The sequence below is a fragment of the Carya illinoinensis genome, chromosome 15 (assembly GCF_018687715.1).
Source record: "Carya illinoinensis cultivar Pawnee chromosome 15, C.illinoinensisPawnee_v1, whole genome shotgun sequence".
NCBI lineage: Eukaryota > Viridiplantae > Streptophyta > Magnoliopsida > Fagales > Juglandaceae > Carya > Carya illinoinensis.
The window spans coordinates 33,248,677-33,308,875 of NC_056766.1; the positions used below are offsets into that span (position 1 = coordinate 33,248,677).

The 60,199-nt window shown below is 35.8% G+C and overlaps 5 protein-coding genes across 9 annotated transcripts; 4 read left to right on the forward strand and 1 right to left on the reverse strand.

The window, feature by feature from the left end:
• Positions 1–13,159: 13,159 nt before the first annotated feature.
• On the forward strand, positions 13,160–16,298 carry LOC122296435. The gene is made up of 4 exons (XM_043106151.1): positions 13,160–13,538; positions 13,696–13,829; positions 14,772–14,954; positions 15,970–16,298. Exons 1-4 carry the CDS (start codon positions 13,293–13,295, stop codon positions 16,055–16,057), a joined length of 651 nt encoding a protein of 216 aa, XP_042962085.1. The 5' UTR covers positions 13,160–13,292; the 3' UTR covers positions 16,058–16,298.
• A 2,327-nt stretch (positions 16,299–18,625) lies between these two features.
• On the forward strand, positions 18,626–24,916 carry LOC122296434 (zinc finger BED domain-containing protein DAYSLEEPER-like). Of its 2 annotated transcripts, none has more exons than XM_043106150.1 (6): positions 18,626–18,822; positions 19,165–19,241; positions 19,337–19,412; positions 20,584–20,805; positions 21,511–22,385; positions 23,557–24,916. In XM_043106150.1, the coding sequence occupies exons 3-6, from the start codon at positions 19,373–19,375 to the stop codon at positions 24,469–24,471; spliced, it is 2,052 nt and encodes a 683-aa protein (XP_042962084.1). In that variant the 5' UTR covers positions 18,626–18,822; positions 19,165–19,241; positions 19,337–19,372; the 3' UTR covers positions 24,472–24,916. The 2 variants fall into 2 exon arrangements, with proteins under 2 accessions (XP_042962084.1, XP_042962083.1); XM_043106149.1 differs by having other exon boundaries at positions 18,627–19,065.
• Positions 24,917–26,381: 1,465 nt separating this feature from the next.
• Positions 26,382–34,854, reverse strand: LOC122296118 (translation initiation factor eIF-2B subunit delta-like). 4 transcript variants are annotated; one of them, XM_043105556.1, is made up of 7 exons: positions 34,112–34,854; positions 33,357–33,491; positions 30,008–30,393; positions 27,438–28,182; positions 27,139–27,235; positions 26,994–27,048; positions 26,382–26,754 (listed from the first exon to the last, which is right to left on the reverse strand). In XM_043105556.1, exons 1-7 carry the CDS (start codon positions 34,614–34,616, stop codon positions 26,692–26,694), a joined length of 1,986 nt encoding a protein of 661 aa, XP_042961490.1. In that variant the 5' UTR covers positions 34,617–34,854; the 3' UTR covers positions 26,382–26,691. The 4 variants fall into 4 exon arrangements, with proteins under 4 accessions (XP_042961490.1, XP_042961493.1, XP_042961491.1 ...); XM_043105559.1 differs by lacking the exons at positions 33,357–33,491; positions 34,112–34,854 and adding an exon at positions 29,812–29,871 and having other exon boundaries at positions 27,438–28,228; positions 30,008–30,138; XM_043105557.1 differs by lacking the exons at positions 33,357–33,491; positions 34,112–34,854 and having other exon boundaries at positions 27,438–28,228; positions 30,008–30,225.
• Positions 34,855–46,849: 11,995 nt separating this feature from the next.
• On the forward strand, positions 46,850–49,690 carry LOC122295640 (protein CHUP1, chloroplastic-like). Its single transcript, XM_043104733.1, has 4 exons — positions 46,850–47,136; positions 47,260–47,336; positions 47,429–48,095; positions 48,633–49,690. The coding sequence occupies exons 3-4, from the start codon at positions 47,763–47,765 to the stop codon at positions 49,629–49,631; spliced, it is 1,332 nt and encodes a 443-aa protein (XP_042960667.1). The 5' UTR covers positions 46,850–47,136; positions 47,260–47,336; positions 47,429–47,762; the 3' UTR covers positions 49,632–49,690.
• A 7,195-nt stretch (positions 49,691–56,885) lies between these two features.
• On the forward strand, positions 56,886–57,666 carry LOC122295462 (oleosin-like). Its single transcript, XM_043104497.1, has one exon. The coding sequence runs from the start codon at positions 56,961–56,963 to the stop codon at positions 57,429–57,431; it is 471 nt and encodes a 156-aa protein (XP_042960431.1). The 5' UTR covers positions 56,886–56,960; the 3' UTR covers positions 57,432–57,666.
• Positions 57,667–60,199: the final 2,533 nt, after the last annotated feature.

Below are 60,199 nucleotides of genomic sequence, written 5' to 3' on the forward strand. Positions count from 1 at the left end.
GAGACAAAGGGAGTAAGTGAAAACCGGAACACCCAAATAGAGATCAAACATGAAACTTCTACTTATGAGAATTTACATGGCCAAAAGAATACAAATACCACATAAAACTCATTTGCACCAAAATCCATTTGCAACCTGAAACAGATCTGCACCAAAACAATACCACTTGACGGAAGAGAGAATAAGCAATTGGAGAAATTCAAACCTAGAGAAAATCCACACAAGATGGAAGACCCTGTAATGAACCTCGGTAATTGGGTCTAACCTAAGTCAAATAGTGGAGCTAGAGAAGTACTTCCATAATGGGCCAAGCGGATGGACTCATATTATGTAGTCTTTTAGTGTTTAGTCTATGTTCATAGATGGACCGGAAAATTAATCCTAGGGTCGTTACTGATATTTAGTCTACTTTGTTTAGTGGGTATTCTATAACTGGCATTCAACCTTTCTGTTTGTTGGCCCATGGCCTTTGACGTTTTGTCAGTCTTTGTTATCTTACTTAGCAATATATGGGAGAAGATGGGGGTAGATATGGGTTTTTTTTTTTTTTTTGAAATCTTTGAATAGCTAAATTCTAGAATGTATTTGGAGGTTGGGCTGCCTCCAACAATCCTCTATCTTTTCTTTGAATGAAGTTTGATTTATAGTTTGATTGACAGTAGCCTTATTCATCCTCATGGGTTCAGAACAATTGGTATAAGAAACATGCAATCCTCCATGTAGGATGGGGTAAGCTCCAAGAAGCAGAAAGGAAATTTGCTGTTGGTTAAATCTATGGAAGAGATTCTTGAAGCAATCCTGCAACTCATGGATTTAGTAAAACAAACATATAAAAATTACAAGATTTTTCAATATCAGTTAAAGGAATTTTCGAATTGTGCAATGCATGGAGAAGAAGAACAAGCAAAGACGGGTGATCCCGATGAGATTCTTGGATGTTCAACCATTTTTGTTCAATCAAATTGCCGATCCGAATATCATTCGTCTCCCAAGGATTGTGGCTCCGATTGTAAGAATATGGCTTGATTGAGGCTAAGTTGGTAATATTGTTGGTGTCATTGTGAAATCTAAAAATGATTTTAATTCAAAATGACGTGGCTGAGTTTGATCTAGAGATGTAAACACGAAATCTAGAACTCATGACTCCAAAAATTGGCTAAAGGAAAGATTCTTAGTTGTTACTGTGATGCCCCCAAATTCCGCTTGGAATTTGACAGAACTTGGAATATTGGGACATGCAATACAAGGTTATCTCCCATCATTCATGATAGATAAAGATGTAATGCACCTATCATGCAACTAACAATATGCAATATTTGCATGAGATAATTTTTTTTCTTTGAGCAATACTATATGATATTAGAAGTAATGTATCCCAAAATATAAACATGTTTCATAACACGTGATAACTAGTATCCAAAAGGTTATAGTACTCGTCCAACAGATTTGTAACATAAAGAGTATTGGAGACGGCGCTCCATAACTACAGTTTGGAAATCAAAGCTACTATACTAATTCGCTGAGCTGTTCAAGCAGCTCAACTATGATATCCAAACTGACGTCTTGAAAATGAGGGATAGGCTCCATCAACTCTTTGTCTGTACTCCACATTCTATTTGACCTCGTCTAATCTCTCATACATGGGTTCTCTAGATCGTGACACATCATCTATCATTCTGACTGGAATAGTAGGCTACACTACCAAGTGAAATTTGATTACAAATCTGAACAAGTTAACAAATAACTTAAACTGACCGTTTAAAGATGTATGCATGACAGTAAAAGTGTGAATGCAAAATGTAAACATGAGTCGGCTTGACGTGACATGACAGACAACATGACATGTGCTAATATGATTTGAACTTACATGAAATGAAATAAACTGACGTGAAACAAACATGACATAAAGCTGAACATGAATTGAACTTGAACTGAATTGAGATTGAACATGAACTGAACTGAATGTTAAAATAACATGAAATACATGAATTGAAATGCTAGATCCTGTAACTGAAATTATACATTTTGATTAAGAAAATGAAAGTACTCAGGTAACTACTACATCTTCACCATGAGTATCCTTTTTGTATTACAGCAAATTATACTCTTTCACCATAGTATGCATATGCCTTGATCGTAATATCAGGTAGATCATATTCTCCTTAACTATAGTATAAATTAACTGATAACAAGAACTTGAATTGAACATGAATTAATATGGCATGAAACTGAACACGAAACTGAAATTTGAAATTGACTTGACTGAAGTGAAAATATTGTTCTCGAGGCAAACTCTATACTCGAGACATGACGTGATATAATGCAAAAGGACAAATGACCTGATGAAACGTAATGTGACATGTATGTGAAATGAATGATATGACATAATATGAAATAGACAACATTTCATGAGATGGCATAACATGTAATAGATAAATGTTTCATGACGTGACATAACATAAAATAGACAAATATTTCCTGACATGACATAACATATAACAATTAAACATTACATGATCAAATATATTATGTAATAGATAAATATTGAATAACAGAATTATTATGTGACAGATAATTATTTGATGACAGAATATAATATGTAATAGACATACATGTAGTGACATGGCATATTTGATAACGTAAGTACATAACCACTAGTTCTCTTACCAATATACATACACAATAATCTGATAGTAAACTAGAAGCTAACTTATAATGATCCTAACTTATAATGATCATCACATTACAGAGAAAAATGTACGAAATATGAGAAACTGTAAGAAATGATTTTAAACATTACAAACTTCATCACTAATAACTTAGAAACATAAAAACACTACCTCAAAGTGAAATGACCATTTTACCCTTGTGGAAAAACGACAATTTTACAGCTAACTTAATGATTTTACATCATAACTCCAAAACTCATCAAAATTTACATTCTTCATGTACGTTTTGTCCTAAATCCAAATATCCAATTAGAAAAATTTAAAACACATCACAACTATCACAAACACACTAACGACAAAACCTTAAAGGCAAAAACTCTTGACTTTTGTTGCAATTCTATCAACCTCATTTCTCATGCTTAAAATCAAAATATTGCAACACGGATCATCATATTCTATGTTTAAAAATCATACAAGATCAACCAACAAAAACCAATTTACAAAAATCACCAAAATCTATTTAATACAAAGCTCCAAGATTTAACAAAAACATGGCCATTGATTCTCAAAGTTTTGCCCTTTTGAAAACAACTCCAAGAACTCCAAAAGTTTAAAAACTACACTTCTAATATATTCCTAACATACTCATAAGAAATATCATTCTTTGAATCATCAAGAAAAAATCACAAAATCTATCACCAACTTTCAATTTCAACAACCATATCAAAAACTGACTGCCTTAAGGTTTGGTTTTGATCAAATCATTTCATCTGAAACATACCAAGAGAAAAATCACAAACCAATAACATGACATAGTGAAAAATCATGTCCTAGAGTAGATCCCCATTAAAATCAAGATTACATGGCCATATTTGTATCTAAACAACCATATACCCAAAAAACTCAAATCTGTGACCAAACCGAGTCTCTCCAAAAATCATATCTTTAACACCAACACCAAAAATCTTTAAAATAATATCCTAAAATGTATATAAAGTCTTAGGATCATCATATAAACATATCAAAGTCATTGGAACATGATTTACTCCTTCCAGTCGTCGACTTTTTAGATCTAAGAAAAGCTTTCATCAAAAACTTATAACATGCAACGAATCCTCATCCACCTTTCATATAAACATGTTAAATACACTCCATAAAAAAATAGACTAAGATCTTTCCAGTAGCTTGGGTAAAACACCAAAATATCAACCACTGTCTAGTTTACTGCTCTGAATGACCTTTTCAAACTTAAAACAACTTTTCACCAATCAAATGACCATGAAAACAAAAAGGATATCCAAAGAAACTAGACGCAAGTAGGAGCAAGTCTTGTGAAGTGAAATTTGTGATAAAATACTTACAAAAGTTTCAAAAAGGGCAAGCAAAGTGACTCAGGAAAACTGTCTGAGAGAACCTTTAGGTTTCTCTCTAAGAGAAGTGTTGGAAAGAGATGAAATGAAAGGGAATAGACTTGGATACCTTCTTACACAATTGAGGGGTGATGAGAGGGCTGTGAATGATACTTGAGTGATGGTTCTATCAGCTAAAACAAGAGGTAAAACTAGTGGACAACAGTGCACGATTTTAGCCAAGAAAGCTTCCTTGTGAAGGGTGGTGGTGAAGTAGCCTTTTGCCTTCACTTAAAGCACCTGGGGCTGCTTTGGGTAGTGTTTGGTCAGCCATGGCAAGGGGGAAACTTTCTACACAAGCCTTGCAAAGGTGGCTCAATTTTGTGAGCCTTAACCGAATAGGCCTCAATTTGGAGTTTAAAGAGGGTTTGGGTTGCAATTAAGCCCAAATATAATTTTTCATGGCTCAATAAAATTTATGAAATTTAAAGGATTGAATAATGTTGTCATAGCTAGCATGAATTTGAGTGGTCAATAGCATGTGGAAGTGATTTAATCAAGTGATCAAACACTAAACTAAAAACCAAATCCATTTAAGATTTGGAAGCAAATTTGGGGTTTGCGGAAACCATTTTGGATTTCGGTTTCAACCAGACTTTTGGGGTTTTAATTAGATTTCAAAGTTTTAGGGTTTCACTAGGGTTGAAACTCTATTTGGTTTGGCACAAATTAGATAGTAGGATGGAATGTGCTTTGCTTAAGTGTCATGATCTTTGTTACCCAAATGACTAACATAAAATGGGGGTGAATTGAATTGTATTTAAAAATTAACAATTATAAATCAAATACACAATATAAAATATAAACAAAATATAAAACATCAATAAATATAAAGAATAAGGGTAAGAGAAAAGCAAACTCAGTATGTTAATGAGATTCGGCCCCACTGCTTACATCCTCACTTCAAGCTACCCCTTGAGGATTTTCAAATTCACTATTTAACCTCCTTCAGGTGGAGATAGAAATCTATTACACCTTTGAACAACACCACTACAAAGGATCCGTGTAGAACACCCTCTACACTTACAATCCCTTACACGTGGTGATTCAACTATTCCCTGTGTAGAATACTTTCTACACGCACAAGGGTTATACACACCCATTTACTGATACAAGAGCTTATAGTGGGTAGGTTATCAGATAACACTCCTCAATGAGTGAAATAAGAACAATACAACGCAAACTATATCTCTTTCAAAATGAACAAGGGTTAAGGCTCAATGCTTAGAAAAGAGAGATTGAAAACTTTGAATGAATGTTGCAAAACTTGCAATGATATGCTTATGCTCTTGGTGTTGTAAATTTGAATATCTCAAATGATCTATTTATAGGTATATGAGACTTCATATTTAAATTTAAAAAGATTCACATGTCAAAGACAACATCATTCACTTTTTTAAAAAATTCAAATAAAAGTTTCATATTTTTCAATTGTCAAAGACAACACCATTTACTTTTCAAAAAATTCAAATAAAAGTTTCTTCTTTTTCAATTACCAAGGACAACATTATTCACTTTTCAAAAAATTCAAACCTAATCTTTTTGCTTTTTGCATATGACAAAAGGAGTATTATTTATTTTTCAAAATTTTCAAACAAAATCATCTACCTTTTGCATAAGTCAAAAAGAGTATAAATCACTTTTGAAAATATTAAAATAAAGCATACACATGTGAAAGATGACAATCAATCATCTTTAATATTTTAAAAATTCAAACTTTTAATCATGTCATGTACATATGAAATATGACAATTAATCATCTTTCAAATTTTCTAATTTAATTTTCAAAATATTTATGCACATGTGGAAAATGTATTTTAATGCTTTATGATAAAATATAAATTTTGAGTCTTAATCCTAATTTTAAATTTTTTAAGAGATATACAACATTACTCTATGAGTTTTAATGTGAGTTTATTCCCTTCTTGCTCATACTTGGTTTCTTGATGTGCTTGACTCTATTGTATAGATAACTTGAGCTTGAGACTCATTTATTCTTTAAATTCACTTGTTATCATCAAAATCCATGTGTAGATATATAATTACACGAAACTTGAAACATTGGATTCAACAATCTCAATGCTTGATTTCATTCACATTTCCATCTCATAGTTCCTCTTGGTGCCAAGTGTCCAATACTATTCACTAAGTGTGGCTAAAATCTTGTCAAGTGTCCAAATTATAAAATTTCGTTAAACCCAATTTAGATATTTCACACTGTAATTTTGAAAGTACTGCACTTGGTGCCACTGTCAAGGTTGCTATTCACTCTAGAAAAAGTGAAAAATAACTTTACACTGTAAAATCCTAAACAATCATAATAACCTAACAGTGCAAATCGTTTGTCAAATTTTGACTCCCAAGGGCCCCGAAATAATCAAAACATGTTTTCAATCAAGCATTTCTTCCAAAAACTGAAAATAGGTTTATTAGGCCATAAAATCCTAAATATTCCTTTAAGTCCAATGACAAAAACCATATTTCATTCTAACACTTCTACGTACCTCAAATGAATAAAATTGTACTTCTGGCACCATAATGAGTGGTAATACTAATTATATTGATAGACTGAAACCTAAGTGATTGGTCGATTCATAAAAATTTACAGAGTTTTCACGACCTTCTTAAAGCCTAAAAAGAAATTCCTTTGTTGTATTTCTAGGGGGGTTACAGTTACCACCTGTCAGACCAGAAAATTCTAGGATACCATTCAGGCTACCCCAAGTTTCACTCAGAGGAAACAATTGCATGTACGCTTACAAGATCAAATGCTTGCACATTTATATTGGAAGTTCAAAGTAGACTTAGAGGAGCACTAGCAGCCAAAGACTCTTGATTCCCTTCCTAAAGTCATTCGCTCAAGCATTTCTTGTTATTTTTTCTACAATCTCATGAATAAGGTATATAATTCGTTTGTACACTTGCTGGGATATGATGCAATGTACACTTCTCTAGCACTACAAGAAAATTCACATTTCCCAGTGCCAAAAATTGCAAAAGACCCCCAAAATTGCTAAAAAAGCTCTTTAACAATGATTTTTACTGCGCTACATGTTAGTCGTAATTATCTACTCACTTATAAATAAAACCAGCGAAAGCCAAAAATTGCTGCAAATATTGAGTTATTTGCAGCGATTTTTCACGCTATAAATAGCAAAAAAATCACCACAATTACGCTTTCATGTTAGTTGTAAATCGCTGAAAAAAGTTTTTGTAGTATCATAAAACTGTCAAAAATAACATAAATTTCGTTACAAATAGGTTATGATTATTTCTAACATTTAAAAGTTCATTGCAAATAATATTATTCCCAACGCTTTGAAATGTTGTTTAAACAATAAGAAAACATGTTTTTTCACAACGTTTAAAAATCGTTGCAAATAATATTTGCCGCGACTAAACCCATTTTTGGGCGAATTTTAGTCGCCGCAAATAGTATTTTACAAAATAATAAAAAAAAATAGTTAACCTGTATGGTTGTCATAGCCTAAAACACACAACATCCATATCATACAATGCACAAAAGTCTACTATAAAGAGCTAAACAAACTTTATATTAATGTTGTACACAACTCTTGTGGTTAAGAGAAAATTAAATTCGCTCCTTGAACATGATGTATCTTGTATCAACCAAGATAGCCATTCACATCTTCAAAGAAAGTAAAATAGTTGAACTTATATTAGTGTGATTAGGATTTATGTTAGAAGACAATTTATTTAATAAGTTGGACTAATATACAAGGCATAAACATGCACAAATTAGCAAATAAAACTAAACATTCTAGAAAAAAAGAAACATTTTCAAGCCCAACAATAGCTTACATCAAGTATCCAGCTTAGAAAAGAAGTCTATTGCATAAAGAAATGCCATAAGCTTGGGAATATAAAACATCGATAAATACAATCATCTTACAACTTGGGGTTGTATGAACCAATATCATTTCACCAATAAGCTCCATCTAGGTCTCGTATTCAAGCATGTGATTGACCATCATGATGTTATATGAATATATAATGTAAATGTTTTGGTACATCATGAACCTATAATAAGAAAAATTCTTGTGCTTAACTTCATATTTATAGACAGCCCACTGCATTTCATTATTTATAGACATCCAAACGCTTAAGTGGATGAACAGAGGTGAATTTATTCACTCAAACCAAACACATGAAATGGTTTATGGAAAGTAAATTGTGGGGTTTTAAATCTGTATACGAGAAAATGATGTTTTCAAGTAATGTATTTTATAGTGTTACTGGACATCGAAAAGGTAGAATCTATATGGTCATTCTATAGTCATTGCTTTGCTTTTAACACCAGTTCTTCACAAAAATCACTACTCCTTTGATCTTCTTGAGACCACAACCACTAAATGGTACTTGGTGTGGTAGTCTTTAGCCATGTTATGATAGATTGAAACCTCAGAAAAATCTCTAGATGCACTTCAGGCGATCTCCTCAAGCAGATTGAAGGCAACAGCCAAGGCAAAGGAAAAGAAGGCCAAAAGCTGGGGTTTTAATGCAAACTAAAGACTGTACATTATTTTGCAATTTTATTGGGTTAACTTCAAAGGAAATTTTCTATAGGTCTTTTTAAAGGAAAAAATAAACTTATCATCAGGTATGTTGACTAATATTGATGTTCTACCTTTGAAGTTCTAATATCCCAAGATTTCTGCTCAAATTGGCCTTTATGTTTGCAAACATCTCCATTATAGTTTCATATAATATAAAGATACTCTTATTTGCATCCAGCCACATTGAACATTCAAAGAAATTGTAGAAATCACACAAGGTTGTCCAATTTTAAACAATAGATGTATATAATGTCACAGGTCCAAAAATTGCTATCACAATTCTACCACTTTTGAGGTAGAACTTAAGAGGAATCAGTAGAAAGAAAAGAGAGGAGCTGTGTGTTGTTGTTCCTCTTAGTTCCAGCTACTTAGAACTGGTTTTGGTATGAGATTTTAAGGTCATTTGGTATTCCTAATGTCACATATTGAGGTTGAGTTAAAGAGATGAGATAAAGGCAAACTAAGGGGCTAGAACTTAAGAGGAATCAGAGCTAAAGTCATGTCAAATTTTCTACACTAGCTTGATAAGCCAAAAAGTTAGTTGTATACTTGTTTCAAAACCCCCCCTCCTTCAACCATAATCCCAATTACACAAGCAATGAACTAGCGTTTAGAAAAATTAGAAATAAGCATGATTTATGGGTAGACAGCATAAACACAGGAAGAGATAGTTCTTGATAAACTAGGAAATTCTAATGAAATTCTTAGTTGTTTACTTCGTTCTTAGCTTGAGTAGAAGGTAAAAAAATACACACTAATCTCTACTAATTTAACACATAAAAATGGAGGCCTAAACATAATTGAAAAGTGATTCAAATATTGTTAAAACTATAGTAGAACCTTTTTGTAGAAACCGTTGACATGGAACAAAAGAAAGCAGAAAATCATCTCACATCTTCAAACAGTAGATAGCACGAATTCTGCATGATATTGATCTCCAAAATCATCTAATCCTTGTATAATGAACTGGTTCTTATTCCTTGTGATAGAGGAAGAAGATGTTTATCCTTGTATCATGATATTGATCTCCAAAATATATAAGTGTGATTTCAAATGTTCTAATCCTAGATCATACTAGTTATGCTACAAAGGGAGATGCAAACCCACTTCATAAGTAACATAAAAAAGGAGATGCAAACCCAATTCATATAAGATACTGATATATGAAGTTATAAACCCTAAAACTTAGTAAATTCATGTGCTTTAACAGGGTACTTATAGTAAGACACATACAAGATTTCCAATCAATCCAGAATAAAGGCCCTTCAAATCTATTTTCTCACCACCATGCACAGCCTGTAACCAAGCACAATATTAAATTTTAAAGACACCCTAGTAAACAATTTGCATCAGAGAAAAAGACCCATGCAAACCACAAATCAAATTAACTATATAACCCCCCCTCACTTACAAAAAAAATATATAAGTGTGTTGTAGAGATAGCAATAAAAATTATGGCAAGTAGTGGTAGATATAATTACCCCTTTTTTAATAATCTTAGTTTATGTATCCTAAAACTACATTGAAATCTAAAAGTAAAATTACCAAGGTAGTCATCATTGATCCCATAAACATAAATACTACAATAAGATGCTGACCTTGAGATGCCCTCTTTCATGAAAAACCCATTTGCTAAGTTCAGTAAAAACTGCTCATTACTCTTGTCTGTTACAACTGCATCTACATCATTAACCTGAAAATAAATGTTAATAAAGTCCTCATTATCACCATATCAACATGGCTACACATTAGCTACATAATAGTATCTCCAAAAACAATGGAATTGGAAGAGATCTCCACTAATGTAATTCAAAATAGTTTAAGAACCTCATCTGCAGCTAATAAATACATATACTTTTTTTTATAAGTATAAGTAACTTTATTGAAGAGAATGAAATAGGCGTTACCCAAGAACACAAGTAAAATACAAAAACTTATACTATCTTTTTATAAGATAAAGTTTTATTGAATGAAAAAGTGTGTTTCCTCTAGTACACATGAAATATACAAGAGAAACACTTAACCACCAAGAGGACAAAGATCTAGAAAATAATGAAAAGTTGAAATAGATGAAGGGCTGTGTTGAGAAAGAATGACTTAAAGTCTACCACTAACTTTTCACAATCTTCAAAACTATGCTATTATCCACTCTCCACAATGATTAGCACTGAGGACTTCCAAACTGCCATTTCCAACATGACCAGAGATCTACCAATCAAGAAGACTTGACTCAATACATAAACTTATATCTGTGAAGCAAACAACTCCTTAAAAGAAGTCATAGAACATAATAGTTGGCACAACTACTAGGTTAAATGAGGTATCCATTGAAGTTGACTTGTTATGGGGTTATGACTTGTAGAAAAAAAGATATCTATCAGTTTACCATCAGTGCTTCCAGTTATGAAAATATCTACTGAAGAGACAGCAACATGCGTTACCACATCACAGTGCATATAACTCTTATCAAACCTACAAAACCAGGGTTCATGCTTGAGACATTCTCTATAGTATCCACAATTTGTTTTGCCATTTCTAAGCAATCTTGCCTCACAAAAGCATTTGTAATGAACAAAAGGTTTTTGAACTGTAAAGAAAAATAGTAGAGTACAAATTTTAATGGCCAGTTCATGGCAATGGCCCAGAAGAAACACATATAAAAAGCAGAACCAATGCTCAGAAACGTATAGTGACCAAATCATAAGTAATCCGGAAAATAAAACCTCACCCCAATCACATAGAATAAACCCAAAACCCTAAGCTTATGATTCCAAATCAACAAACCCAAAAACCCTACATGTTAGCCAAGGGGAGGGAAAAAATTTCATTTTTTGCTTGAGAAACTCCCCTATCAAGTAAACAAAAGCAGAGGGTTACTCTGTTCTGGGTTGGCTTACGGCATTGAAGGGGAGGCGGTGTAGCATGGAGGTGGTGTTGCGGCCATGTGGAAGGCTAACTTACGATGGTGCTTCGCCGCGGAGGAAGGCAGCGCAGGGCTTGTATGAGGCACTTGAGCAAGATCCATGTGAGGAAGAGCAGATCGACGATGAGAGAGGGAGGGAGAACTTGTGGAGGGGCTGGGGACCTTTGGGGGCTAGCTAGGCAATAGCTGGAGGTGGTGTGGCGGCTGAGGACGCGGCGGCACTAGGAAATCGAGAGAGAAAGGACTTCGAGGGTGAAGAGAGAAGGAGATCTGCGGGAGAGAGAGAAGCCACGAGAGAGGGGCTTGGTTGAGTTGGCCGGCGACGGTGGAGGTGGACGGTGATGGTGGGTGGATGGCGGCATGCAATGGTAGCTGCGTGGAGGCGTGAAGAGTAGAGATCGAGGGAGAGAAGCAAAATGCCACTGGGGGGAAGAGAGAGAGAGAGGGGAGGGAAAAAAAGTGAGGCGTTTTGGTGCTGAGGGATTAAAATTGAGTTTTTACGACTAAATTTACGTCGCTGAGAAACGATTGTATTATGGTTTTTTATTATTGCGGCGATTTTTCCGTCGCAACAAGTAAAAAATGGTCGGGAAAAACCAATTTGAATATTTTAGCGAATTATAGTCGTCGTAAAAGTAAAAGATCGCTGTAAAAGACTAATTTCCAACTTTGATGCAAAAACTTGAGGACCACATCAAAATCGCTGGAAATAAAGGCAGCGATTTTATTTTCGTCAAACATTAAATAGCTGGAAAAAAACCTTTTTCTTGTAGTGTCTTGTGAAAGTAGCTGAGTGTGAAGGTGGTTAGAGTAGAGAACATGTTTGAAGTTTGAATTAAGGTTTACATGAGCTTATGAGAAAGGGTTAAAATCTGATAAGGTCACGTTCTCAATCTTACTTGGGTTATCTGTTTGGACATTTGTTGCGGCTAGGTGTGGTAGTTCATTTGACTTTTGGTCCATTGCATTATGTCACATGTTGGTTGGGGTTGGAGATCGAGGCTTCTTTCATAAGTCTTGTTGCTCCATTTATAGATGACAATAATACCCATGCTGATCAGAAAACATCATGGTTTGCAACATTTTACATGTGCATTCCTATTGGAGTAGCTCTAGGCTTTGTTTATGGTTGACTTGTTGGAAAAAATTTGAATTGGCGTTATACGTTCTTTGGAAATACATTTGTTATGCTTCCCTTTGCTATTTTGGGTCTTGTGATGAAGACTTTGCATGTAAAAGGTTTCGGCGCCCTTGTTGAACCGAAAAAGGATTTGCACCCATATATACCTAATACTTTTTTATCTATTTTTATGAGCACCCAATATTAATACGGCCTCTACTTGGACATGTTTTTAAGGATCCCAAATACTTGTTGGGAAGACTTTGGGACAACTTGTGAAAAAAACAATTGTTCTTACCCAAACTAAGCTGTCTAGGTTTGAGTATACGCATCCAAAGTTTATAAGTTTTTTCTTCAACAATCTTGCACCACAATTAATATTAACCTACCCGAGAGAGAGAGAGAGAGAGAGAGAGAGAGAGAGAGAGAGAGAGAGAGAGAGAGAGTTTTTACTCAACGCAATCAATCATCGTTGAATATTGACAAAGCCCACATCATATGTGAATAAACTCTCGAGAAAATTATGACTTACGAAGTAAGATGGAGTTTGACAGAATCAGCATAGAATTCTAGAGAGAGAGAGAGAGAGAGAGAATGGATGTGAGGAAAATAGTGGTACTAGTGGAAGAAGAGGAGGCAGCAAGAACAGCCCTCAAGTGGGCTCTGCAAAACCTCATTCGCTGCGGCGATTTAATCACTCTTCTCCACATCTTCCCCTCTTCTTCTTCTTCTTCCTCCTCTTCTAAATCCAAAACCAAGACCAAATCTCGTCTCCTCCGCTTAAAAGGCTTCCAACTCGCCCTCTCTTTCAAAGACATCATCTGCAACAACTTCCCCAACGTAACCAACTTAATTATTAATTCCCTACGCCCTTTTTCCTTAGTTATGAATCATGACTATGTTCATATATATATATATATATATATATTCATGAATTGTTGATCACATATGTATATATATATATATATATTTATCATTGATCATTTGTCAATCGCAGGTTGTTTTACAGACAAATATTGAGATTGTTGTGACGGAAGGTGACCAAGAGGGTGCGAAGATTTCAGCCATGGTTAGAGAGATCGGAGCTTCGGCGCTTGTGGTCGGACTCCATGACCAAAGCTTTCTTTACAAGTAAGTTTTCATGTTGAAATATTCATTGTTAGAGATATTGGAATAATAAATGTACGATTCATGATTTAGAAGAAAAATATATTTATATTTCAATTAAATTATTTGAACACCTGCATCTAGCAATATTCCTGGAAAAAAACCAGAAAATTTGAGCTTTTTAGAATTGAAAAGGCGGGCTTTCCGGGAAAGTTCTGCAGTAAATGGTCAACGTTGAGATCGGGTTGTTTAATTAGGTAGTTTCTCACACAAAATTGTTTACCATTTTGTAATGCGTCACTTTCGGGACAGTTCACCTTTCCAAGACTTATGGCAACTGGCGGTATCATATTGGTACGTACCCACTTGTATTGGTTCGTTTTGTGTGAGCAGCTTCCCATTGAATAATGTTATTCTTCGTTCTAAATTTTATCGTCTCTAATCATAAATTAATTCGACAAATTTTAATCCGTTTCATATTTCTACCACTCATCAAGCAATAACATACTTAAAAACATAAGTGGAGTGTTAACGACGTGTTTTGCACACCGAGTACTGTCTTAGTTACCTACACCACAAAAAAGATGAGTGATTCGGAGTTGAAGGGTCATCTCTGATACCTAAGTTAGATTTGTGTTCTTTGCAAAAAATTCTAGTAAGCAAGAGATAAAGCATAAAAATCCAGAATTCTAATCTGGCTTTGGGCCGAAATCCCAGGGCCGGCCTCGGACACAAGATAGAAAGGAAGCCCAGTATCCGATGTGCGAAACACATTAACAAGGCTAATTATAAAAATCTAGAATAAAAATGACCAAGTAATATAGCTCAAAAATCATGGAAAATTATATATTTCTCACCTCTTTTTATCATTTTGGATGTACTGAGGATCAGAATTATAAGATGCCCTAGCTAGCTCTACACAGCATAAATCTAGATATAATAAAGCTCAAACAAATTGTGGTATAGGTTGGCAATGACGGACGGCAATAATATTGGAAGTAGGTTGGATTGCAGAGTGCTTGCCATCAAACAACCAACAGCTAATTCAACAGTACAGACGTTAAAGACGAAGAAGAGTGGTAGTGCAGTACTACAACTAGACAGTTCAAATCATATGGACTTTTCGCAGATAGAGATTGCCAGTTTACAGTAAGAATTATTCTTATATATTATTCCTCTACAACCTAACCTAATTTCTCATGTTTTCCAATGAGATTGCAGCACTTATGTTTGTTTGTGTTTTTGGCCTACTGATGAGAAAAATGTACTGTCACAAGTACTCTTAAAATGTAGGTGAGGAATGTTGATGAACAATATTATCCAACGAGTTTGATCATGTGTTCTTTAAACATCTATATTTATATATGGAACACATTTCAATATACATTTAAAATTGGCTTTGATTTAATGATTTGTAGATCATGAGGAATGTTTATGAACAATATCCAACAAGTTTCATGCGTTCTTTAAACATCTATACTTCTATATGGAACACATGATTTCAAATTTTTTTTAACAAATCATGACTCGTGTTTCCTTTTGTTTTAGGTAACATGTTTTTCAATTGTAAATGAGTTCAAATGACTTCCTACTGAGCAAGTTTTACATTGAACCCGAAGAGTCACGCGTAATGCTATATATAGTTTTAGGGTATGCAAATTTCACATACTTCATTTGAAAAAATGAGCTCAACCGTTATAAAGTATATTCCTACATGTTCGTTATCCAAATTTACCTACTTTTTCAATAGGAGTGCGCTAGGCTTGCACATCATAAGACTATACAAATCATTTTCCTAACCCGAATGATCTAAACATATGTCTCTATGTTTTGGAAAAAGATTCTTTCAACTTCATGCCCGAAATTAATGGTCTCAAATAGGAAAAGAAATAGAGATATATATATATATAAAGTGACTGCACAAAAATCAATATTGCTATTTGTATCATTTTTTAGGCAGCATTAAATACATAATAAATACTTGAGGGGTTATACTCGATTCTCATGTTTTATATTAAATGCCACAAGTTGAAAATAGTACTGGAAGATCATTGCTGCAGTACATTCCAACATGTACACATAAACATGTTGGATTTAGTGTTTGAAAATGTTTAATTTGAGGTAATTAATTAACTGGTCCAAGCTGTTTGTAAATGGAGTGCAGAGTCCCAGATATTTCTCCACCAAAAATTCCATACAGAATTTGCCCAAGCCGTTCAGCAATTATTTGGAGGTCAAGGAGAAGATCATAATGTTTCTGGAAGTAGTACTGGAGGCTCAATGCAAATTATCTCAAAAGGATATATATATATATATATTATATATGGTTCAGTTGATTCATGAGCCCCACTTTCCCCATTAAAGGAAATTCTTTGAGCATAACATGATGACAAACTACAAATGAAAAGTGCAAGTGAACATCATCATGTAGTTGTTTTTTCATGCTTTACATGATGATTTTCTGATTTATAAGAAGCTCCTGATATTTTCTTATGATGTCTGCCCACCCAGCTCCGAGGTTGTTCAGCTATCCATTTCTTACTATATCGATGACTTCATTGATTTTGGAAACTTTCACTCCTCTTCATGATTGATCTTATTCTTATGGTAAAAGATCTTGTGAGCATGCTTGGATTTTGATCCATCGAAAGCATTCGCTCAAGCATTTATATTGACGTAGCATTATCGATCAGCTATTGAATTTGTTAAATATTTAAAAATTAAAAATTGATTCTTCAATGGTTAATGAGGTTGATGGGCAATTTTACATCAACGATGAAAATGAGATAAGAATGTAGTATATAGCCTAACTGTATTAATTTTTATTTAAAATAATAACTAGTGTGAGAATATTATATAGTAAGATATATATACCTTTTAATCAATATATAATAACATAATCAGAATATAATATAAACCAAATCTCACCAAACGCTATAAAAATAAAACCAAGACCCCGACCCAAGTCCATAACTAATATGGAGACAATTGAGACCAAAACCAAATCAAAAACCCATTTTTGCTAAGAGAAATGATACTTACAGTCTCGAATGTGCAAGTGTCGTGCAGTCACTTTAAAAAAAATAAATAAATACATAATTCATATAAAAAGGAAATTAATTTTTTTATAGTGGACTCTAACCTAATTTAATAGTGAAAAAAGTGACGCTTGCACACTTCACGACTGTACGTAGCATTACTCGCTTGCTAATTATATATGTATATAATCTTCAAAGAATTAAAAATTTGATTTTTTGTTATTCAATTTAATATTTGAGATTATTTTCTTTCCTTCTCATGATCTCTTCAAGGGGCAAGATTGGAATAAGAAATTGAATTTTTCTCAAACTTCAATCATTATCATATATACAAGGTCATAAAATCATCCTGATACTAAAACTTATCAATTTTCACATGTTATCTTAATATACTATCTTTTTTTTTATATATATGGGAAATTACATTTTCCGCCCTTGAATTCTAAACTTTTTTCCAAGTTGCATGATCTTAAACTACCAAAATTAACATTTAGCACCACAAATTACAGAATTTGACATCTACACCACTAGTTAAGATTAATTGACCATTAAAGTCGATGTAAAATAGCAAATGTAACATAGCTTTAACGGTCTTATTTCAATGCATATTGGGTAGTTTAGGTTGCAACTAATTGCCAACTTTTAATATTTGGAACCCTATATTGCAAAAGTTGTGATCATAGGTTATAGCACTTCACATAAGATTAGAGTTGATACTATAATAATTCACAGTAAGAGGTTATTTGGATAGTGAGATGAGATCAGATGATTTTAGATGAAATTTGAATGTTAAATAAAATATTATTATAATATTATTTTTTAATATTATTATTGTTTTAGAATTTAAAAAAGTTGAATTATTTATTATATTTTGTATGAAAATTTGATAAAATTATAATGTTGAAATGAGATGAGTTGAGAGTGTTTCTCAATCTGACCTTTAACTTTTAGGGTTGACATTGCATAAAATATAACAATTTGAAAAGAGCATATCCTAAACTTGTTATATACTTTTTTGAGTTATGTTATTTGTACGTACGATAGTATGTAGTAAATACACTATTTATTGTGGGACTCAACCGTTATAAATATAAAATAAAAGTGAAAATACTTTGATATATTTTCAAGAAAAAATTTATTTGCAGTCTTCACTTAAAGACTACATGTGCAAGCTCTTTATTAAAAGAGAAAAAATATCATTTTAATAGGGATATTTGAGTAATTTTAAAAATTTTTAAAGATGAAATTACTTATGTCTTCATTGCAGTCCCCAAATGAGGAGTGTACGTAACATTGCTCATATTTCAAAGTGTGCAGAGGATACATGGTCTAAATTACAAACGTGACAATATTTGATTTGTAAAAAAAAATTATGAATTAAAATTTTCTAAATCAAATCATGTTACATTAATAATTTGAGTAATATATTTTCTATTCAAAAATTTTATATACAATCACTTTTACGTATTTTTTATATATTCTATTAATGTGATTGGTTGCATTATGTTTTTAATATAAAATAACTGTTTCAGTCAATTATATCAGTAAAATATATAAAAAATACGTAAAAGTGATTATATATAATATTATTATTATTATTATTATTATTATTATTATTATTTTGGATAGGAATAATAGTTTAAAAATAATAAGAAAATAAATAAAGAATAAAAAAAAAGGGGGTAATCACGTGGAACGTTAGCTTTGAAAATGGGTTCGGAAAGGCTTTTGGATGGATGGGAATAGAGCCGAAAAAGCGAAGCTAGCTGGGCCTTTGCCTCTTTGATTGGGGCTCAACTCGACTCAGCATCAACTCCACAATTAAAGAAGACTACACACTACAAAACCCAGCATCAGTAGCAGCGGTAGCAGCCGAGCCTCTCGACTCAGCCCTCAAAACACTCTTTAAAACAGCGGCGTCCAGCTCGAGCAACGCTACGCTAAAGGCCGAGCGTGTGGCGAGTTGAGCTAACAGATCTGTAAGCCTCTCGGCTGGAAAAATAGACTCTTCTCTTCTCTTTCTCTGCATAGCAAACTCAGAAAAGCTCATCCTTTTTTGCGTCTCTCTCGGCTCGGGGGCTCAGATCCGGCTCTGATCTTGCGCCGCCGACCCAACTTTTTCCGCCTTCCTTCTTCCCTCCATTTCCCTCTCTCTCTGAGTTGTTTTTTGTCGCTCTGTTGTCGTAAGATGTCGAGTCTACGCCTCAATTCATTCCTTCATGGTGAATTACTAACGTTGAAAAAGAAAACCCAGAACTTTTTGTTCACTATTTTCTATTTCATTGCGTTTTCCTTTTTGTGAATTTCTTCTTTTTGTTCAGATTGTGTTTCTTAGTACTGACAACTTGAATTGGGGAGAATTTCGTACGCAGAGTTTCCATTTCTAATTAATTTTAAGGTAAGAAAGATTACAAGTATATACAGCTACTGTGGACTCGCCACTTCTTTTTTGATAGGAATTAAAGCTTAAATGGTGCTTAAAATATCTTTCAGACAGTAGCTGTCAATACTACTAAGGCAGGGAACAGGATGGATTGGACTTCAAATAATGCATTGAAACCTTTCAGAGGTATTGGAAGTCAATATATGATCATGCTTATATTTTGTTACTCGTGAAAAGAGAAGTCTTTTTCTTTTGGGTGGTGCCACTGCATACTAAAGAGTAAAAGTGAAATGCGGTGATGCATTTTATTTGTGATGAATTGTATATACTCTGTATAAGTTCGATTTGCAATGTTATGCAAAATTAGGAAATCAAACATGTTAAGATCATTCCCCCCCCCCCCCCCCCCCCCCCCCCGCCCCAAAACAAAAAAAAAAAGGGGTAGGAGGAGCCGATTGAAGCTGTGCCTCTTATGCAGGCGTAATCATATTAGCACTCTAACCCTGGGATACCTGATAGGAGGAATATATTTAGCTACTAAAAACAAGGAAGATACTTATCAAAACAAATAAAGGAAGATACTGATGTCGATCAACTTTCCTACCTCTTAATATGGTGGATGGCGACTTGACAATTACTACTTGAAATGCTGAATTACTATATGTAAGCAGTGAAGAAACTACTCTAAAATCAGTTGTATGCCTTTGTGTATTATAATATCAACTGTTTCCAGGGATTGTTCAGTGAAAACCAAGTTTCTTTTGCTTCTCATATTTGGTAATTGCTACTGATGAGTAGATCAAGAAAATCCAGGGTATTCGTTTTATAGTTTGCTGCCATTAGACGTGAGGAGTACATGGATATAAGATTCAATAATCAGTCGTGTTCTGTAGTTAAATCATATATGACATTCTTGATAGGAATTGGGCAAGGTAGGGATGACTCGATAAAATATTCCCATTTTCTTTGGTACAAAATCTAACTAATGGGGTTATGAAAGTGCTTTTCTTTGCAGTTTAACTGGGTTACAATGACATTCCTTATGGTCATGTATTCGAGACCTAGGGTTGTAACTGTCCTTTACATGTTAATGTGTTTATCAGTCAACTTGAGTGTTATTGCTTTCAAGGGTCTACTGATCTCAGACATGCAGCTTTTTAAAATAAGTCAATCAATTTTATTAAGAGCACAAGGGGGTCGCAACCCAAGATTTGTTTTTGAATGATCATTGACTGCTAGTAACATAGTAGATCTCCTGATGTTATATTTGAGTTTCTGATAAGCTGATATTGTACTCTCATTAATGAATAAAGGGCCAATCTATGAATATTTTTTCCTTTCATGCTTCATGATTTAGATATGGAACCAAAATCCATGATGGATATGGCACTCATTCCAAGCATTGATCCGATAGATATTGGATTGGGTTCTTCAGAAAAGGGAAATGCTATTACTTCAGCAAAACCGAGAAAGAAGACGATGACATCAGTTTATCTCAAGTTTTTTGAGACAGCTCCAGATGGGAAAAGTCGGAGGTGCAAGTTTTGTGGACAGAGCTATTCTATTGCAACTGCCACTGGTAATTTTTTTTCTCTGCACCTCTTTCTTGTCGTTCTTGTGGTTGTTTTTCTTGATGGTATTATTGTTACCATTAGAACCCTTCCCTCCTGTTGGTTGGAACAGGTATGTTGCCTCTGAGGTTCAAGGGTTTCAATAAACATAAACAAAATAATTTGAAAACAGACTATTAATATATTGCATGGCGCTCCATAAGGGGTTCAGCTCTTCTGGTATGATTGATTATTAGTTGCAGATACAATCCATTCATCATAAAAAAGGGCTTTTCTTGGGCTCTGCATATTTCTCATCAATAAAATCCTTATTTACTGATAGAAAAAGGGTAGTGTAGATTCAATCTCAACACATTGTAAGATATTTTTACCAATCTAACATGTGGTAAGATATTGCAACAGAAATGGTTATTTGATAGATGGATTTGTGTTTTTTTTTCCCTTTCTTTCTCTTAATTTTTCATGTTTTAAGCCATTGAACTTTGGCATATCATGAGCTTATAAGGAACAATCGAACAACGGGAAATGCATAGCCCCAGGAACAACGGGAAATACATAAGTCTCCAAAAATTACCACCCCCAGCGGCCAAAAAAAAAAACTCTGGTTGCAATCCAATCGAATGTATATTCTATAAATCTGTCTCTGGGCTTGAACTATGACATTCTGATCACACATTTGTATGCATCTCCCTCATTTTCCTTTCTTTTCAAAGGTAATTTGGGAAGGCACCTGAGTAATCGGCATCCAGGATACGATAAGTCAGGAGGGGATGCAGTTAGCAATTTAGCACCACAGCCCATTACTGTAAGCAAGAAGTCTCAACCTCAAGGGAAAGTACCTCAGGTGGATTATGATCATCTAAATTGGTTGCTTATTAAGTGGCTCATTGTAGCTTCTCTCCCTCCTTCAACCGTGGAAGAAAAATGGTTGGCAAACTCTTATAAGTTTCTGAATGCATCAATACAACTATGGTCCGGTGAGAAGTATAAAGCAGTATTTCGTGAAGTTTTCAGAAGCATGCAGGAAGACGTAAGAGCATCTTTGGAGCACATTTCTTCAAAGTTCTCGATCACACTTGACTTCTGGACTTCCTATGAACAGATTTATTATATGAGTGTCACATGCCAGTGGATTGATGAGAACTGGTCCTTCCAAAAAGTGCTTCTTGATATATGTCACATTCCTCACCCCTGTGGGGATGCTGAGATTTATCACTCCCTTGTGAAGGTTATTAGGATGTACAATATTGAGAACAGAGTCCTCTCCTGCACCCATGATAACAGTCAAAGTGCCATGCATGCCTGCCATACTTTGAAAGAGCATTTGGATGGTCAGAAAGTAGGGCCATTTTGTTTCATCCCCTGTGCTGCACGAACTTTAAATTTGATCATAGATGATGGATTAAGAGCCACAAAACCTGTAATCTCTAAGATCCGGGAGTTTGTGCTTGAGTTAAATGCATCCTCAGAGATGTCGGAAGATTTTATTCAATTAACTACAGCATATCAAGAAGGCAGTTGGAAACCTCCACTCGATGCTTCAGCACGGTGGAGTGGAAATTACCAGATGCTAGATATTGTGCGCAAGGTACTTGCTCTGATCATCTAAAACCTTCTGCCTTAGGATATGAAAAATTCACAAACGAAAAGTCTCTTTATCTAAATATTAAGGAAAATAGAAACATATATAATATGCACATGAAAATCACTCCTTGTGCACAAGGGACTGCAGGCCTGCACAAATAATTTTCCAAACAGAGAATCTTTTTATGCTCGCCCTTCAAATATTTTTTTCTTTTTTCCCAAAGAAAGTACTTTTAATGACTGCCTTGAAGTTCAGCGGATAAAGGAAATTTGCAAATATTCTATGTGACACTCACTAACTTGTAAACTTGGATGCATGACAAGGGTGAAACCCCTCTATTTGTTTTTAATATATGTTTTGTGATGTTTATACTGTACAGCCACACTCTACTACTCACAATTTAATTAAGTAAAATAAATTGCCTGATGTGATCACCATTGAGATTAGGGGTACTACCTGCACCCCCCCCCCCCATACAGGGGCCACCCTGGCCCTGCCCACTGGGTGCCCCCGTTCAGATGCCGGAAAGCGGATTGGCCCCTACGGCCATCCGCCGTCCCCTGCCCACTGCCCCCACCCAAGGCGAAAAAACCAAACAAAAGCCAGTGAACCACCAACCAAAACAAACCAGAGAGAGAGAGAGAGACGCGAGGAGGGAAGGGGAGGGGATGGGACTTTCTAACCAAACCCTATAATAAAATGACGTCGTTTTATTTAAAAAAAAAAATTAAGATATATGTGTATATATATATATACAGGCCGGATTGGGGAAACCCCAGGTGAGCCTGCACCTAGCTCGGGCCCTGTCCTGGTTAGGCGAGGGCGGGTGGACAGGTGGCAGAGCCCTGCTGCCCACTCCTGATTGAGACAGTCCCCATTTTCTGTGCATGATGGTTTTAAAAGATAAAAGTATATTTTGGCCCCTAGCTGTTGAAGTTTGCTTTGTCAGAGTTCAATTATGTGTGTATTGAGAAAGTTTTGAGAAATTGGTTTTTGGGGGTTTGAAAACAGTGTCAGATGCATAATTTTCTCATGATATTTGCTATTGGTCTAGGTAAAACAACTGCCTAATGTAGCTCACGTGTGTGTTATGTTTGTATGTTGCTTTGTGTGTGCACCAAACCCGCATCAATGTGGTGGCTATTGATGAACTAGGCTTTTACGTATGAAACAGGCTAGTAAGTCTATGGATGCTGTTATCAGGAAGTATGAGGAGACACTAGGCAATAGGATGCCGCTGACCTCCACAGAGAAGAATGCGGTCAGTATCATGCATCAATATTTAGAACCTTTCTACAAAACCACAACCAACATATGCACAAACAAGCTGCCCACAATCGGGCTGGTTCTCTTCTTCATGGATCACATCTCCGAGACAATAACTGTCTGCAGAGAATCCCGTCACAGCCCAGATTGGCTAAAGAATGCTGCTGAAGACATGGCTATAAAGGCCAGAAATTACAATAACCAGGTTTGCAACATATTTACATACATGACAGCAATTCTTGATCCTCGAATCAAAGGAGAGCTAATTCCCGAAAGTCTCAGCTCAGACAATTATCTTGAGGAAGCAAGAACTCATTTCATGAGAAACTATTCTACCACCCATTTTCCATCCATGACTAGTGGTTACAGTGCCCAAGAGGTTGAAGATGGTGGGAGTGTCTCTTTTGCAGAGGAAATTGCTCGAAAGAAGAGAAGGGCAAGCATGAGCACTGCCACTGATGAACTCACTCAGTACCTGTCAGAGCCTCCAGCTCCAATACCAACAGATGTTCTGGAGTGGTGGAAGGTTAATAGTACACGCTACCCCCGACTTTCTGTTATGGCTCGAGATTTCTTGACAGTGCAAGCAACTTCCGTAGCACCTGAAGATTTGTTCTGCAGCAAAGGCGATGAGATAGAGAAGCAAAGATTTTGCATGCCGCATGATAGTGCACAAGCTCTCCTTTGTATCAGGTCATGGACTCAGGGTGGAATCAAGTTGAAGTTCAAGTCCACTGAGATAGACTGTGAGAGGTTGATGGAATTGGCAGCTACTGCTTCAGCAGATAATAGTAATGCTGGTTCTGAGAAGAAACAAAAGTGATGACAGTGACACAGCATTGCTTGGTGTATTATGGATATTTGCCATCCATTTCCATTACAAAGAGAGGGAACTCTAACCCAGAAAGATAAAGAAAGAAAAGAGTCATATCTTGAGATGGCTACGTGTTATTACCCTCCCATCTCAAGAGGGGAATGGGTGTGCAATTGACATTTTGCTTTTCCTGTATTTATTAGGTGAACACTATGTACTGATGTACAGTAAAACTGAAAAACGCTAACTAGAGACGGAAACAGATGATAAGTGTATCTGATTATTTGAACATACGAGTGATGTAACGAAGCAGCCAAGCAAAATCTTGTTGGTATTGTAGCCTTCCCTTTTGGAGCTGATCAACATGAAAAAGTATATACATGGATTGTGTTATCATGTACAAAAAAGTACGCTTTGTTAATGGTAAGAGAGACTTTTAAGTCTTGTTTCCGTACATGTATTGATGTCCGGATTTTTTTTTTTTGCAACCATTTACATCTAATTTAATCGTTATAATTTTTTAAAATTTTTACATAAAATAAAATAAATAATTTAATTTTTTTAATTTCAAAATGAAAATGATATTAAAAAAAATATTTTAATAATATTTTATATAACTTTCAACTTTTATTTTAATTCATCTCTATTCTTGTATCATATGCAAAAAGAAACGTGATTCATTTTAGGAAGTTGTTCTCTTGCTGATCCATGACATTTTCTCTCTCTGTCCACATTCCCCAACAATTTTTTTTTTTTTTCACGTTTATCTTTGATTTTCTCGACTCGTACCTTTTTAGTATTAAAATCAATGGATTATAGATGTTATTAAATTAGAGAAGTTAAAAGGATCATATGCTATATGACTCTTAACGGGCAGAATTTCTTTAAAGAGAATACTTTAGTTAAAAGGGATTACATAAAAATAAACTCATAAATTTATATAGTTTGATGTGATACGTCAGATTGTAAAGTTACTTTTATTACAAAATAGATCTAACGGATTTCATGAAGTCATATTAATTTGTAAGTTTATTTTATAAAATCTTTTTATATCTATAGCAGCTCTCTTTCTTTAATGCACAATATGAAGGGCTCTAGTCCTCGACTTTCCCACCACTTTAATATAACATAAGGAGAGAAAACCAAATTAGTCAAGTAAATTTTTTAGAGACCAAATATGCTTATATTAACAAGTTTTTAGAGGCTTTGTTTAGGCTATATTTAGATGTTAAGTTGATTTTTTTATGAATAGTAATGAGTTAAATTAGTAGAATAAGTTATGTGAGATCCATCTAAAATGAGTTTATATGTATTTAGATATTAAGATGAATTTACTAATACTTATGGGAAATTAAAAAAGATTCTAAGTCCTTTGTTTAAAATGTGTTGTGTTAAAAAAAGTTATAAGTCTCATATATAAAAAAGTTTTGAATTGAAATAAGTTTAGTAATTTAAGAGTAAAGTGTTTGAATGTTAGACTCGATTTAAAATTATACTAAACTGAATTGATTTCAATTAAATTTTACAACCAAACGGGACCTTATTGTATAATAACACTTAAGAGTGGACCACATATTAGAAATATTATTCATTCAAAAATCTTTCGACCAATCTAAAGGAGTAATGCTACCTACAATCATGAAATGCACAATTATCGTATAATCGCTTTAAAAAAAAGTATAATCCGCTATTAAGAAATTAATTTTTTTATATAAATCCCGAATTTATTTACTGTTTTCAAAGTGATTGAGCGGCACTTATGTAATCACAACTGTAACTATCATTTCTCATTCTAAAAACTGCTGCAGCAAGTAATTTTCTTCTACTTAAGACTTTTTTTTTTAAATCCATTGAAATAAAACTACCTTCCATTTTAAACCGATGAAAATCCAACCAAGAGACATTTAACATGTGAAATATTTGTAGAAACAAGTTTTTACCAATTCCATTCCCCCATCTGTGTCTGGAAACTTGAAAACCAATAGGCCACCATATACATGGGAATGTTCAAAATTATAGGGAGAACTTTCAGGAGAGGCAAAAATCGTGCTCTCTTCACTGAGTCGTGTTTACCAAACAAAATTCAGATACCATCAAAATTGGTAAGGCGTAACAAATGATAAAAGATATCATTAAGCGTCCGAAAAATTCGCAATTATCATTTCTAGGGACAATCACAGTCGATGAATAGCTAGATTGATTCAATAGTGCACCTCATGTAGAATTTGTCTATATGAGTAAGTGGTCTCTCCGATACTCCCGCACAATGACCGGCACACTTGTGGTTGGGATCTACAATAAGAACAAGGGAATCAGCAATGCTAAAACTTGGAAAAATCTCAAGCTTCAAGAAGAATTGTCTGATTCTGCCTCTAAATGACTAGGCATGTAGTTTTAACTCTTTAGAATGTATTTCTTTGTATGTGCCAACAATTGTATGGTTTGCGTTATAAGTAACAACTCCGGTGATGATAATAAATAAGAAGTGAGGACTTCAACTAGAAGATCAAAATTATTAGAACACGGCTTACCATTCCATAATCTGTGATAATCATGGAGATATAATCTGGAGGAGTACAATCATACCTGTTACAGTGGTACAGCAAGTTGAGCGTAAAATAAAATATGAACATTGAGGAACAATTGAGATCTTTTTCTTTCAGGGATAAACCTTACATTAAATTTAGAAGTTGCAGATTTCCCTTATTGGCCCAATTATTCAAATAACTCACATCAGTTCTTCCTGGGACTTTTGCAATTGCTTCTGGATCACCTGCAAGAAATTTAATGTGCTTAGCTTCGTTCTGTTGAGAGAATTTTCTTTTTCCCTTTTTTTCCCTTTCTGATTTTTTTGGGGGTGGGGGTTGGGGGGAAGGAATTCCAGTTTAGAACCCTGCCAATGCAGGTTCTGGTAAATAAAATAGAATCAAAGGACAAAAGGCAAAATTTACATCAGCTGATATATGATAACGTACCTAATTCGTTAGAGCAGATAGAATCAAGCTGTACTCTTTCATGAAATTTATAGGCTTCACAGCAGACTAAAACTGGAACATGGAAAGCATGAGCAACCATTGCAACAGATGCAGTCCCCACACTAGAATATACAGTTCCATTAGACAATACAGAGGCAGCCCCCAGAAGAACTCTTGTAACTTCATGCATAATATAAGAAGTGGCATTTATATGACAATATGTACAACCCAGGCCCTTTGACACCAGCCTACGAAGTAGTGATTGACCTTCAAGCTTTGGACGTGAGTCTACTACCACGACACGGAACTGTTTCCCCATCTCATGGGCATATAACAGAATCATCTCGACCACACTTGATGATCCATAAGTGAGAAGCACATCTCCATCCCTAATCTTTGTAACTGCATGCTCAACTATGACCTTCCCCGCAAGTATTATTTTTTCATTTATGAATCGCTCAATATCTGAACAAAGTGCAGCTTTTGCTTCTGATTCAGAAAGAGTTAGAGGTAGCTTTGCTATACGGCCCTTAACAAACCTAATTGCATTTCCCATGCTGATAGAAAGTGGTCTACACTCAATAAAGAATGACACATAACTGCTGATTTTTGCAGTTAAATCTCTTGCAAGAGTTTTTTGTCGTGGTGTGGAATAGTCAGTAATGGCTTCTTTGAAAGCTTGAAGCATTGCAATGCAACGTGCATTACCCCCAGATATATCTCTGGCTAAATACTGTAATCCAACCTGAAAATAATTCATTCGAAGTAGGTAATAAACTATATTTCTCTTTCTGCAGGGAAAATGGAAAGAAATTAAGGGCCTGATGGGCTCAGACAGTTAGGAAATCTAAAACTCTGATCGACATTGTTTTTATTTTCTTTTAAATCGCAAAACAACTATGGAAAACAAAAAGTGAAGATGAGACAAAGAATGTTTAGATTGGTTGACAAAAAGGCAGGATAAGACATTTTGCACTATAAAATATTTTTAAAAAAATTACATCACTGAATTCAGTACTACACTAGGGATATACATTAAAAAAAGGCAATAGTTCATGAGGGGCATGGGATCAGGAATTCAGAAAATCTATAAAAGGAAGAACAATTTGAATTGCTGTGCACTGATTATGTCATTGAATTTTATTAAAGAGCACAAGTGGTGCTACCCAAGAACACGGGATATACATAGGAGATCGCCTAGCTAAGGAGGGGAGTGGCAACAGGAATTCTGAAAATCTAACTACAATGATTTGAGCATAAAGGTTTTAAGCTCCGGTAATTAACCCTAAGGAGGGGGCATGGGATCAGGAATTCAGAAAATCTATAAAAGGAAGAACAATTTGAATTGCTGTGCACCGATTATGTCATTGAATTTTATTAAAGAGCACAACTACCCAAGAACACGGGGGATATACATAGGAGATCGCCTAGCTAAGGAGGGGAGTGGCAACAGGAATTCTGAAAATCTAACTACAATGATTTGAGCATAAAGGTTTTAAGCTCCGGTAATTAACCCTAAAACATAGAGGATATACATAGGAGAATGCTTAGTTAAGGAAGGAAATGAAAACAGGAATTGAGAAAACCTGCGAAGAAAAAAAAGCTCATATTGCTGTGGACAGATGACCACTCATACAATGATTTGATCATAAAGGATATTAGCTTCAGTAATGTAATCTCGCGGTCTTCAAAACTATGGGCATTGTGTTCAAGTTACACAATAAAAGATATTTCTTTGCTATCACTAATCAAACCAATTGATTTTATTTTTTCTGGAAAAATCATATTCAATAAATCAAAATTATTACAAGAAAAACCTCAACGAAACAGGCCTTGAGAAGATTTAGAATTAAATCATCAATTTTCCTTTTCCATGCACTTTTAACTAAAAAGCTATCAATAATTAAGACAAGTAATAGAATTAAAAAACCATTAATATCCAGTAACATTAAAACAAATGGGTTCAGGTTGCTGAATCATAATCGATGTGCTAAACAATGGCTATTTGAAATAGGGTCTGATTCAGTTACATAATAAAAGTTCAGCTGAACTGAAGCAAATCCCTTGCATCTAGATGGAAGTATGCCAATAAAGGAAAAAACCATAGGGAAGAAAAGGGCCACAACATGTGCGTCCTCTTGCACAAACAATCACACAAAGAAGAAAGACTGTCGTGGACAGGTCTTAGACAAACACTAACTGAAAATCTACAATGACGGGCACTTAACTGAAACTCGGGTAAAAGGGACACTTTAAGAAACAGCATCATTAACACATTTTCTCGTTGAATATAACTATAGATTGTGATCAATTTGAGCCATACATTGAAAAAAGATGCAGGCTCATGCCAGCATGTGCACAAGTGTGGACTTACTGCATCAATGTCATGTCCACGCCTGGTTCTTCAATTTGCCATTTCTGTCTATATTATGTTCTGTTTATTCCCACATGTGATGAGAGAGGTTATATGTTCAACAAAGAGGAGAAATAGCCAATTTTCTATTCAGAAGCTTGAAGCCTAAAGAAAAAGCCACTAACGTATCAAAAACGTAAATTCTTAAATGGAAAACCTTGTAAACAGCAGGATGCACTGCATCAAGTTGGAAAAATCTTGACTCCAGATCAGGAAGCTGTGTTCCGTGTTCATACTGAGGCAAATGCCGAAACAATTCAACTCTGTTTCTAGCTTCCGTTTGATTGAAAATTGCACGTCTTTTAGCCTTCTCTACTCTGCCCTTATCATCAAACTGCATACGTGGAGGAGGAACATCTTTCTTCCTTTCTTTCTCGGGTGGACGATCACCTCCTTTCTTTTCAGAAGCTGCAATTGAAGATGCGACTGGAGGAGCATCTTTCTTCAGTGAAGGCTGCTTCAAAGGTTTACTTGGAACTGGCCCCCCAGATACAACAGCAGATTTATCACCCTCTGCTGCATGTGTGTACGTATGTTTTTCACCTGCATGCATGCTTGTATGTGTTTACATCTATGAATAGGTATATACAATACCACTTTGTATCTTTGTATGGAAATGGTTTATGCAAGCATTTCTCACTTTTTGATGCAAACATGCATGAATGCACACATGCATCTGCCATCTGTACAAAAAGATCAGTAACCACAAGCGAAAACTTGCTAAAGCCCACAACCATTTGTTTTTAGGAGGAAAACTATATACTACCAAGGAGGAGCTTAATCAAAAGCAAACGGTAGAAAAACCTTCTGGCACCTGAGAAACCTTTAATTTAAAACCAAATGTTGGTTTATTTATATGAACTCTAGAGACTTACTGAATTTGGTCAAGATTTGAATGCAATCTTAAATAAATAAAAGATTAACAATTACACCACTAACATAGATATAACCCATTACAAATATACGAAGAAAATCATCATCTGGACTAGATATGATAGGATATGTCATGTATACCATAGCATAAACCATGACAAGGTACGGGCAATAATCAGAACAGTTTATGTTAGTAAAAATTTAAGTTTGACAGCTCCATTCCGAAAAAAATATTTGTAAGATCCTTCGAAGAAATTTTACCCTAAAAGATAAGTTGAGCAGAAAATGAATATATCTCAAAAGATTTAGTGTTTTATGAAATTTCCATTTATTAGTCATATCATCTGAAATTGCATGAATCCAACTTTCATATATACCATAACATAAACTATGATAGAAAGTGCAGGCAATAATCGAATGGTGTATGCTAGTAAAAATTTCAGTTTGACAGCACAATTCCCAAAGAATATTCAAAAGATCCTTTCTAAGAAATTTTACGCTCAAGAAAAGTTGAGCAGAAAAAACAATATCTCAAAAGATTAATGTTTTATGGAATTTCCATTCATTAATCATATCATCTGCAATTGCATGAATCTAAGGACGCTCAGTCCTAGTCATGACAAAGGAATGGCCATTCTTAAAGATACAATGCAGCTCACTTCAATCTAGAAAAGACAACTAAATTATTCCACAGGATGATCACATGTAGCATCCCAAAGAGAGCCCAAGCCACATCTAAGCCTTTTCTCCAAAAGGACTAGTCAATGTGACAATTAAAGTCCCTTGCAATCATCATAGAGGAGAACTTCTTCCACCCAAGCAATATGAGATTCCATTTACCATTTTCTGATATTCAACCAAGGTTTTATAAGCTCTTATATCATTTGTAACAACCTAGGAAAACCCAAACTATATATGGGCCAGCACTTCAAAAGACTAGTCATAACTAAAGTTCCTTAGAATTAGTATAAAGGGTAAGAATTTCTTCCACCCAAGCAATGTGGGATTCCATTCACCACATTTCTATACTCAACTAGGATATTACAATCTCTAATAACTAAAACATCCCAAAAAAACTCATGCCACACCTAGAGATTCTAGGCCTATACTCCAAAAAGATTAGGGCCTGTTTGGATGCTTACAATATCTTAGAATATCTATCAATGGTAGTGAAATGGTTTGTGAATAGTGTAATGATTTGAGTCAAGATGTTTTATTAAGTTTTGGGAAATGAGAGAGAAAAAGTTGAATAAAAATATTATAAACTTAAAAAATACTTAAATATAATTTTTTTAGATTATATATATTTTAAAATTTGAAAAAATTGTATTGTGTTTTTGTGTTTTTTTTTTTGGGGGGGAGTTAAGAATTTCACCCTCCCAAGAAATGTGGATCTCATCCACCACTTTTATATACTCAATCAAAGGTATTAATAAAGAAAATATATGACAATTATAGACAATCAAGGAGAAAATCCCTTGCCATGAATCCAAGCTCCATAGAACAAAAGCAAGACGAGGTGGGTCGAGCAGTGGACCAGTGGTGGTGAAAGTCTGCCCGCCTGGCCAGCAGGGATGGACAGGGGTTTGGGGAATGTGAGGGTGCAGGCAGGGGTGGTGGAATCAGAAAATCTGGGCCCCCCAAAGTTAAAATAATAATAAATTTTTTTTTTGGGGGGGGGGGGGGGGGGGGGGGGGGGGGGGGGGGGGGGGGGGGGGGGGGCAAATACTAATTTTCATATAGTTCAAAATTTAATTTTTATCAAATTTTGAAAATCCCCCCCCCCCCAAAAAAAAAAACACAAAAAAAAAAAAAAAAAAGCCCCTTAGCAGTTCCACCCCTGGGCATAAAGCTGGGCCCAAAAAATGGCACCCCACACAAGTAGGGGCAGGGTGCAGGGAAATTGGCTACCCACCCACATGGGGGGGTATCATCCCTACTTTATTTCCCAGCAAGAAAGCAATATGCATTCAAGATTGCCGGGCCCAAAATAAAGGTCCCATCCAACCAAAACCATCAACGATCAGCCAAACATAAAAAATCGACCTAAATCTTCCAAAACATTAAAAAAAAAAAAAAAAAAAAAAGAAGGAAGCAAATATGATAGAGATCCATGGGTCTTTGCAACCAGGGTTTGCAAACTTTGCAAACCAGAGACCTGAGACTCATCGGTCTCTGGAGAAGAAAAATCGAAAAGAGGAGGAGAGAAGCTTGGAAGAGATGCAGGTTTAGTCTGTTAGATTTAAGATGTTTATATAAGTATAGGTATAATAGTGCTGTTTTTGATAGATAGGTTTTTTCTTTAACATATAAGATATAGTATATATGTAGGTTTTCTATTTAATATATATGATATACTATATATCTTAATATATATGCAGGGGCATACCTCACCCGCACCCACCCGCATGTGGTAAAAATACTGTCCGTCCCCTAGCAGGATGGACAGATGGGGCAGGCAAGGTGGGTCTGGGTGCCCGATGCCCACCCCCTAAAATAAAGTAAAAAGTTCAAATGAAACAGACCCATTTCTCTAACAAAACAACTATTAAGATAAAGCATCTAGAAAACAGTCAAAAAAGTTGAGCAGATAGTCAACAATGGAATAACATAAACATAAGCTCGATTCAAACCTTTTGTTAAAGCTTTTGCCGCTCTTTGGGCCTCCTGCATGGCACGCCTTTCAGCTTTGGTTGTTTTTGCTTTCAGTGGCTTCAAGCTGGATTGCGTCTCCTTTTGCACTTGCACAACAGCTTTTTCACTCTTTTCTGCAATTTTGTTGCAAATTCAACAAAGGATCAAAACTCAAAGGATCCCCACAATCAACACATTTGAACAAATCAAGAACAAGGAGCAGATACTAAACAATCTTAGAAACGAACCAGCATACAGTACAAGCCTAATAAGATATACTTGATCAAATGTTACTTCTACGGGCATGAGTTATCAAACCAGGCACTCCAGACAACCAGCAGCAAAAAATAGCTTTAAGCCAATGGTTAAAACTTAACAAGTCAAATATTTTTTTTTCGTTTAACAAATAAACTTAACAAGTCAAATTAATTATTTCACAGACATGCTAGAAAGACTTTGGTTCCCTAATACTTAGCAGACAGGCATTACATACTGAGTAACAAAATCAAAGTGGGCTTGTCGGAAAACCTCTTGGTCCCAAATAACAATTAATAGATATCATCCTGTACTACCTTACTACCCCGATGTCTCGGTTGTTTTTATTTTTATTTTTTTGTCCTAACATTCCAGATCCAAATTACATCATCTGGTTTCAACCCCAATTCAATTATACAAAATCTCAATTCAAACCAATACAATCAAACATCCCACTCACACAGGCACGTAACATAAAAATTTCAAAATTACAATTTACCTGGCACTTTGGCAGACTTTTTCGATTTTTCCACTGGCGGGGCAGAAGTACTCACCGAATTATCAAGAGCTTTCTCCGGAGTGGTCTCGGGAAGATTCGAAGCGTACTTACGCGAATCATTCAACCTGTACCACCCATCTGACTCCTCGGAAAATTCCCCATCCGCTATCCCGATTCGAGCCGAAGGCGACGAAGGGACAGGAGAAGATCCCAGCAGAGATTCCGACGGGTTATAGCTCCCGACCGGCACGTGGTCGTTACCCTGGCGCCGCAAACCGGTCTCCGGGACAGGCACAGCGGGAGTACGGTCGGAAAGCTGACGTGGCAGGGGAATCATGACCGGGGAGAGGGAATTGCCGGCGGGGGACTGGGCGAGAGGCGGTGAACTCGAGCCAGGCGGATTGTTAAAGGCTCGGGCCGGTAGGGGGTTGGCGCCGGGGGCGAAGAACCCCACATGGCGGACCTTAGGGTCGATGACGGAGCGGGAGGGACGACGCGCGTCCATGGGAGCGTGCTAGTCAATCGGTAGGACTTTGGCAGTGAAGAAGTTCGAATCAATTGATTAATGTGGTGGTGAAAACAAGGATTTAAGGCCATAAAGCAGGATCAAAATGGAAGAAAAAAGGAGCTTTAGGGTTCCATATTCGTGAGGGTTTTGGGAAGTTGCGTGGGGTGAGAGGGGGTTTGAAGTTCGAAGCTTTATCAAATTTCAATGATCGAAAAATTTCTATGATCGAGTCTTTTCTCATTTTTATTTTCTCTAGTTTTTGGGTGCGGGAATCTTTACGTCACCTGATGAGTACTCTTGATGGGTTAACGGTGGGATGTGATTGGACAATCAATTTCAACTTGGGCGGTGCTACAGATACCGCTGGAAGCTCCGGCTTGGGCTCCGCTAATGGTTTGGAATTTTTTGTTTTTTTTTTATATTTGTTTTACATGTATTTTTTTAATACATTTAAATATTTTTAAAAAAATAAAAAAAATTCAAAAATTTATTAAAAAATATTTACTTAATCATTAAATAATAATAATAATAAATTATAGCGGTAGAATCTAGCTGTGGAAACTAATGATAAGACTAGTATTTTTCTTTCAACTTTCATGATAGTGATTTTTCATTTTATAAAAAAAATTAAGGACTATGATAAACTTTCCCACCACTCCTTTATTACCCTTTAATTATTTAAAATTTTTAATTTTTTAATTTTTTTAACATTTTTAATCTTAAAAAAATTAAAAAATTATACATTTTTACTAATAACTTTTTAAAAAAATGTTTTTTAATTACTTTTTTAATTTTTGTTTTTTGAGATTTCATTATATTTTTTACAATTATTTTAATAAAAACTAAATTTTATTATAAAAAGTTACAAAAAATATATTTTATAATAGAATCTACCATTCTTTAAAAAAATTGCAGGTTCAAAATTTATATCTAAAATAAGAATCATTTGTTATTTAATCCTGGAATTGATATGACTTTATTTTTTATTTTCTAAAAATTTTACAATAATTACATATTATAAATATTATTTTTTTAATTAAAATAATTTTAATTTTTAATAATATACTATTAAAATGTCAAGTCAATTTAAATTTGATAATTTGTGATTTTTTGGTTATTTATGGTATTATAATGATTGCATTCCAACTAGTTTACAGCTTTTGGTATAAGATGATAGAAAATATTTTGTAGAAATATGAGATATTTTATGGGTTATTTTTAAATTGATAATTTGTGATTTTTTGGTTATTTTTGGCATTTTTGGTGTTATATTGATTGCATTCCAACTAGTTTACAGCTTTTGGTATTAGATGATATAAATTATTTTGTAGAAATATGAGATATTTTATGAGTTATTTTAATTTCAAGTTGGTATATAGAATATATAATATATATCTAGAAAAGATTTGATTTGTAAAATTTAAACAAAAATATTATGTTCATCGATGAATAGGTCCCGATTTGTTTTTTTTATAAAAAAATAAATGAAAAAAATAAAAAATAAATAAACTTTTATTCTTTCTTGAAATAAAGCTTGTGCTACATCGTCGAGGATGTAATATTGTTTAAATTTAAATCAAATTATATCATATAAATACTTTACTAGATGCTCTCTATATATAGACTTCTATTATATATATAGGTGGGGGTACTCGAACCTAGTTCTCCATTGACCATGACTTATATCATCTCATCCAAAAGACTTTAACACTTTACATACACTTGAAAATAGAATATTTCAATGATTTATACATAATCTGCTTTTTAATTGATACCTGATTGGTTGTAAATCAGAAAAGTTTATGAATGGAACCCTAAATTGGCCACTTCAATATGTAATGTCGTCTTAGTAGAGAATTAATTTTAAAACAATGATGCGGTATAAAAATTGCTTTGAATAAAAAAATTGTTATATCAGTATTTTTATGATAAGTGAATAAATTCACACCCACGTAATAAAAATATAAATTTAAGAGAAAAGATATTCGTAATCTTAAAATGTGAAAGTTTTACCTATTTCCTTTGACAAAAATGGATAAATATGGTATTTATATAAAAAGTTCTTTTTTTAATAGTAAACCCTATTTTTTAAAATAAGTGCACATGATTTGTATATCTTATAACTGTATCTAAATAGTTTCAAACCAATTGAGATGTTCTTTCCCATTTTACACCTTTTAATAAAATTTCAACACGTAGGAAACTCATGTGACTTACGGTGTGTGCGTATTGAGGAAAGTTTTACTCGACTTTTCCTCCTTCCTTCTCCCCAAGCTCTCCCATCTTTTCTTCCTTTTCCCTTTCTCTCTCTCAAAACTATAAAAAATGGTTGTTTGTAAAAATTGGCAAAACACCATAACCTGACCAATAAACCTCATTCCCAATTCGTTGAGACTATCAGGCCTTGATCAGTGTAGTATAGAATCACTAACGGTGGTGGTTCGGTGCGGTTGTACACACATTTCTCCTTCTCGGCCTTTTCCCTCCTCATCCCTTAGTTCTTTCTTCCTTCTTGAAAAGACCCTCCCCCTGTGGGCTAGGCCTAGAACCCATTTGGACTTAGGATATTTTATCCCCTCCAATTGCCCGTAATTCTTAAGGTCAATTTTCTTCAAAAGAAGACCTTAAAAATCTTCAAGATAAAATATACGTGAGAGATGCAAAAGCCAGTAGCAATCCATAGAAAAATAAATTTCAGGAGTGGGTCCCTGATTTTTCATTTTGCTTGTGTTAAGTGATAAAGATCTCCTAGCGTGCAGCTAGGCGGTTGATAGGCTTGACCAAGTAATGTGCAAGTGCAAAGCTCGACTTTAGCAAGAGATGTGCTCAATCGCGTAAGGTGTGAGTGCAGAGCTAGGCTATGGTAGGAGATGTGCTTGACCACGTAAGGTGTGAGCACGAAACTCGACTTCGGCAAGAGATGTTCTCGACTACGTAAGATGCAGGCGCAAAACTCGGCTATGATGGGAGATGTGTTCGACTGCGTAAAGTGCGACACGAAACTCTGCTTCGGCAGGATATGTACTCGACTGCGTAAGATGAGCTAGGGTGGTCGGGCAATCAAGTGACTTGCACGCCTATTCGGGCACTTAAGAGGCCGGGTAGTCCCCAACCTTTCCTGCTTGTTGACTCATCATGAAAGTGGTGGCAAGCTGGACAACAAAAAGATTGGACCAGTTGCCTCTTTGGCATGATGGAAGTCAAGCAGTTCATAAAACTGGACTTAACTCTTTAGCATGATGGAGGTCGAGCAGTTTCTTACGATTGGAATTGCTTTGTTTTCCCTTGTAAAAGTGATGCAAGTCAAGCAGTGCGTAAGATTGAACTCGCTTATCGTTGTCTAAAAGCTTATATTCATCCGACATTTTTGTTTTTGATTGTGTTGGTGAATTTTTCTTTTCCGATGTTACTTGATGTTAACGTTTCCATTTTGCCACTAGTGCTAGAGTTTGCTAGTATCCCATGCAAAGTGGTATGGACTCACCCCACTGACTGGATGGAGGTTGAGAGGACATCAGCCTGGACTAGCCCAATTGACCCTCATATATGTGAGAGAGGTAAGTAGTTAGGGTGTTTGACCATGCTACACAAGACAAGCCGGTTAGGAGTGCAACCTTGATTTGTCCTTTAGGAGTGCGACGAAAATTCGATGCGTGCAATTGCGAGTCCATGTGCAGCCATGTCTCAGTGATGATGAAGGTCCAGGGTGCCTATGTGCATGTTAATGTCAAGAAGAACATCTCGATGAAGACATGTTAAGTCATCCAAGCGATGCCCGTGTGGGGCTACATAATCAGTGTCCCACGCTACAAGAGTCAATCATGTTAGTGAAAATAGAATTCACATAAACTTGGAAAGAGACAAATCGGGGCATTTTAGCCACTGTAGACAATCTCTGTTTGACTGAAATTGATGACCACTGATTGTTGTTTTCTTTTCTCCTCTTTGTTGCTCTTCCTTTCTCCCTTTTCTTTCCTCTCTTCTTTTCTCTTTCTTTTTCTTCTTTTCTTCTTTTCTTCTTCTTCCTTTTTTTTTTCGTCCTTTTTGTGCAATGCATGCTTGTCCACGGTTTCTAATGGTCGTGTGGGGCAGCTTTCCCTGCTGGTTGGGATGGGTTAGCCAAGTGCATGGCCAAGGAGTGCATGTTAAATTTGGGATGTCCTTAGCAATGCATGGGTGACTCGAGACACCTTTGGCATTGCACGGGTGACTCGAGACACCTTTGGTAGTGCATGGGCGAGTCAAGACACCTATGGCCATGCATGGGTGAGTCGAGAAACCTGTGGCCTTGCATAGGCCGTGCATGGGTGAGTCGAGACACCTCTGGTCTTGCATGGGCAAGTCAAGACGGGTTAGGCCGTACTTAGGCGAGTCAGATGCCTCTGGTTGTGCAAGGCCTACAGGCTAAGTCAAGACAACGCAGGTGGAGAAGTTCATGTTTGAGATATACATGACAGCACGTGGCCGAGGAGCCCATGGCCGGCGAGAGAGGTCTCACCAGTGTTCTCTGACCCCGAGAGCTAGCATACCGGAGGCCTTAATGACTCTTTGGCAGCTGAAGGGTTGTTGCCCGCCAGCCAATGAGTGCCTCTACAAGACGCATGCCTCAAACGTGTGCTCCGGCGATTGTCACTACTTCTAGAAGGCGGAGGCTCCACCGAAGATAGAAACTAAGGGCGACCCCAGTGGTGGCCACCGTCGCTACTAGGATGGATTCCACCAACCCATGGATATCCGTGCAATGTGCGTCTCGGACACGTGCTCCTGCGCCCGTCATCGCTTTGGGAAGGTGAAGGCTCCACCAAAGATAGAATTTGAGGGTGACCCCAATGGTGGCCGCCGGTCGCTACTAGGATGGATCCCACCAACCAATGGATCTCCATGCAATGTGCATCCCAGACACATGCTCCGACGCTCGTTGCCGCTTTGGGAAGGTAGAGGCTCCACCAAGGAAATAAACTGTCAACGACCCCAACGGTGGCTGCCCTAGGTCCCTTTGGTGGCTAGTGGGATCCACCTCGCCAGTCCGTAGATCTTGCACGGCGTGGATCAGGAGGGTTGATCACAGTCGGTCCTACCCAGTCGTCTAGCCCAGTCGTCCCATGGTGTAGTCCCTGACAGGTGGGGCCGCCCGTGAGGAGTAGCAGGCTAATTGGTCACCATCATTGTGACGCCCCCAACTCCCACGTACGGACACGTGGAAATCGAGTCATCGGGATGATGACAATAAGGGTCACACATCACATCGCCAAGTGTCAAGTGTGTATATAAACAATACATGTATAATAAAACCACGCAGCGGATGATAAAAGTTTTACAATTAAGTACCAGAATTTTGTTTAAATATAAACTAGCTTAAAACACATGTAATAAAATATTACAAGTTTCAACACTGCTTCAAATCCAAATTACATAACATAAAAACAAGTAAAGATAATTTTCAACGTAAAACGACTCCAAGTCAAATACTCTGGCGGAGCCGCCCCCTGGGGCTCAGCCTCCTCCTCCTCAACCTCTGCATCAAAATCTATGGTATAAAAAATGATGCCGCAGGTAAGTAATAATCCAAATATCATAAAATAAAAAATATATTATACTCAACAATATGTATGAAGAGATGCCAAATGCACATGTCCCAAAAATTTACATTTTTTCATGCATGCCAAAATTCCATTTAGGCTCAAAATGTATCATTTTTACCAAGTCCTTGCCATTATCTAAGATAATGGCCCAAACCAAGAAAACCATCATTTTTCTAGAAAATGAATCACAAACATCCTCTTATAAAACCTCGCAATTTTCTCAGAAAATGGTCCACAAATATCCTTTAATCAAACTCGTCATTTTTTCAGAAAATGACACATTTCTGAAATCCAAAACCAATTTCCAATTTAATGCATACACCATGATCTCCCCTAGGGATCATCCGCTCACTCTAGCTCCTATGCCACACTGCAGGTAACGACTACGCATGTGACATCTAAACAAGTGATACCCAATCTAACGCTCAGCGCGTACCTGGACCAGGCCATCCTCTAGTCCCCGCCAGCCGAGGAACCACAGAGTCGACTCAACAGCGTTATTGTATCGTGCAATCCGGTCGTCGCCCAGCAACAATCCAGGGGGTGTCACTTAGTATTATCCACTCCCGAGTGATCAGATGAGCTCCACCGAGATAATGCCCCATCCCGATTTGGGGTCGTGATACACACGCACTCGAAAATCTATTTACACAAATAAAACCAGTTTTTCTTAATTTAACACATGCACATGTATGCACCATGCAATGCACACCTCAAGACACAATTCATTCAACAAAACTCAACATCAACAATAACCAGACAACTCCATCCTCAAATCCATCCTACCCCCGACTCCTCGGACTCAGTTCGGAATAACTAACCAGTCACAAATTATTGTTAAAACAATAATATATTTAAATCTAAAATGAAGTTTAGAAAATACTTACAACGCTATATAATAATTTTCAGAGGATCAACAAGCTGCAAAAGGCTGAAGAAAAGCAACGTAACAGTGCAAAAGCACTGTAGCCGTGGGTTGTAAAATACCTACTTTTGAATGAGGACGAACCAAGGTTTGGGATTGATAGGGAATAGCTTAAAGATGTTTATGAAACTAGTGGAAGTGAGGGTTGGTCGTGGGTGGCGGTGAAAATGGCGGTAGAAGGCCAAAAATTCCAAAACGGAAAGTGAGGTCGTGGGGGCTGCTCTAGTGGAGGATTGGAGTTGGAAATGGGTGCTTTAAGATAGCAAGAGGTCAGTGATGAAACTGTGAAGAGATGGTTGCCGAAGGTGGAATGACGGCGGCGGAACGGCTAAAAAACCGTGCGGATTGGTGGGGCTCATAGCGGCAGGGATGGAGGTGAAATTTGGTGGGAAGGTGCGCCGGCCGAAGGGGAAGAAATCTGGGTGGGTGGTGTAGGTCACGGCACCGGCGAACGGCGGCTCTGGGCGGCTGAAGAAAACGGCGAGAAATGAGGGAGAGAGAGACGCGCACACGGGGAGGGAAAAACCGAAGGAAAAAGAGAAGAAAAAGAGAAAATAAAAGAAGAGAAAAAGAAAATATGAGGAAAAGAAATGAGGTCCAGTCCTCACCTTTGGAGTCCAAAAACTGATCTGACGAAAATAACTTTAAAGGCTATAAATCGAATAAAATAATTTAAACACAACATCTAGCTAAAATATAATAAATAAATAGTAAATAGTAACAATAAAATTTTAAATCCAAAAACAAACTAAAATAAATTAAACAGCAATTTAAAGTCAAAACAATAATTAATATTAAGAAAGCTCTATAAAATAAATTCACAACTAAATAAATTCAATTAAAATTCGATAATTTAAAATAAAAAATAAATATTTTAATTAAATTAAAAACACTCATTCAATAAAAATATACGTAAAAACGGGATATCACAACAGTGAGCCCCCTGGGTGCACATTACATGCACCTCATGCTGTTGTGCGTGTGTTGTATGTGCACTGTGCACTTAAGTGCACAGTACATTTCCATAGTCCCAATCTGTCATATCTTTTGCGCACAGGTAGTGAATCGGATTGCATAGGCGAGAAATCGTATCCTGCTCACCTTTTTTAGGATTAGTATTGCTTATATAAATAAAGTTGGGGGGGCCGAGAATACTTATATAGGAAACTTTGATCTGCTTATTCGGGGATTATTTAGTATGCTAGAAAATTTTGCTTCTCCCATTATTTGGTGTAAAAAGTTAACTCAAATCCTATAGATAGTGTCAACTGTTAATGCCTAAAAATAGCGCAATAGGTTGGAAGGGGAAAAAAAGTCATTCCCAGCTCACTAAGACTATATGAGCCTTAATCGGTATACTATGGAGCCCTTGGCAGTGGTTCGATACAGTTATACGGTGTTTGTGCTTACAAACATTGCAGTAAGTAGTAAATAAATGCAAAGAAAATACAGAGATAGTGACACACAGATTTATGTGGTTCGACATAATGCTTACGTCCATGGAAGCTTAGGGAAGGGAGGATCCACTATAATATGCTTGTTTTACAGTCTCTCATAGTCTCTCATCCTCATTATACAATGGAGATCTGAGCTCTATCTTCTGGTGGAGATCTTATCCTTGTTGTAGTCCCTATCGTGAGCTTGAAGAAGCTGAAGAAGTCCTTGTGAAGTGGTCTAGGCTCTTCTCTTTATCCTCTACCCCTTGTCTACTTTACGTCATATATTCATTCCTTTATGTCACATCTTCACTTTTTTCCTGACACATTTCTCATTCTCAGCCTTTTGTCCCCTCATCCCTTATTTCGTTCTTTCCTCCTAAAGAGACCCTCCCCTGTGAACTAGGCCTAGAACTCCTTATGGGCCTGAAATATTTTATCCCCTCCAATGGCCTCAACAATATTTGTACTGATACAAGTATCTAAAACAACCAATATAGGATGATAAATAAATAATCTCTAAACAAATGAGTGCATCTCCATGGCCATAAAAGATGTCACCAAAGCCATAGCATGAGAAAGCACATATCATTATGCATCTAAATTTTTAGGGGAGAGCAACTTAGTGAGAAATAGGGGCTTCGATGCAGATGTTTGAGAGAGAGAGAGAGAGAGAGAGAGAGAGAGAGGAGAATAGACATTGAGTTAGGGGGAGGAGATGAAATTAATGCATATTCACTGCATGCAATTTTATTCTTATTTTTGTTAGAATCCCTATGTGTCTTTTGATTATTGGTAGGTGTAAGATAACGAAAATTACCCGATCGGCTGCTAGTCTCTCTCAATTAAAAAAAACACCAAAGAGGTAACATGAAAAAGTTGTTGCCTGGAAATCAAAGTTAACTGTGAGGAGCCAAGGGAGGGAGGGAGGGATCCTTCGTCCTGACAGTGATCAAGGGCATCAGGACAACAAGCATTGGGAGAAGGGGCCATGAACTTTCTTTATGGATGGTGCTTGTTGATGCGAGAAAAATTGCACAACAGGCTAGAAAGAGAGCAAAAGTCATTCCCGGCCCGCTAGGATGATTCGGGCCTCGATCAATGTGGTCTAGTACCCCCAATAGTGGTTTGGTCATGTTGTACGGTGTTGGTGCGTACATAAATGACAATGAAAGGAAAATAAGTGCAGAAAAAAATAAAGAGAGATGAACACACAAATATACATGGTTTAACATAATACCTACATCCACAGGCGTTTAAGGAGGATAAATATATTAGAATATACTTATTACAGTCTCTTATAGCCTCTCATTTCTCACTGTACAATGAAGATTTTGAATATATTTGGTGGAGAATACCCCTTCACTGGGATTCCCTTTCGAGAGGTTGGAGAAGAACTTGTTTTAAGTCATCTGGACATCTCATTTTATCTTATACCTTTTTCCACGTGCCCCCTACAGTGGTGAGGCATGGTTCGCTTTGCGTGTCTAACCAACTTTCCCTTGCCTCCTGACACACTTTTCTCCCTTACCTCCTTACTTTTCCTCTTGTCTCTTAGTGGTGACTAGATGGGTTGGGCTTAGTCTTAGGCTTTTACCCTTTCACAATACCATTGGCATTTATTTCTACCATATTTCATTTTATTTGGTAATAATTCCATCCATTCACAACAAATAAAAAAAAACAATACTTTTACTGTTGTCAAGAAAGTCCTAATTAACCGGATTGTTATAGCCCATCCACTACTTCTACTACTAAGGAGCATGATTGTTGGCATATATGTATTGAGTTGTGAAGTCCAACTATTCAAACTGTAATTTGCAAAATTGAAAACTGTAATTGACATTAGATTCTCTAAATTTATAGTTAAAATTTAGTTAGAAATGTCATCCTGACTAGTTTCTATAAGAGTATTGCTATTGGACTATTGGAAACTTACACCACCACACAGTGCTGATTTATTAAAAAGACATAAAAAGTATATTTAAATCAAAAGAGCGTCCAAAAATAAATAAATAAAATGAAGATTGAAACTCTAGATTCCGTCTACCTGTTTTGTATTTGTAATTTTTTTTTATATAATAAAGCATCACATGGTAGTACCATGTCAAGAGGATATCTAAACGGTAAGTTTCAAATAATCAAATAGCATTATTCTTTATATAATGAGCATTGCTACTCATAAGCCTCATACACCACACACCTCATATTTTTTATTTTTTAACATTTTTTTAAATTTTTTTTTTAGATTTATTTTTTTAAAACTAATTTAATTTTTCTATTCATTATTCATATATCAAACATTTGATAAAATAAAAAAATAAAAAATTTTAAAAAATGAATGGTGTGTGGTGTATGGACTTATGTTTAGAATTTTTCTTATGTAATACACTTCCCATACGATATCACACGGTAAATTATGTATAAGTTTGACTAAACCATTACAATAATGTTTTTTAATAATATTTTCTTATTTAACATATTCAATGATCATATTTATTATATTATCTAAACATCCTTTTATTTATTATAATTTATTTTAACATATCCAACGATCATATTTATTATTTTATCTAAACGTCTTTTTTATTTATGATAATTTATTTTAATGGTAATTTTTAAATAATTATAATATTTATTTTGATCGTTACAATTACAGTTACAAGATGTCACTATACCATACCTAACCAAAGTGAATGAAATAGGAATGGTTTTTATGTGTTGCAAACATAGAAGAATATCTTTTAAGAGAAATGATAGTTGTAACTGTGAATACGCAAGCACCATTTATTTTGAAAAAAATGAATAAATACAAGATCCACGTGAAAAGAAATGAATTTTTTAATAATAATCCATACTCTTTTTCAAAGTAATTACACAACATTTGTGCGTTTTACGACTGTACAAAGCATTACTCATCTTTTTAATTTGATTTTGGTTAATTGTAGAACTTATTACAATAATATCAATCTTCTTGCAAACCCAAAGTACATTAGGATTTTTTAGGAGCATTTTTCTAAGATAGTAAACTCCAAAGATTGTATATATAATAACAAAATTAGCATTAAACAAATTTTTAGAAATATTAAGTTTTCACTGTTTTACATTTTATGTTTCAAACATTCCTTGGAATTTCATTTGGGAGTCCTTGTCCCTATATGGTCTATCTGAAGTTCTTGATAAAATTGCATCTGGGCATTGATCATTAGATCATTAGATGTAGCCTAATTGTAAGAACTAAAATGTAGTAGATAAATAAGAACAAAAGATCATAAAATTAAGAAATGATATTTGTAATTTTGGGATATGTAAATCCCGCGCACTCTTTTTAAAAAAATAAATAAATTTGAAATTCGCATAAATCATTTTTCTAATGATAGACTTCACTTTTTTTAAAGAAAATGCGCGAGACTTGCACACCCTATGATTATATATACCATTACTCCATAAAACTATAGTTATTAAAACATATAAAAATAAAATACTCATTTACAAAAGCTACATTATATAACAAATTTGTTTCTTTTTCAGTATTATAATATCTCCCACACTAGAGATAAAAAAAAAAAAAAAAGAGATTACAATATCATACTACATTCTTTCTTTTTCATGAATATATAAATATCTCACACAATTTTATGATCATTTACTTAAAATATCTTAAAAATCAGTCTTATGGACCACCAACATTAATGTGATTGAGATACATTCCTTCCCTATGGAATTTGGATTTATCTTTGCTTGTAATGGTGTCCACTTGCTAGTCAAACCCATTCCCCCTTATCATGGATATTTGACATACAAATATAATCATCACATTGTTCGTAAATTATAATAATAATAATAATAAAATCTATTTACAAATCAATGCCACCAGCATGTTATTCATGTGGAAGTTTTTCATATTAACTTACATGAAAAAATAATTTATATTTTAACTTTTATATAACTATAATGGATTCGAGAATAAATAATATTTTTTAACTCACCGATTTATTTGATCCAATAAAAGAATAGAAATGCTATGACCATAAAGAGATTTTACAAAAATAAATTCATAATCTGACATGGCTTTATATGATCCTACGTTAGATCTATTTTATAATAAAAATAATTTTATAATATAACGTATTACATTAAATCAATATAAAAAACAAACAATGCCCTTTCTACTTTTCAAGTCCTTTGGCTTTTATACCAATGTCCCTGAACTTTCTTCTTTGTCTGCTTTCATTGTGAAAGGTCGTTATGGTGCAGATTTTCTATCATGTTCTTCCAATGGCAATAAATATCATTGTCCCGATAGAAGAACAGCCACTACTTGGTGATGAGCTACTGAACTGTGACATACATACATTTGATAAGAAGATTGTGATGGTGAAAACACAAAAGGAAAGTGATGAATTTCTTGGGACATTTCCCAGTTGAACTGGGAATTAAGCTGTTCTGACCTGTACTGAACAACTTGATAATCAGAGTAAGCTGCCTTGTTGTAGCTTCAGTTGCTGCCTTTTCATTTTCACAGAGAAACGTAGGATCTTCCTGGAAGCAGAACACAGTAATTAGACTGTCAGGTGCTTCTAAAGTTCTGTTTGTCGACTGTGAAAACCACTTTTACAGTTTTACTTGTGCTCTTGTACTATTAATATCAGTTTCACAAATAGTGGCTCATTTTGGCGGTGCTTTCATGAACCCAGATACCCATGAATCAGATCTCCAGCAGCAACAGATCCAAGAGGAGGAGGAAAAAAATCTAAAAAATCCGATGCTTTTAGTACTCTCTCTCTCCCTCAAACATACATGCACATATAATATGTTAAAAGTTCACAAAGAATAGTAGAAATTTATAATTTTTACATATTGCAGGATGAAGAAGAGGAAGACAGTACAATGACCCAAATTCGAGGGCAACGAAACTTGAAACCAAGTTTAGCTGGGAAAATAGGGTCTGAAGAATTTGAGTTTTTGATACATGACAAGGAATTGAGCAATGTGACAGAGATGGGGCTTGTACAGAGCTTGGTGAAGGAAGTGGAGCAGAGGAAAGTGACCATTGAAGGGAAACTGCTTGAATTGTATGGTCTGAAAGAACAGCAATTATCCATTGAGCATTTGCTAAGGCAATTAGAGGACAAAACCACGGAGATTGACATGCTTAGGATCACCATTGAATCATTGCAGGTTGAGAGAGAGAAGCTTCATGAACAAATCAAAGAGGGTTTTCGTAGCAGAGAATCAACTTGAAATGGCAAAGAAGAGGTTAAAGGGAATGCAAGAGAAGATAGAAGCCAAAGGAAGCCAGGTAATAGGGCGGTTGATGTTGCTCCAAGAACAAGTTTCCAGCTTTAAGAATGATGATATCTCTTTCAGAGATACCATGGTTGAGAAGAAGCTCGAATCTGTCAAAAATGTTGGGCTTGAAGTTGCAGAAATGAAGAGGATGAACAAAGAGCTTGAGTTAGAAAAGAGGGAATTGGCAATTGAGTTGATTGTTGCCAAAGCCAGAATCGCAGCTCTTTCCAAGATGACAGAGGTATAAACAAAAACTGAAATTCTTATTAAGTAGAAAATAATAAACAGTTTTCTAATCATTTAATATCACAGCAAGGTATGATGAAAAGATGATAATTAAAAAAACGACAAATAATATTTTTCTACGACTGAATGCATCAATGTTTCAGTTTGTAAGTGTGTTACTGCCACTTATATATTTATGCACCATTTTTGCATAAAGCAGGTTCCGCAATCAAGTTTTACTCGCATGTCATTCTAATTACATATCAATGCTTCACAATAATCTCACTGGTTGGAGTTAGATCTCTTTGCGAACCAAACATTTGGGAACCAAACAATCTGTGTTTTTCATAATGAAAGGTGCTGCTTAACCTCTTTCTCAACTCAGATTATAGAACAAATGAATACAGTGAATTATGCTTGATTTCAAGCCAAACATTGCTCATCACTTGAATATGGATTCCTAATAAGCCATGCATCCCAGAAGATTTGAAGTCGCTCAAGCTTTGGAAATCTCCATAGAAATACTCAATGCTTTTTCACTGTAATGTTGCAGGATAAAATTATGGCCAAGGCCAAAGAGGAATTAAGTAGTTTAAAACATGCAAATGAAGAACTTCAGGATCAAGTTGAAAGATTGCAGAAGAACAGATTCGACATGGTCGAAGAACTTGTGTACCAGCGCTGGATCCACACTTGCTTAAGGTTTGAAATCCAAAATCATCAAAACAAATCAATAAAGACCTCGAAATGTGATTCGAGCAAGCCTTCAAGCCAAGAATCTCATGAGAAAACTAAGCCATTAATGTCAGATCCCAGATTTGACAGCATTTCCTCTGACACCTCTGCCGAGAGTGACGAAATTTACAGCAGTACTACATATGATAGCTCATCAAGTAGCCAAAGAAGCAGTGCTGATAGACTTGGTGTAACTTCAAGCATTAAGAGGTGGGGGAGAAGCAAGGATGATCGGACCTCTAGAGGGGATTCTTTGAGCAGGAGTGGCCTAATTCGCAGATTTTTCATGTCAGTGGTTCCATCAAAGCAACCAATGCTAAGGAAAACAGGGGATAGTTTAGTCATCACCTTATCCAAGAAACTAGAACTGCAAGACTCCAACAAATCTGTGGAAACACAGACTTTTCAGCGCACAAGGCGTGTTTCATTTAATGATTCTGTTAAATCAATGGAGTATTCAACATATCTAGACATGCCAAAGTCAAATGAAGAGATATCGGATGGAAAGAAAAACTATGCTTTGAGGAGTAAATTTGAGGGTGAGAAACATGAATCTTCATATGCAACATTAGCAACTGTGATGGATGGCCATTCAAGCAGTCCAGCTGGGGAATGCATTAAGAAAAGAATCAATCCACATGGAGGAAACAGGACTGAAATTTCTCATGGAGACGAGCTGCTGCATTCAAGAACTTCCAAAGTGATTATTCCCAGTGATAACCGGGTTAAGACCCATCTGCTGCATCTTGTAGCTGCTCTCCTCTTTGTCTTCATGTTGCTTGTTTATTTCTTATATCTTTCTGCTAGGATTTACTAAGCTTAAACTTTTTATGTTCAATTGAATTTCACAGATTCATATAATAGAATTTTTGCACCTTTCGTATTTTTAAAGTTGGGTAAATGTATTGTAATGAGGAGGGGCGTCCTTGTGGGCATGCTCCCTCCCCTTCTCAAGGCAATAAGGCTTGACGTAATGCTGAGTTAGGTGCAGTTTAAATAGTGAGATGAGATGAGATAGTTTTATATGAAAATTGAAAGTTAAATAAAATATTAGTAAAATATTATTTTTTAATATTATTATTATTTTGAGATTTGAAAAAGTTGAATTATTTATCATATTTTATGTAAAAATTTAAAAAAATTGTAATAAAAAGATGAGATGAGATAAAATATTTTCACCAACCAAATAGGGCCTTATGGTCTATTGGGGCTTGGTAAGCCCAATTACGAGTTATCATTCCCCTTGTCATTCATGTAAGTGATATGTTTACTCGCTAAACATGAGAGCTCATGCTGGCACGTCCCCTCTCATTTCTTACATAAAAAAAGTTATATTTGTTATCTTTTACATCACATACTAACATGTGATTTATTATTTCTCTTTTTATATTATTTTACCTCCTTTTGTAATGAGTTCTTATGCTAAGTATTATATGGATCTCAAGGGTTGTTTGGAAATAATTTTCATCCCATCTCATCACATCTCATTCCATTTTCTTTTCAAATATCACTCAAATATAAACACTTTTAAATTAATCAATACTTTTTTTAAAAAAATTAATCATCACAACTTTTCAAACTAATCATTACAACTTTTCCAAATTTCCAAACAAAATACAAAAAATCCTAGCCATTTTTTTCCTCTCTCTCTCTCTAGGGCTCTAGGGCAAAAGTGGAGGTTCTTTTTACTACCTAGGTGCAGCGTGTTTGTCTCTGTCTGGTGACAATTGTTGGTAGGATGGATAGTGATTTACAAGAGCTATATAAACGCTTGTTGTTGATGGGTCTTGAAAATGATGAAGTGGTGGTGGATGTGGGAAAGTTTGAGGACTTGAACCTGCGGGGAGGGAAGTGTTTGGTAATGTCCTTGTTCATGGATAAGCATTCCAATCGGGATGCTTTTAAGGTAACGATGAGGAAAGCATGGAGATTGGTGAAAAGTGTTCGCTTTTGAGATCTCAAATTGACTTTGTTCTTAGTTGAATTTGATGATCTTTGTGATAAGGAGAAGGTGATGCGAGAGGGCCCTTGGTCATTTGATAAGCACTTGGTGCTAATGCAGGAGGTGAATGGCAGTCAATAGATACACGATATTCAGATCTCTAAAGCACAGTTTTGGGTTCAACTTTATGATTTACCGCTTAGGGCAAGAAATGTTTATGTGGGGAAACTGCTTGGTACCAAAATAGGTAGGGTTGAAGAGGTAGATTTGGAGGATGATGAGTTGGCTTGGGGAGAGTTCATGCATGTTCAAGTAACAATTGATGTTACGAAACCTCTGTCGCAGGGAACAAAGGTTGCCATGGGAGAGGATGTTCCAGTTTGGGTTCGTTTCTCTTATGAACATCTACACAATTTCTGCTACTTGTGTGGATGGCTGGATCATGGTTATAAGGAGTGTGCTTTACGGAAACCGGCAGAGGTGGAAGTTGGGATGCTTCCCTATGGTGCGCGGCTACAGGCTTCTCTGTTTGGTGACCGAATGAAAGAAGGAAAATTCTTGGACCTTGACCTTCAGAATTTATCCTTCACTGAGAGTTTGGTAGTGGGTGGCTCTTCGGCAGAGGAAGGTGGAAGGGCCATTACAGTTAATACCTCCAATTTAGTTGTTGAAACGGAAGCAGAGATCTTGCTGAATGTTTTGGAAATAGATTTTAGGGTAGCTACGCCTGAGGCAGAAAGGGTGGAAGTTGTTCAGGATTCTTTAATGGAACCGTTACAGTGGGTAGGAATTCAATTAGAGTCAATTGCGAACCCCTTTCAAATTCAAAAAACCACTGAGTTGGTTAGTCAAGTTGATGGGCCAATGGCATTGAGTGGGCCTATTGATGGCCCAAAGTGTTGTTCTCAGGAGTTACAAGTGGGCTGTGTAAAGCCTGATGGGCTAGTCAGCCGTAAGTGGAAGAGATTGTTTGTCTTGGATGATCCGAAGTTTTCTCTTTCTGAAGGTTCACAACGGTCATCTTTAACAAAGAGCAAAAAGAGGAAAGGTCCTTCTGTTGAAATCGTTTCTGCATCCAAACCCTTGAAGAGGAGCTCTGTGAATGGCTTTCCTAAGCAGTTGGTATTAGTAGTAGCTATTGACCAGCCCCGCCGAGACCAGTAAAGGTTTTAAGCTGGAATGTCTATAGGCTTGGAAACCCACGAGACATTTAAACCCTCTGTGATTTAGTCGAGAGGAAAGACCCCGTTATCTTGTTTTTGCAAGAGACAAGATTGAAAGCACATGAATTTGAGGTGTGAAGTTTCGTTTGGGTTTTTCAAATTATTTAGTTGTGGATTGCTGTGGTCGTAAGGGTGAGATTGCTTCGCTTTGGGGAAGGGATGTTAAATGTTCTATTTTAAATTATTCTCACTATCACATAGACACTATTGTTGAATCTAGTTCTCGAGATGGTTTGTGGTTTCTTACTGGGGTTTATGAGTACCCTAAAGTGCCTTAAGAAAGCAGACTTGGGAGCTGTTGAGAAGATAATGTAGAAAGAATTGGGAGTCTTGGTTAGTGATTGGTGACTTTAATGAGGTGTTGTATCATCATGAGAAGTTGTTTTTTTTTTGGGGGGGGAGGGGGGGAATCCTAGACCAGAGAGGTAGCTTACAACATTTCGAAATATTGTTAATAACTGTGAGTTGAAGGACTTGGGGTATAGATATCAGAAGTTCACATGGAGTAATCGTAGGGGAGATGTGTAATGTGTTCATGAGAGATTGGATAGGGCCCTAGTGAATTTACAATGGTGGAATAGGTTTCCTTTTGTCTCTGTTATACATGGTTTGGTTGCAAACTCATATCATATTCCTATTTGGATTCTTGCTAAAGGTGACGAACGTTCTGTTAAGTCAAAAAGATAGTTCAAGTTTAAATCAATATGGGTTGGGAAAAAGGTTTGTGAAGACATTATTAAAACCACTTGGCAGAGGGGTAGTGGAGGCAGTAGTATGGATGATGTGATGGGGTTGTTAAAGGAAAGTGGGGTTTAGTTTAGCAGTTGGAATAAAAACTCTTTTGGGAATGTTAAAAAACAACTGACTTTGGCAAAACAAAATTTGGCTTTGTTGCATGATTGTGATCCTTTTGGAAATTATATGGAGGCTCATAATAGGGCTTGTGATGAGGTCCAAAAGTCGCTGGAAAGAGATGGGTTAATGTGGAAGCAGAGATCCAGAGCATTGTAGTTAAAAGAGGGTGACTCTAACTCAAGATATTTTCATATGAAGGCTTCCCAGATGCATAAAAAGAATAGGTTGGTGAGGATAAAGGATGACAATGGCAATTGGCATACTGGTGAGCAAAAGATCAGGTTATTATTGGTTATTTTGATGACCTTTTCAAAAGCTCCAATCCCATGGGTTCTCTTGATTCTTTTAGGCCACTAGCTAACAAAGTAACAAGATCAATGAATGAAGACCTCTGCAAGGTTTATACTGAAGCTGAAGTTTCTACTGCATTAGCACAGATGCATCCTCAAAAAGCTTCTGGTCCAGATGGGATGTCACCTTTGTTTTACTAGAAATATTGGCATCTAGTGGGCCACTCAGTCACTGGTGCAGTACTTCAAGCCCTTAACTCAAGTGTTTTCCCCACTTGTATTAATCATACGAATCTTACTCTTATTCCTATTAAGAAAGTTCTGGAATCTGTTGTTGATTATAGGCCCATGTCTTTATGTAATGTGGTCTATAAATTGATTGCAAATGTTATAGCTAATAGATTGAAAGCTATTTTACCATCTGTCATTGGGGAGAGTCAAAGTGCACTTGTCCCTGAGCATTTAATTATTGATAATGTGCTTATTGCTTATGAATTGATTCATTTTCTAAAGCATAAAAGGAAATGAAAAAAGGGATATATGTCTATTAAATTGGATATGAGTAAAGCGTATCATCATGTTGAGTGGAGTTTTATTATCGTTGTTATGAATATCATGGGGTTTGAGAGAGCCTTTACTGATTTGGTTATGTTTTATGTTAGCTCAGTCTCTTTTTTAGTTTTAGTCAATGGGGTGCCTAAAGGGCCTATTATGCCAAGTAGTGGATTGAGACAAGGGGATCCATTATCCCCTTATCTTTTTCTCCTATGTACTGAGGAGTTGATTACTTTGTTGAAAGAGGCTGGTATAAGAAAGCAGATTGCAAGTATTAAGATTTGTAGAGGGGCCCCAAACATTAATCATACAATCTTTGCAGATGATAGTTTACTTTTTTGTAAGGCTGAGTTGGAGGAAAGCATAAGGTTACAAGCTCTTTTAGACTCCTATGAGAGTGTGTTTGGTCAAAAAATTAATAAGGAAAAAATTGTCATAGTGTTCAGCAGTAATGTTGAGAGGGAGAGGAGGGAAGAAATTGGTCTGTTGTGGGGCAATGGGGAGTTTTAGAAGTATGAGAAATATCTTGGCTTATGTCCAATAGTTGGTAGGTCAAAAACTAGGGCTTTTTAGTCCATAAAACAGAGAGTTTGGCAGAAATTTCAATTTTGGCAAAAGAAATTGCTTTCACAAGGGGGAAAGAAGTACTATTGAAAGTTGTTGCTCTTTCAATACCCACTTATGCAATGAGTTGTTTTCTCTTGCCTAGTGGTTTTTGTTCTGAATTAGAGGGATTTATGGAAAAATTCTGGTGGGGCCCAAAGCATGAGGAAAGGATGATTCATTAGGTGAGTTGGAGTAGTATATGTCAAAGGAAATTACAAGGGGGTTTGGGTTTTAAGGATCATAGGACCTTTAATCTTGCTCTTCTTGCAAAGCAAGGCTAGAGGTTGCTACAAGAAGAAAATTCTTTGCTTCATAAACTGTTTTAAGGCAAGGTATTTTTCAAAATCAGGTTTCTTTGGGACAGGGTTGGGTCATTGTACTTCCTACACTTGGAGAGACATATGAGAGGCTAAGAGGTGGTTGAAAGATGGGTGTAGATAGAGAATGGGGGATGGGAAAACAACACAATTGTGAACTAAGAAGTGGATACCTCGACATAAACCACCACTTCCTCGACATAAACCTTTGGTTCAAGAAGGTTATGTAATTATTGAGGTAAATAGCAAGGATCTGGTAGTGATTCTGATTGATGGAACTCATAGATGGTAGAACATAGAGATGCTTAGATCTTTCTTCAATCCAAATGTGGTCATAAATATCTGTAAGTTGATGATAGGACAAGAGAATATAGCTGATAAATGGATTTGGGAGCATGAAAGAAATAGCCAGTTTTCAGTTAAAAGCTGCTATCGTTTTATTTCTGAGCAACTAAGGGGTGCTGTAGCAAAGGCTTTTAAAATGGGTGGACAGAAGGTGGTATGGAAGGTTGTGTGGAAACTACTAGTGCCAAATAAGATAAAAAATTTTGTTAGGCAAGCTTGTAAAGATGGCTCCCCAACTAAAAAAAATATTCTAAAGAAAAAAAGTGATTTCTGAAGTTAAATGTAGTTTCTGTGATTATCCAGTTGAGGATTTAAACCATGCAGTGTTCAGTTGCATTCTACTCCAAGAGTCTTGAAAAAAATTTTGTCCCTAGTTTAGCTATTACTACAATTGCTACATTGTTTGATTTAGTTCTTCAGCTGTGCCAGAGGAAGGATTATGACATTTGGCTATCTTGTGCTCTCTGACTTGGAGCTTTTGGTATAGAAGGAACAAAAATGGAGTTTGAGAAGATAGTGTTGCCTACAAATAAGGTTGCTGAACATGCTTTAGGCATCTTGAGAAGGTTCAAATCTATGAAGGGGCAGGCACTCATACAACTATAGAAGCATATAAGGTGGTGTCCACCCCTAGCTAAGTTCTTAAAGCTTAATATTGATAGGGCCATGTTTTGTGACCTTAGTAAGGCTGGGATTGGGGTCATTCTAAGGGATGATAAATGTGAAATAATTATGACAACAAGTAAGGTTGAAAATGAAGTGGATAATCCAAAAACTATTGAACTCTTAGCTGTTTTTGGAGGTATGCAACTATGTGTTGGTATGGGTATCAGAAGCTTAATTGCGGAATCTAATTGCCTTCTACTTGTTAATTCGTTACAAAAAAATGATATGCTAGCTTATGAATTTGGGGATCTATTTGCTAAAGTTATGAGATTGAAGACTTGTTTTGCATCTTGCTCTTTTACTCATGTTTATAGAAAGGGTACTCGAGAGCACAAAGGCTTGCCCGAAATGCATGGAATGTTGAGATGTGGGGGATTGTATTCCAGACTTTTTTCTCAAGCTATTTGACTTGACAAATGTTGTAATTTTCTTATATTCAATGAAGTTTGGTTTTTCTATTAAAAAAAAAAATCTTTTATTTTATCATATAAAATATAACACTTTTATCTACTTGGATCATCCTTACGTTTTATTAAAAACTAAAAATTAATGGACAATGTCATTTTATCATAGTACGATATGAGTGTAGTGTATAAAATTTCTCATTAAATAAAATCATACATATCATTTCAAATCTTTTTCATCAGCCGTTAGAAGAGAGAAAAAGTTTGAACACTTAAAATATTTCAGAATATTTATGAATAATAATAAAATTGTTTATAAATAATAGTAAAATTGTTTGAATTAAGATGTATTATTGGATTTTGTAAAAGGATGGAGAACATATTAAATAAAAATATTATAAAGTTAAAATAGTATTTAAATATAATTTTTATTTTAAAATTAAAAAATCATATTATTTTTTATATTTTATTTGAAAGTTTGTGAAAGTTATAATGATTAGATAATAATTAGATAAAATATTAAAAATTTGAATTTAAATAATATTTTATATTTAAAAAATATTTGAAAATAAAACCTGAAACGAGAATTAATTAAAAAAATCTTAATTCAATTAAATATCCACTTGTTAGGATTTAATTATAAATCCTAATTTACAAAATCTTAATTAATTACACGTCTTAATCTTTCCTTAATTAGGGGACATGAGATACGGTCCACAAATCAACGTTCATCTTAGAAAACGGCAAAAGAAAAGGTCGATCCTACCCAGTCCCGACTCCCCACAGAACGCCATTCCTCTCCACGTGTGCCCGCGCATGTCTACTGACACAGAACCCGCCACACACCTGTCTCTCCCTCTCTCCTCTCCCCTTTTTTACCACCTCCATCTCTCTGCTCTCTCCAAGAGACACCTTGATTCAGCTCCAGCTCTCAAAATTAACCATGGCCGACCGTCAGCCCAGCTCAGTTCAAACCCAGAGAGGAGCCCCAAAACCCAACTCCGCATTCCTTCGAAAACTCCAAGACCATGCGCCAAACTCCAGCCAGCTCATCGGATTCTTGACCCTTCTCATCTCCGGCTCCGTCTTGCTCATCTTCACTGGCCTCACCGTCACCGTCACTGCGCTATGTTTCATCTTCTTTGCCCCGCTGATCCTTATCTCCAGCCCCATATGGCTCCCCATCGGCACCATCCTCTTCTTCTGCATCGCTGGGTTCTTGTCCCTGTGCGGCTTTGGCGTGGCCGTCATCGCCGCCTTGTCTTGGATGTACCGATATTTCCGTGGGTTGAACCCCCCCGGTTCGGACCGATTCGACTACGCGAGGAGCCGGATCTATGACACTGCCAGCCATGTCAAGGACTATGCTAGCCAGTACGGTGGGTATGCCAAGGATGCGGCTCCAGGGGCCTGAGATTCTGAGAGGACCGGGTTGAATATAATAATATATAGCTAGACAGTACCACTCTTGGGTTTACCCGGGTTTTCTCTTTTTACATGTCTGGAATTTTCTTCCCTTTTTTCTGTGTTGTTTTTTCAAAAAAGTGAAATTTCTTGCTGGGCAGTTTGTTTGAACATTTTGTTATCCGTTACTTTGGTTGGAAAAATGTTGATTCTTGTACTTGGAGATTCAACGGTTCAGATCTGCATGATCATTAGTATTACGAGAACTATTTATTATTAATAAACATAGTTAAAAGTCTTTGAAAAATATGGACCAAGGGATAAAGTATTCTCTTCCTGGGTTTGGTTCATGAACAGCAATGAAGTTAATTGCAGGAACTTATCAATGTGGACACCCACGAAAAGCTTATAAATTGTCCTCAGAAATTTTCAAGAAGTTTAAGAAGAGCTTGTCCTCGAAAAGGGACAGAAATCTTCATGCCCTGTTAATGGCAGGAACTTGTCGACCTCGGATGAAGTTGAAATCCTCATATGGGACTTAGAGCTTTTCGACCTTAGATATTCAGTGTCGTACTAAGAGCTTTTCTGTCCTCAGAAAGGACAGAAATCTGCATGCCTTTGTACGAGGACGCGTATAGAAATGTTGCGCCTTGTCTCGGTGCTCTTGAAAATGAGCTGGATACCTTTCCGATGAGCAAAGCCTTAGAAATCTGGATACCTTGTGATGCAATGCATGGAAGAGGATTTGATGCGGATTTTATGTAAACGCATTAATTTAAAAACCTTAATTCGGTTGCCTTTCGAGAAATGCTGAACCTCAATCACACATAATTTCAGGGTTTCGACTCTAATTACAGTTAAAGTGATTTTCCAACTTCGATTCTGAGTCTGAGAATCCAAGTTGGGTTAATTTTGCATGATCGGTACTGGAATGGAGCTGGAGTTTTCGTTAGGTGGTGTACTTTTTGTTCACTTTCTTGCTTTTTCTTAGAGTCCAAACAGATAACAAGATATAATCTAAACTCAAATAAAAACAGGACAACAAAGTTTCATTCTCATTTTTTTACCTCAAAATTTTATGTGCAGTCCTTTTTGTGCACTCCAGTGATATGATTAGTTGGATATTAAAAAAAAATTAATCCAGCCAATCATATCAATGGAGTGCGCAGGGAGTACGCAAAAGTGACTATAGGTAGCATTGCTCTTTACAAAGACAACACGTAATACATCAAATTGCAAACCATCTACATCAAAAACCATCTGAAGACAGCTTTAGAAAACTATATATTTCAAGTGTATCCTGTTCAATATATAAAAAATAACTATATATATATATATATATATGTTTTCCTTAAAGAATTCAATGTCGGTTCCCTAACCTCATTTTCGATGCATGGGGCCCTTTTGTATCTCGATTTTAGTGCATGGGATCCCTTATTTATAACAACAGTTCTGCTATATACCCCTGGGGAGTATCCCCGCCGCGGCATCTCGGCAGTTGCCATGTCAGCCGGTAATTAAAAAAAAAAAAAAAAGGTAATGCGGGATTCTGGGGGGGGGGGGGAAAAGCATTTCACGTGATTTGAACTATAGCGCTCCAGTCCTCCCACCTCGTCGACGAGCTGCATTTCACATTTTTGCAGCTGATTTGAGCTGCTCTGAGTGTGGGAAAGAGAAGAAGCCGAGCGACGATACAGAAGAAGCCGAGCGATGAAAGCTGCGCAACAGCCCAAATCGGAACCAAAGACCGGAACCGACGAGCTTCAACTGGGTAGGCAGCTTATTATTTCATCTACATTTTCTTTGATCTGCATTTGTGGGTAAAGATTAGAACGGTTTGATATTGGTTTTTGCTCTGCCGTTGTCGTTCTCTGTTAATATATATATAATTTTTTTTTTACAGAAATTTTTTTTCTATTGCTTAGTATTCATTTATTTGACAAAACAAAGCATGAAATGTGGTTTTTTTTTTTTTTTTTTTTTTATAAGTACAGAATAAAAATGTATAGAATAAAAATATTTGCAATGGATACGAGAATCGGAAGTTATAAAGAGGAAGCAAAGATAGCCATTACCAACCAAACGAAGCCAAGAAACAAAGACAAAAACAACGGGCTTTAGGAATGTGGTATCAGTACACATGGAGGCCAAAGTATCTGCACAAGATAACATTTATTGCTTCTCAATATCATGTTATTTAACATCCTTCAGTTCTAACAACACAATACAGATAGCAATATTTCTTGAGTGAATTCAAAACCAAATTGTTCTTTTGATAGTAATAAATTTATGACATTACAACGCATATTAAAATAGGAATAGATGGGAAAATCTATTTATAAATTAAAATGGATTTAGAGAATAGATGAATTGTTTTTTTTTTTTTTGAACAATTAGTTGATTGTTTATTTCATTATTCCATTAACAATAGTTGATTATAAATGGTTTCTATGTTTATTAGCATGCACAATCTGTTGTTAATATATAAATGTGGCACCAGTTAATGAAGATACAATCTGGCACCAGTTGATGAATATAAATGTTAATATATTCATGTGGTAAGAGACTTGAGGTTGCAATTAATACCATGTGGTCATATGATTAAATGGAATTTATCAAGTATTTACGATTGTAGATTTATTTGTTTTACTTAATTGTTGACAGTTCTGGAATATTTTCCTAGCATGGAAAACGAGAAAGAACAACCAACTACGCAGACATCCAATAACTCAAATCCCCCATCTAAGGTATGTATGTTATATAATTGGAAAAATATTT

What these genes read in the sequence shown, in the direction of transcription:
- LOC122296434 (XM_043106150.1), top strand. Translation starts at nt 19,373, where the DNA reads ATGGATTGGACTTCAAATAATGCATTGAAACCTTTCAGAG. An exon ending in TGCATTGAAACCTTTCAGAG is followed by an intron (nt 19,413 to 20,583) that starts GTATTGGAAGTC and finishes TTCATGATTTAG; the next exon opens with ATATGGAACCAAAATCCATG. An exon ending in TTCTATTGCAACTGCCACTG is followed by an intron (nt 20,806 to 21,510) that starts GTAATTTTTTTT and finishes TTCTTTTCAAAG; the next exon opens with GTAATTTGGGAAGGCACCTG.
- LOC122295462 (XM_043104497.1), top strand. Translation starts at nt 56,961, where the DNA reads ATGGCCGACCGTCAGCCCAGCTCAGTTCAAACCCAGAGAGGAGCCCCA.
- LOC122296435 (XM_043106151.1), top strand. Translation starts at nt 13,293, where the DNA reads ATGGATGTGAGGAAAATAGTGGTACTAGTGGAAGAAGAGGAGGCAGCA. An exon ending in TCTGCAACAACTTCCCCAAC is followed by an intron (nt 13,539 to 13,695) that starts GTAACCAACTTA and finishes TGTCAATCGCAG; the next exon opens with GTTGTTTTACAGACAAATAT. An exon ending in GACCAAAGCTTTCTTTACAA is followed by an intron (nt 13,830 to 14,771) that starts GTAAGTTTTCAT and finishes ATTGTGGTATAG; the next exon opens with GTTGGCAATGACGGACGGCA.
- LOC122296118 (XM_043105556.1), bottom strand. Translation starts at nt 34,616, where the DNA reads ATGGACGCGCGTCGTCCCTCCCGCTCCGTCATCGACCCTAAGGTCCGC. An exon ending in AAAGTCTGCCAAAGTGCCAG is followed by an intron (nt 33,492 to 34,111) that starts GTAAATTGTAAT and finishes ACAAAATTGCAG; the next exon opens with AAAAGAGTGAAAAAGCTGTT. An exon ending in TTATCACAGATTATGGAATG is followed by an intron (nt 26,755 to 26,993) that starts GTAAGCCGTGTT and finishes TTCTTATTGTAG; the next exon opens with ATCCCAACCACAAGTGTGCC.
- LOC122295640 (XM_043104733.1), top strand. Translation starts at nt 47,763, where the DNA reads ATGAACAAATCAAAGAGGGTTTTCGTAGCAGAGAATCAACTTGAAATG. An exon ending in CTCTTTCCAAGATGACAGAG is followed by an intron (nt 48,096 to 48,632) that starts GTATAAACAAAA and finishes GTAATGTTGCAG; the next exon opens with GATAAAATTATGGCCAAGGC.